This window comes from Alosa alosa, chromosome 5 (assembly GCF_017589495.1).
Source record: "Alosa alosa isolate M-15738 ecotype Scorff River chromosome 5, AALO_Geno_1.1, whole genome shotgun sequence".
Lineage (NCBI taxonomy): Eukaryota > Metazoa > Chordata > Actinopteri > Clupeiformes > Clupeidae > Alosa > Alosa alosa.
In genome coordinates this window covers 5193020-5265108 of record NC_063193.1, presented here as the reverse complement: position 1 = coordinate 5265108, position 72089 = coordinate 5193020, and the positions used below count along the sequence as shown (strand labels likewise).

General features: G+C 42.7%; 2 protein-coding genes across 2 annotated transcripts in view; both read left to right on the top strand.

Moving 5' to 3' along the window:
* kazald3 (Kazal-type serine peptidase inhibitor domain 3) overlaps positions 1-1148 on the top strand; it is a 6236-nt gene extending 5088 nt beyond the window's left edge. The window contains 1 exon segment of the mRNA XM_048243846.1: positions 1-1148. This exon segment is cut by the window's left edge and continues 1394 nt beyond it. The gene's annotated coding sequence lies outside the window, so the exon portion shown is untranslated.
* Positions 1149-27273: 26125 nt separating this feature from the next.
* dok2 (docking protein 2) lies at positions 27274-50359 on the top strand. Its single transcript, XM_048243813.1, has 6 exons — positions 27274-27497; positions 33073-33201; positions 34307-34474; positions 39538-39652; positions 48391-48566; positions 48907-50359. Exons 1-6 carry the CDS (start codon positions 27438-27440, stop codon positions 49996-49998), a joined length of 1740 nt encoding a protein of 579 aa, XP_048099770.1. The 5' UTR covers positions 27274-27437; the 3' UTR covers positions 49999-50359.
* Positions 50360-72089: the final 21730 nt, after the last annotated feature.

Sequence of the window (72089 nt, the reverse complement as noted above, 5' to 3'; positions counted from 1 at the left end):
TAATGTATCTTGAGAGTGCTCATCTGTGCAGACAGGAGTATGCGTTTACACTCACATGCCCACAGGGTGCTCCTGGTCATCCAACTTGATGAAAAGATGAACTACAGCAGACCTGATATTGAAAGATAATCTTCAGACATATGTTGGCACAAGGTATGTTTTAGAAACATCACCGAGACAGAAAGAGCTGGTACTGGCAACAGTCATTGTGAACGTAGCTTTGTCAGGTCTTGGCCTCTATGCAGAGTAAAGGAGCTTCACAGGTAAAAGCTTCAATTATTCTCCGAATAACGTTTAATTTCTTTCACTGTCTTTGTTTCTTAGTTCTGTAGTTTTTTCCTTCTTCTGAAATACTTGTTATTCACTGTTGAGACAAGCTCCAAAGTCAGGAAGATTAATCCCCATATGCTATTTATATTTATGATACTGATCTATTATGTGATGTTAGCTCCTTGCTGTGGTTAGTATAATGTTTTCCCCAGACTTTCTCATTCAGTCATGTTTGCTTCTACATTCTTTGGTAAAATATATACTTGTAGTCATTCCTATGATTGAGTTTTAATTTAATTTTCTTTGTCTCAAGACCTATTAATCAAATTAAACAAATATCTTCATTATGAGATCTGGATAAGGCCCATAGTGGAACCAAACACTTTAAACTGGGTTGGACTATGAAGCCAGAGTTGATTCCAAGATTCATATCATCTCTGAGCCTGTATGGTATTAAATGATCATAACCTCGAGCAAGCTCTACAAAAAGGTTTGTTTGCACACGTCTTGCAAACACCAGCCTGCAAAAGCAGCAGTGGCCAAACGTAAATCATGGAGCAGAGTAGTTTCACTGCTGAGGGCTGAGGCCCCTTGTGGCTGACTTCATAACAGTCTGACGTACTGTAGCCTACCTACCTCAGGTCCTGCTCTCATTGAAAGCACATAAAACGTAACGGTAAATTCAGATTATCAAGGTAACGGTGCAGATGTCAAGAGAAGTTGTAGCAACAGATGTCTGTTTATGACACATGGTTTTATTTATTTTTGAACGACTTTAGACTGCGATAACAGAAGACCTTCTCAGGTGGAGGGCTTAACCTGACCTGAAAATAAAATTACATTTTACATATATATACAGTAACATTACCATATGCCATATACCACCTGTTAGAAATACATACTCTACAGTAAAACACACTTAAATATGCATTAGGAGGCTGTAAACAGCTGTCATATGATGAGCTTTTAACTGCATTTCATTGTCTTTGTACTTGTACTCTGCACAATGACAATAAAGTTGAATCTAATCTAAAACAAAACATATACTGTACATGTAAGCAGATACACTAAAAAGAGGAGTATAGGCCTAATAATGCACTAATACCACTCATCCAACTGCAGGAGCTTCCCTCCCTCCCTCTCTCTCTCTCTCTATCACCCTCTCTCTCTCCCTTTACCCTCCCTATCGCACACCCACCGGCAAGGGTCCAGTGAGCAATCGGCTTTCCCCCGATTCTGTGAAATCAGCTAATTCTGCTCCCTTTCTCCTGCCGCCCTTCTGGGGTCCGTGTGGAAAAACGAGGAGAAATAATTAGGGGATTGTGGGAATCTCCCGGAGGAAGAGGCAGGGAGCTGGTCCCCCTCCACACCGCATAGCCCCACACCACCCTCTCCGTTCCCCAGCCTCCCCAGAGCATGGCTAATATCCTGTGCAATGAAAATACATTACTGGCATACAGAGTTAAGGAGAGAGAGGAAGAGAAGGAAGAGGAGAAACGACAGAGAACGAGGGGAGAGAGAGAGAGAGAGAGAGAGATACCAGAGTGCATAAAAGAAAACTGTTCGACTCTGACAGATTTACAGGACCAGACATATCCGCATGCATGCACACTCACTCACTCACATGCACACACACACACACGCACGCACACACACACACTGCCTGGAACATAGAAAGACAAACACAAATCCTGAGACACTACATACACAGACACATGAACTTGCATGCTCAGTCTCCCACACATGTACACACACACACAGACACACACGCACACAGACACACACACACACTCAAAACTCTCTCTCTCTCTCTTAAACACACACACTCCCTTTCTCCAACATGAACATAAAAACTCAGACACACACACACTCACACTGACACTCAAGCACGTGCCCCCAGCTCTCTGTTCAGCTGACAGGGAGCAGGGCCCCCTAGACGTAGAAGCCCAGAATCCTCCCCCCCCTATTGACCCCAACTGGGTGCTAACAGGGATTTTCACTCTGCCAGTCTCATTTACTTTTCACTTAATGGATATTCCATGAGGTGCTTTTTTTCATACGCAAGACAACACACAGGCGCTCTCCACCAGAGCTATCCGTCGTTTTTCTCTCCGTATTCCCGAGGAGCGGAGCAGTGACTGGCACATGGAAACCATTGGAAAAATACTTTTCAGCTTTGCAGCAGGACACAGGCTTGGTTTGATTTAAACAAAGAAAACCGGTTCCAGACAGGGTTCCTCCTAAACACGCACTTGGCATGTTTTTACTTTTTTCCTCATAGAGAAAAGAGGCTCTGGCTTCTTGACAGAAAAGAAACATCTTTGCTATACAGATATACGTAATACATAAACATTTCATTACACATATTCATATCTTATAATGAAGCTGTTGGATGAGCTAGATGCAAATGTTATGCTGTCTACTAAGGAAAAAATCAATTAAATGAAACTCAATAAATGTGTTGGCTTTTTTCAAGGACTCAGTCACTGGCATGTTCCCTAGAAGTGATATGAGGCTGTAAACTGTGAAGGGATGGTTTCATACACCACTGCCTCCGTCTCCACATTGATAAAACGCTGAGGATGTGAAGGCTTTGAGTTTGGTGCCATTCAGAAATCCTTTTTCCACACTGGGAGAGCACAGTTGTTCTACCACTGTGAATTATATCTAAATGCTATCCATATGGTTCCTTTGGAAAGAAAAAAGAAAATCTCAAAAACACTTAAGTCCTCTGTAAGTAGGCGCACAAGACACATAAGTGTATACCATGTTGTTTGTTTGTTTGTGTGTGTGTGTGTTTATCTCATGTTGTGTACACAGGGATGCTCCTTAGTCAGTGAAGTTTAGATATTTTCATGTTTATTGGCCCGTGAGCAAGACAAGTGAGCCCGCTCCCGAGGGACTCTTGTGAAGTCATACTGTAGTCTTGAGATAATCTTCATTCCAAAGGCATTTTACTGCGTGTATTACTACTGAACATGCTTAGAGAAGAAGGTCTGTGGGCCCCGTCTGGCCCTTCCCCCTGCTTCCCACCGGTTCTGTCTGCGCTCCGTAACATGTGACACGTCGACGGAGGCTTCAGCCACAGCTCTGTGCTCCCTCTTCCACCAGCTGTGCACCAGCCCTATTCAGGAGCGATCTGGAAGCCCATCTACCCTCTACTTCACTTCAAATACGCACCAAGTCTACTCTTTTATGGATGTTACCTCTGAGATGCTTCTGAAAGTTTCACTCAGATGTAACACGTTAGGGTACGTTCAGACTTAGCGTCTCTTTCTGACAAAAGAAGTTATGCAGACCGCTTTTTTCAGTTTGAAAAAGAATCTGCCAGCGTTCTTGTTCCAAAAAGCAGCCGGAAGCGTTTTTTTTTGTGATAGGCACAGTAACTAACATTACAAACAAAATATCGCGGAAGAATAAATTGAGGTTGGCTATTGCTTTTGGTATGTTATGGTAAAGTTGTGAAGTCATGTCAAACAATTCCCTATGCTCAGACACAAAAACGAGTCTCTCGACCGGTGTTCTGTCACCTTCTCCATTTTTTACTTGTCGTCATGGGAAACCACAGGTCTCGGTAATCCGCTTGTGATTGGTCAGCTGTAAAAAAGACAGCATGACGTATGGCATTTTTCCGCTAGAAGTTTAGAAGTTTAATATTTCTCAACTTCTGAGCTGCAGAAAAAGACGGTTGCGGTTGCATTTTAAAAGAAGCCGACAACTTTTTTGAAAACACAGTCTACTCCATAGGGTTATAATGTAAAACGGACGCCGGCAGCAGCAAAAAAGACGCTTAGTCTGAACGTACCCTTATATTGACATTTCTTCATTTAGCAGATGCTTTTTATCCAAAGCGACTTACAAATAGCGTTTACAAACGGAAGTTCAGGAGGAGCGTGACGGAATTTGCTACGCCTCCTTCTTCAATCAGTCAGGTCAAAGATCCTTGATTACTAGCAAGATAGAACAACGTCATTTGTTACTATGGGAGCAAAACGGGACAGTTCCGGTCTGCATAAGTGGGAGTGTCACCTTACGTCACTAAATAAACGTTCTCTCTTAAAGGAGAATTCCGGTGTGATATTGACCTAAAGTGTATTGAAACATGATACCGAGTGTGAACGTATGTCTCATAGCCCATCTCGGCTTGTCCCCTGCACTCCAAAATCTGACGCTAGTTAGCCGATGCTACCAACAGCTTTTTCAATAGTGGTGCTTCGGCATCGGGCTAGCCATGCAAATAAATCACTGTTTTACACCCATTTACGAGGCTCAATGTATCTCCACACTTCATTGGTAGACTTCCGAGGGCCCTGACATTTAAAACGAGACATTGAGAACTTTGAAAAAGCACTGGTAGTTTACTTACAAGACGATTTATACAGCGCCAGTAAATAGTAAAGATGTCAATGAATCACAAACGCGACAGGTTTAGTTAACATGTGTTTACTACACAACCAGATGGGAAAACACACAGCCCCGAGTGGAACATCCGGGTCACAGGGTTAACCACTTAACCAATAACACTCCTGGCGCTACCCTCTTTTCCTTCAAAACAAATAAACACCAATAAGCAGCATGGCAAATGACATACAGCATATACAAAAACAATGCACACAAGCCATACACACGACTGAATAGGAAGACAAAAGGGAACCCAGAGACACCCAGAACACGTCTCAATACATTTCAAACCCCTCCAGTCTTTGTGGCAGATGTCGCTGACGCCCAGAACGTCTAGGCCCAGCGCCCGGGATAAGCGCAGTCTCATCTGACTCCACAGGAGGTGATGCCACAACAAACCGGTCCATGTCATCACGAGGGGACAGGGCATAGGAGGAGACTCCGACATGGCCGGAGGAGGCTCCGATATGGCTGGAGGAATGTCAGGGCCCTGCGGATGCGTTACCTCCAGGTCGTCATCTGACACAGGGTAATCAGGAACCATCCCCGCAGATGTCTGGGAACTCCCCACCATGTAGCAATCGGCCAATCTGACTCTGTAGGAGGTCCGACGGAGCTGAGATCCGGTGAACTTACGTATATTGCACCAAGCACCTTCGACACTAAGGACCAGGTATCTGTCACGGGCCTTTGACTTGTTACGGTCCCCATAGAGATACACAAGATCCCCGGGAGTAATGGAGACAGGCACGGAAGTGCGGCCAGAGGGTGTCTTAGACTTCATACTGTATGGATGGTTGGTGATGCGCTACGAGTGCTGCGACATAATAAGAGCTCGGTCATCGACAGGCAGCTGATTATGGGAGAACTGGTCACGCTGAAGCAGCATTTCACGGGCAGACAGGCCACGGGATCTCACACGGCTGTTCAAGCGTGCTGTGGCAACAGAGAGGAGTAAGGGAGTAACAGCACTGCAGTTGGGCTCAACACGCAAAATCTCACCTTCAAGCTCTTGAACGGCTTTCTCAGCGACCGGGTTTTTATTGACATTCTTGGCATTGCCCACCTCAACAGTCAATCTGTGTTTAGCCAGCAGCTCATCTCCAGCCAACGCGGCAAACCCAGGCCCTGGATTGGTCCTAATCACTGCAAAAGGACCATCAAGAGGACACAGGCCCAGGCACAGGCGGAGCAGGGCATCTCTGAGGGTATCACGCCGTTCATCTTCAATGACAGAGGCCAACGTGAACGATGTGACACATTCGCGGACAACAAGAATAAACTGGCAGTCACGCCTGAACACATCAGCTGCAAAAGCAGAGCCGACAATCTCAGGTGGGTCACCCGTCGACTGGGTACACATGAACACAGGAGCCTTTCTCAAAGCCGCACATTGATGGCAGCCATTGGTGACACGCTGAACAGCAGAATCCTATCCATGTCTAACGCATAAAAGTAGCGCTGCACAATTGTCCTCAGCTGGGTGGAGGTGGGGTGGTCAAGCGTAATATGAAGGGAAGTGAGCAGACCATCAAGGACAGACCTGGGCACCACAATGCAGTCCGTTGAAGCGGCAAGAGGGGAGTGCCGACGGACAACCAACAGGCCATCTTTAGACAGGGTAGTAACGTGCAAGTAGCGTTTCACATCGCGAACATTGGTCAGTTTCTTGGAAGGGCGTGTCCCCTGACGGAGATGAGCGCAGGTCTGTCTGAGGTCAGAGCACTCAGACTGAATAGCCAGCCATGCTGACCTGTTAGTAAAAGGCAGCTTTCGGGAACCACTCATAACATCATTGGCAGTAATCTGGCGCACAACAGTGTCAGCAGCGGTGTGGACAAAGGAACATATCTGGCACGTAGGGCTGTCACACTCTGGAGCATTACGGCTTGCAAAGTCAGAAGGCAGGATAGCTGCTCCTGCTACGTGCCGAATCAGCACCTGGAAGCGACTGGCTGTAGAAAGGAAAGTGGTGACACGTGGGCTTGCGGAAAACTCCCCTCTATACAGCTTCTCAAATGCCTGAACGCAGGGCTTGCTGTCCGTCAATACACACGTTTTCTGAGAAGACTGAATTATGTATGGGGCAAAATGCTTCAATGCCGCCGCTATGGACAAAGCCTCCATTTCGCAGGGCAGCCAGGAAGTCTGATTCTTACGCAGCTTTGCACTGAAGTAGCCCGCCACTTTCACAGTGTCTTTACAGGTGATGTATAATGTAGCTCCCAGGCCAGGTTCCCTAACAGCACCATCAGTGACAATCCACAGCTGATCATCAGGCTGGGGTAGAGTGATGGCATGATTCGAGGACAACGCCTTCTGAGCATAGTTGAAGGCACCCAGCAGTTCGTCTGACCACTGAATGGCATCCTTGGAATCGCGTCCTGCGACCACATCATGTTTTTAAGCACACGGGCTAGCACCTTGTATGCCCCAATGAATGAGCGCAGTCCAGTCACAGTCTTTGGAGGAGGGTATGTGGCTAGGGCAGATACACGGTGAGGGCTGGCTCGAATGGTTCCTTGACGCCAGACCCAGCCCAGGATGGTGGTCTGTACAGGCGCAATAGTGGTCTTGGTGGCAGACAGGTTCAGTCCACAGCGCTGTAGGGCAGACAGAACCGCTCTCCAGACTGCTAACAGCTCCTCAAGAGTGTTTGCTCCGCAGTACAAATCATCTGCCACCTTTGCTACACGGCCTTGTTCAAGGAGATCGCCAAACACCCTACACGTCAGCTCTTCTAGTGCTGTCTCAGACCCTGGCATGCCCCTTGCACTCCGTACATATACACAAACACCTTTAAAAGGTGTAACAACTCCACAATACCTCCATGACTCTTTGGACAGTGGAATCTGGTAAAAGGCTTTGGTGAGGTCTGTAGCGATCATATACTTCCACTGAGCTATCAGGCGCAGGGTGGAGTTGACATCAGGCATCAGGGAGGGCTGAGGCTTGCTGTAACGGCCCACGTCTGCGAATGCCGTAACAAGGCGAAAACCACCTCCAGGCTTCTTGACAAGGAACGGGGTTAACATATTCCACAGAGACGCCGACATCCTCAGGCTTCCTGAAGACATCCATGCCCTCCAGCATGTCAAACTGGGCCTGGAGGTCTTGCAACTGACCCCTAGAGTATTGTGGGACCCTGCCCTTGCGCTGTGGGGGTTGGACTGGCCCCATGTTCACCCTAGCCTGGAATGGGCCCACAGCACCGTTGTAGCCCTTAAACTGTGGATCAAACACCTCGTCAAATTCTCTGTACAGTGCACAGAACTTGTCCCGGACATCAGAGGGCATGATTTTATCTGGGTCCAAAAGCACACAGTCAGAGTGAGGGACAGACTTGATAAGTGAGCCAGGTTTGAGGGGATGAGCTGACACTGCTGAATCACTGAGAGGGGGGACGTAAGTAGCGCATACACGGCACACTTGGGCATTTTTCTGGACTAGCCATGGCTGGCCAGTAAAGTTGGGGATGCGAATTTTCCCTGACACACTCTGAAGCATAGTCGGAGCAGGCCATTGAAGTGACCCCACCTGCCTGCAGGAGTTGTCCATATGTGGCTCAACGGCCAGTTCCCCGTCCAAATCACATAGCTCAAGGGGCAAGTCGAGCTCAATGTATTCCCCTGGCCACACAGTAGACTTAGTTGGTGCACGAAGCACGTGAGCACGACGCACAGCATGCCTGTCCATAGGTGTTTGGTGGGAGCCATAGCGGTAGACATCATCGCCAAGGCAGACCTGATGTTTGGCTGGTCTGATGGAGACATCGTTTTTCTCCATAAATGGAATTCCAGCTAGAATGTCTGAATCAAGATTTTCGACGACAAGGCCCTCAAAATACAGTTTGTGGCCATCTCTGTTAAAGTATGTACGCGTCTCACCCAATACCTTCAAAGGGGACGAGCCATCTGCTTGGTGTGCTGACTGCGTACTTCCTGTGATGGTGACACCCAGTCTGGTCGCACACAAGGCCCTCATCATGTTCCCAGTCGCACCACTGTCAATGGTGAGCCGCGCAGACAGGTGGTCATGAAAGGCATCAAGGTATGGGGATTGTTTGATGAGCACACGCTGCACAATGGTAGATGCTGCTTCGTCATTCTCTGAACTATCCAATATGTCCTCCTCCTGTTCACCCAGCACCTGGCGGCTCTTCGCCATATAAGTTCTATCATGTGGGGGCAGGAAAGGGCATGTGCTGAGGAAGTGACTGTCAGGCCTTCTGGCCTCTTTACAGAGTGGGCACGACTTCCTAGCACGGATGAAATGGGTCTGCTTCGATTTTGGGGGCTCAGACACAGCTGTACGCATAGCCCTAACATCCTCAGAGGCCTGCAGCTCATCCAATAGTGACTGAAGGGCTTGTGAGATTTGTGGTTTAATGGATGCCAATGTGCGGGACCGCAATTCTGTGCCATATCGCTGCTTAACAAGTTTAGGCAATTCAGTGTGAATGAGACGAAGCCATGTGAGCACAACAAAGTTCTCAAGTGAGGGTGTCAACTCCTCATCTTCAGTCACGAGAGCCCCCATATGGCTAATGTTAGAGTCTTTGCGTAGTAAATTGTCTTCCATAAAGGCCATTAAGCGCTGAAACAAATCTTCTGGTCTCTCACTAGGCTCCAGTTTAATAGCAGCAAAGTCAATGAAATGAGCACCAGTGCACTGGAAGCCATAATGCTGGCGAATAGTTTGCCATATATGGTCAATTGAAGTGGAGTTTTTCACCATAGACTGACGTGAAATAACAGGACAGTAATTCGCTATTTGCCCTAACATTAATTCCAACATGCTTACTTTCTGCTTTCGACTTTTTCCCCCATTCCACACCGCCGACCAGGAAAGGAGCAAACTCGTTGTCGAGTGACAGTGTGTACAAAAGATTCTGACGCCAGTTCTCGAAGGAGTTCACAATCTCAATCTTAGTTAAGCACCACTGTTTTGCTGCTCTGTGTGAATTCGCCATACTGCTGGATTACTCCGGACGCGTTCTGACGGTAGAATATTTCCACAGCGTGACTCTCTTGACTGGATACCGCAACGAACTCTGACTTTAATCCATCTTCAGGTCGAAACGTAAGTCCGGTAAACGCTGCCACCATGCCAGTAAATAGTAAAGATGTCAATGAATCACAAACGCGACAGGTTTAGTTAACATGTGTTTACTACACAACCAGATGGGAAAACACACAGCCCCGAGTGGAACATCCGGGTCACAGGGTTAACCACTTAACCAATAACACTCCTGGCGCAGACAGTATCTTCACGAAGTTTAGCGTTTGCAGCCATCTTGAATTTAGTCACGATAAGTCGAGCAACGAGTAAGAATGAACAGGTATGATAAGGGATCAGATTCCAAAAATAATTCAGTGGAAATGCATGGATTCCAGTTGCTGCTAAGAAACTGGAATCCATGCATTTCCACTGAATTTTTCTTACTTTTCTTTCTTACTCGTTGCTCGACTTATCGTGACTAAATTCAAGATGGCTGCAAACGCTAAACTTCGTGAAGATACTGTCTGTATAAATCGCCTTGTAAGTAAACTACCAGTGCTTTTTCAAAGTTCTCAATGTCTCGTTTTAAATGTCAGGGCCCTCGGAAGTCTACCAATGAAGTGTGGAGCTACATTGAGCCTCGTAAATGGGTGTAAAACAGTGATTTACTTGCATGGCTAGCCCGATGCCGAAGCACCACTATTGAAAAAGCTGTTGGTAGCATCGGCTAACTAGCGCCAGATTTTTGGAGTGCAGGGGACAAGCCGAGATGGGCTATGAGACATACGTTCACACTCGGTATCATGTTTCAATACACTTTAGGTCAATATCACACCGGAATTCTCCTTTAATAAGCAATAAGAACAGATAAACATAATTGTGTTCACAGTATTATTGTCTATAATCATGTATGATACTAATGAATCATTCTTTAGGACATGATATAAATAATTTAATTAGTCATGTGAACCGTGCTAGCTAGCTAGCTAACGCTAGCTTAAAATGCTATACAAGTGGATGGGAGTAGCTATGGCAATACAGCTATGCGCTAACAAGTGACTAGTAGTTGAAGGACTTCGCTTAAACTTAATATACTGTTGCAAATTCACTTGAGTATAAACTATCCACTTTAACTAATATCAGTAATGTTATTCAGATAGTTGTCATTTCAAAGAAATCACACAGTAACTGGCAGCAGCATGGTCTGATATTAAGTTATTTTATTACAAATCCGAACACTAAAAAATTACAATTTTAGGCTTGAAATGATCCCAAACACTTACAGATTATGACAAAAATTTTCCAAAAAACCCTCAACAAATCCAGAAAGACATAATGACCAATTTATTGGTAAAATTCCACAAGTCTCCATTGACATTAGTGCGAGGGTTTACTCTGGTCTGCATAAAGGGGGATTTCCCCTCCTGCCCCTTGCAATAATCGAACGCGGAAATTGTCGAACGTTTCCGCCTCTCGCTCCGCTTTAACCCTCTCTGGTCAGGTTATAGAGAGCCGAAGTCACGCCCCTTCCGGTAGCCACCATACATACAGTCGGCAACTAGTCATAATCGTGGTTACCGCCCCCAGTTGCCGTGGTTACCGTGGCTGAAAAGCCCCCGAGGGGGAAAACATTTGTTTCGATTGCATGTAATCTTTTAGCAAACCTCACTGAACGGCACAAACACGTTTCAACTGAGAGTTATCTGTGTGTCAAGGAGGTTAAGGGTAACATTAAGTTCCCTCATTTTGCTAATTCCAGTTAAACGGCCAGAACTGTCTCGAATGTACTCATTGTAGAACTGCTTTCAATGGCCGGACTGTGTACAGTAGCTCGGTTTAGCAAGCTAACCCTTTTGCCTTAACATCACTTACTCGTAAGTTGCATCTGAATTTATTCTCACATGAATGCACATTCCCTATAATTGGTTATGTTACACTGACGATATAAAGTTAGCCAGTTAGCAACCTAATGATGCTACCATTGAATATAGCTTCCAGAGAAATTTGTCGTCAACATTGGGCAATTATTGTGTTCAGAAACAAGCAGAACTCCATCTGAATGTAAAACAAATGTATAAAGTCTAACTGTTAGCTAGTTCGCCCATTGACTTCCATTGTGTGATGTTAGCATGCTTTCCCCCTCGTGGGGGGCGGTAACCTTTCCGAACGTCTTAACCGACTGTATGTATGGAACCTATCTTTCAAAAAATGTTGAATGGCAGTCTATGGTGAAAAATAAATAATTTTCTGGTCCTGGTTGACTTGTGCCTTGAATTACCCATATGATGTTTATCAATTTTAAAGACAATTTTTCATGTAAAGACATTTGCAGTTTGTTTCGTAACTATTGAATTACAACATTGTGAAAGATTGTAATTCCAATGACTACAAGCCCATCAGTCGCGCTAATGACGTTAGCTCATTCACAGCCACACTAGATTGTACAAGCATACCAGCAACAGGTCTTAATTGGGCTTTCCTTGCTGATGAAAATACCATGAGTCAGAGGATTAAACACATCAGGTAAATTGTATTCGTCCATAGACTGTACATAAGATACTGTAAATGGCATAGCAAGCAGCAAGATGCAACCGTTAACTGACAGCTAATCTTATCGTTTCATTACATTGGTGACGTACATCGTTCGAGACGAGAGATGTAGTCCACTGAGCGGATTCTCACAAAACCAACATAACTTTTTAATTCTATCGAACAACAGTACTTTCTTGACGTGAAAAATTATCTTTTAAATTCACACACATCATGAAATTCGTGGCACAATTCAAACTGGACCAAAAAATAATTATCTCCCCATTAACTCCCGTTCATATTCTTTTGAAAGATAGGTCCCATGGACCGGACGTAGAAGGGCGTGCCCCCTATTTATTCGCAGCTTACCTGCCAAAGTTGCAACGGTGTTACTCCGCTCGCAGTGACTGCCGGTTTGCCCTCTTGTTTCAAGCAGAACTTGCTGCCCATTATCTGTTTACAGACCTTCATGGTCTAGGTTGCGTGGGAAACTACTGGAGGGAGGTAGTTCTTACCTTGTTGCTTTGTATTAGAGCTGTTTGTAAAGCCCACTTGTTCCTGCTGTTGAGATACATGTCACAAACATACTAGATGAAGGCACTTGTTTTGCTGTTTGCCTGTTTTTAGCTAACAACTAGTTTCGGTCGCATTGGGTGTGTTAATAGTTACAGGCTCCCGGAGTAGCCACCACGGCTTGCCTGGAGGCATAGGGTGAAAGTCAGTGTCAATGTTAGGCTAAATATGCATTTGCATCAACATTAGATCTCCTTCTGCCATAGACGACAGGCGGCTCTTGGCTGTCTTAAGTCGTTCCTCTATCGCATCCCCATCAGCACCTCAAAGCTGTTCTAACGCAAGTCGGAATCCCAGCAGACTCTTACTCGACTCATTCTTTCAGGATTGGTGCAGCCACTACTGCTGCAAATAACGGTCTGTCCGATTAAGCCTCAAAACTCTCGGCCGGTAGTCCTCCGATGCCTATCACTCATATATCAGATCAAATCTCTGATCTGAGGAAAGCTCACCCATTGAATTTGCTCCGAGTGGTTCTGGCCATAGGATCCTTCATCTTCAAACGCAATTTTTTGGGGTGTATGGCAGAATCCTGCCCGACTCCTGCCTGCGCAGTCGACTCCGGCACGATTCTGCAAAGCCCTTCATGGCCAGAGACCTCGCCAAACATGCTATTATGCTTTTATGTCTTTATGCAAATTCAGGAATGTGAACTAGTGAAATGGCATTTACAAACGGAAGTTCGGGAGGAGCGAAACGGAAAATGCCTTTTTCAATCAATCAGGTTATTTATTCGCAGTTTACCTGCCGAAGTTGCAGCATCGGTGTTACTCCGCTCGCAACCCACCACCTCCTCTTACCAGAGGTGGAAAAAGTATGAAAATATTGTACTCAAGTAAAAGTACCAATACTTTGATGAACTAGATGTACCGCATAGCGGTACAGAATATGACCGCCGCTCAGTCCTGTACATCCATTCCGCGAAAATAAATCATATTAATCAATTTGTCTCCATCTTCTACTCCATCCCCCACTCTTGAAACTTTTGTGTATGCTTGTTTGGCATGTGTGTTTGCGGGCCGCACAGAAAGTAGCCTACTGGCGCTGTAAAGGTGAATAGATTTGTAGCACTTGCCAAAAAATGTGTAGCATTGTTATAAAACCTTTAAAATCTCTAAACAATCACAAGTAGGGCAGTTCATCACAGTCCATCCATTGTAACTGGACTGATGAAAGGTACACCTGTAGGCTACATTGTATTTGGGAAAAGCAGAAGGTAGCAGCATTATTTATTTATTTATTATTATTATTATTATTAAACAAAATAATCCCTGTCAGTTCCATGCAGTTTTCAACAGCTATCAAGAAGAGAGAAGAGAGGTCATGTCATGGATTTTTGTGAATGTTTCTTCTTCTACATATGCAAGAGTTTAGTCATCTAGTTCATATGATATTCAGCTTTATTGTCAATGCACAAATGAAATACCAGTAGTCTAAAACAAAATGCCGTTTTACCCAGTGGTGAAAATAACTGACATGTCCAAAAGGGCCTTCATGAAATGACTGTTCATACACATTTTAACGGGCCAAGTTGAAGAGCTGCTGTCCGTTATTGTTCGTGCAAATAATAGGCTGATTCATGTTCCCTTGCACTTTGCAACTGTGATGTCCATGGTTCGTCTGGCTTTCGCCAGACCAAGCTTAATCTTTTAAGAACTCGAAAAAGAAATCGCCAGCAGATCAGGCTGGGTTCACCCAGCCTAGTCCATGGTAGGCGCCCGATAGAAATATTGTTTAATTTTGCGATTGAGATATCCACGCACTGGCGCCCCCCCTGCGACGTGTTCGCCCCCCGGTTTCAGAGCCATTCTAAATTCAAAAATGCATAGAGGGAGTTATGACAAAACTGTGACTGTTAACAAACTATAAGCTTTATAAGGTAGGCCCTATGCTAGGCCTATTACATAAATTGTCACTAGGCTATGCTGGCGACCCAAATAAAATCTCCTTTGGGAACCAATGGCTTACAGTATCAAGCGAACTTAAGCTGCCACCTCTTGGCGAAAAGTTAATAGTTTTGCATATCAGTAGTAGGCCTGATACATTTCACGCAGGTGCATGAATAACGGAAAGCGCGAATGAAGTGGACACTTCTAAATGGAACCCACTGTACAGTAGCTGAAGGTCTGTGGCTAAAGCAGCCATATTGAAAGTGTTATCATTGTTTGGATACTTCACACACACATGTTTTTTAATCGCATAGACTACACTTACCAAGCTGGAATCAAAGCACATCTACTCCCCTCTCACACCCTAAACACGCACTTCGAACAAACAAAAAGCGTCTCAGTCTCACGGTATAGCCAGAGGCAAAACTGTATCAGACCGGTGTAACGTTGGTACTAAATTATCCATCGCAAAAAAATATTTTTGTAGCATGTGCAACAAATATGTGTAGGTACAGCCCTGCCCTGGATACATTTCTCAATGTGCGCTCTAAAACATCTGGTTTAAATGGAGATGTAGATCATCACGGGTGCGTTAATAAATCTACATTGCGGCGAGTTGACACAAATTATTCACTTTGACGAATTTATGTAGTTTCAGTCCTAGTTACTTTACTTTGAGCCATGCTCTTTAATCGTTGACCAAAAATTCAGGAAGTAGATGACGGGGAAAAAAAAAAACTTTGACAATCCCTATATGACCGCTTCGCTAGCGGCGGTCATAAATATTACTCAAGTACAAGTTAAAATACCGATCTGAAAATGTACTCAAGTAAAAGTAAAAAGTAGTCCATTTAAAATGTACTATAAGTAAAAGTTACTTTACTTTTTTTTTGGGGGGTACCAGTTTTACCAGAGACTTTCTAATGAGAAGATACAGCATTCAAAACATCCTCCATAGTTTAGTATATGTGCTGCCGAAGCGATAGTAATGCATGGGGTTAGTTTGTCAGTTGTCTACACATATCACAACACAACCCTTCTGTGGCAAAACGTTGACATGTGCATACATTGAGCCAATCATGTGGTGTGTTGAGAATACATTGAGCCAATCATCTGTTGTGATCTCGCCGCTGGAGCAAGATTGGTGTTGTGAAGCCTTACGCACATGCCCAAAAAGCGCTGCAGTATGGCCGCCGAGTGGGGGTACTTGCATTAAAGGATTTTGGTCCTAGCTCGAGTTGCTGCCGCCAGGAGCTAAGGCAGCCATGTTCATGCTCCCAGTGTGTAGCGCTGTAGCTGCAGCAACTCGAGCTAGGTAAAACCGATTGTTTCAGTTTTGTTCACACCGACAGTACTCGGTGACGTTGACAGAGGCGGACAGAGTACACAGCTTCATTACTTGAGTAAAAGTACAGATACCCTTTGCTAAATTTTACTCAAGTACAAGTAAAAGTACAACAGTCAGATGTCTACTTAAGTAAAAGTACTGAAGTACTTGTTTTTAAAAGTACTTGAGTATCAAGAGTACAAGAGTACATTTTCTAAATATTGCATTACTACTGCCAAAGTCCTTACATGTATGTACAGAAACGTCCTACATGGAGTTATGAAAAATGTTCATGTTAATACCTTGGAGAATGTAAAATTAATTAATTGGAAGTAAAATCAAGTCATTTTCATCTTTTTACCATGTTGCCAGGGGTGGGCAGTATTTCTAATAAATGTATTTAAAATACATATTTCAAATTCAAAATACTATTTTGTAATTGAAACATTTGAAGCGAAAACTGTCATTAACAGAAAATTGAAATAGTCTGGCGAGGTGGGGCCACAGGTTGGCACATTCCCGGGACGGACCTGCTGCGTCTTCATCCATTGTTTCGTCCATGGTTTCGTCTCTTATCTAAATCTGACCATGGAGTTGATTTTGGCGGAAAGCTGAAGGTGATTGCTGATAGACTGTCCCAATCAGTGGCGCCTGCACAATCCAATCACGTTTGAGAGGGAAACAACAAATTGAGGGTTTCCGAGATTTTTCTTTTTTCCTTTTTTTTAGAAGTAGTAACGGGTACTCACGGTTATGGATAGAAATGTAGTGGAGTATAGAGTACAATATTTGCCTCTCAAAAAGTCATTTATCATGGGAAATATTAATAAAGTCATGAGTACTCCCCAAAAATGATACTGAGTAAAGTACAGATCCCTCAAAATTGTACTCAAGTACTGTACTCAAGTAAATGTACTCCGTTACTGTCTGTACTGTCTCTGAATATGAATTAAATATAAATATGTGCAGTGTATTAGCAGTTATCTCATACAATAAGTAGAATAATGTATGTAGATGTAGCAGTAACATTATAATAGTAGAAATAATAATATAGATATATGCAGTGTATTAACAGAATATAATAAAACAGAATAAATATGGATATTCAATATGACAAATATATAACAGATATGGACATAACATACAGCTATGTGCAGTGTGGAAACAGAGTCATTGTAGTGCAGAAACAACATTATAAGAGTAGTATAAGTCTATGTGCAGGATGAATAGTATAAAGATCAGTAGAATAACTATGTATAAATGTAATTACAGTAGGCCTATGTACATTTGTAAATAAATAGAAAACTATGGGTGAGAGGGATAAATTAATTTTATTTAATCGTAAAAGTAAATTGCATTCAATTAAATTGCAATTAAAAATCTTTCCAGTAGGCTTTAATGTCACGCAAAAAGTACAACCAAAGCTGAGCTTGATCAACTAGAACGTCTAAAGAACCAGAACTTGAGTGTAGTTTTTTGCTGGGTCCCAGGCCATGTTGGTCTGAGGGGAAATGAGAAAGCGGACAGTGCTGCTAAGCAAGCCCTCAATGAAGAAGTCACAGAATGTCAAATCCCTGCCCCAGACCTTAAACCTATACTGAACTCTTACATCTCAGATAAGTGGCAATCTGAATGGGATTAATGTACCAACAACAAGCAAGGAATGTGAATTTTGGCACATTTTCATGATCCACTGGGTCGTTATGGGCCACACAAAAATAATGGTGTTGCTAAAATTACTCCTATTGTGGCTATTAGAGACATGCGTTCATGAGTATCCAGCTACATTCAATGAGTTAAGTAAAATACATTCACACACACACAAAAAAACATCACTAATGTTGTGGACATTCCTTTATTCTGAGATACCTCAATAGGCTCTCAAAACAATCCCAAACAGACATAAGGTCTTTATAGAGCAAATCCATATAGATTATTTGTCAAATAAACCAGTAAAACAGAATTAGGGGATGGAATATATAACATTCACACTCATAGCTCATATTTTTAAAATAAATCAGTGAAAAAGTATCCTGACAAACAAGCAGCATTTTAATGCCTTAGTCATATTTCATAATTTCAAATTCGCAAGGAGGTGCAAGACACGTGACATTATTTATTTTTGCAGCCAATCACTGCTGTTGTTTTATTTTATTGATTTGATTTTAGTCATAGAAGCTAAATTCAAAGGCAGGCCACAGGTAAAATCCAACGAACCGCATTCACCCCGCAAGGCAATAGTTGAATAGAGCTTTTGAAGTATTGCCACTGCTCCAACACTGAAAGGCATTGTATGCATAGCGTATGTCACTGTCTGCTCACGTTGGTGACCGGACCAGGGCAAACACACTTTCGCAGTTCCCGCTGGAAATGCAGTCTAGTTATCACTAATGGTTTAGGGCACGATTTTTTTTCTCTACATTTCTGTTTTCGTTAGTCTTAACTTTTTTTTGGATGGGGTTTTTGATGTAGCGAAGTAGCCTACAATACTTCACTCAAAATGTAATCAAGTAAAATTTAAAATACAGATTTTATAAACTACTTAAAAAAACAATTTTTTAAAAAATACAAAATACACAGAAAAACTACTCAATACAGTAACGTGAGTAATGTATTTTGTTACTTTCCAACTCTGCCTCTTACGCCTCCCATCTTCCATAGTTAAATAATAAGGGGGTGTATGGCGGAATCCTGCCCGACTCCTGCCTGCGCAATGCTTGTGTAGAAGCATAGAATTGGATGCATGTATGCAGTTATATGGAAAAAATGCATGTTGTGTCCTGTACAATGCTCAAAGAGAAGAAGTTTTTGTAAAAAGGTAGAACTGCTGAGGTGGGTGATCTACATTTCATGTCCAAGGTGGTGAGACATGGTAACTTCTTGCCATGCACAAAACTGGTTTCACGTTCTGATGAGATGATCACAACAATTTACCTACTGGTGATGACCAAATGCGTAGCCCAAAATCAACGAGAAAGTGTCTGACCAAAATCACTCAGCATCATTGCTAAGGAACATGGCTCAAACAGTTGTTCCCTGTATCATCAGCTTCAGGGGTCCTACAGAGGTCCTTTCCTTAAAGGACAAGTTCGGTATTTTACACTTAAAGCCCTGTTTTCAGATAGTTTATGATTAAATAGAATGTTTAAGATTGAAATTTGGACACATGCTGCTGTCCTGAGAATTTTCGGTTTCTGTGGTAGCGCCCCCCCCTCCTCCACAACACTGCAGAGGTGCACTGGAACAATCCTTCCTAAAACGCATTAAACTTTTGTTTACAAAGACGTGAAACTCACCGAGTGGTCAGGGGTGTTCGCTGATATGCTCACACAAAAATCGCTACAAAAGATGCTTTCCAACAGGTGTTTTACCATGCGTTGTAAAACTGTGGAGCTATTTTTCCAAACGCCTCACACCCGTACATTCTTCCGTTGAGAGCTTGTATAATAGACACTCCAGCCCAGTTGGTGGCGATAATGCACCTTACACCGTCTTGCCAAATACAAGCAAACCACTGGCATTTCATTGAATACACAGAAGAAGCAGAAGATCGCTGTCTTGGAGTATTTTGCATTTCCGAATTGCGGGAAAATTAATAGCAAAAAAAGTTGTCACAGACTTCCTTTCAACGATCCAGAAAGGCTAAAGTTGTGGCTGGAATTTCTGGGGTTGGATGTGAGCACACCTGAATCTGCAGAAAGCTGATCACCGTGTCTCTGCGGTCTGCATTTTACTGAACTTCGCTGGAGGTCGAAAGAAATCGCCCAAAAAGCTCTTTCGCCTGAGAAATACAGCATTACCTCCTGGGACGACAAGAGTTGGAAGAACTTGGGGTAAGGTTGACATTTTGTAACGTAATGTTTGTAACAGGCGGAAAATGAACTTATTTGTTATGTCCATAACCTGTCATGTTCACATCATAAGCCTAACACTAACCCTAGCCTACATGAATAATTTGGCTACATGATTTTGTATGTTTACTATTTTTTTGGCTGTGGAACTTTCATGATGAAAACATAATGATTCACGTAGGCTATCATTCACATGTGCAAGTTCCAAGACATTTTAGCACTAGCCATGGTTGGACGTGACAATAATTTGGATAGCGTAGTAGCCTACGATACCGCGACTGCATAAGACTACCGAAAGAATACAAACAACCCCATATCCGTTTCCGGCAGCGGAGTAATACCATACCTCACAGCACATCCAATACAAGTCAATGGAGTTGGACAAAAACTACGATAAAACCTGTTGGAAAGAATCTTTTGCAGTGATTTTTGTGTGAGCATATCAGCGAACACCCCTGACCACTCGGTGAGTTTCACGTAAACGAAAGTTTAATGCGTTTTAGGAAGGATTGTTCCAGTGCACCTATGCAGTGTTGTGGAGGAGGGGGGGCGATACCACAGAAAACGAAAATTCTCAGGACAGCAGCATGTGTCCAAATTTCAATCTTAAACGTTCTATTTAATCATAAACTATCTGAAAACAGGGCTTTAAGTGTAAAATACCGAACTTGTCCTTTAAACGTCTGTATATAAATTCATAAATCACAACAAATACTAGGAACATACTAAGGCTAACCGCTTAGAGTCTACATCAAGGGCCTAAGCATTTCTTAGCATTTGTTAGCAAAGCCTATACATATACTACTTAGTATTTCTGATATGTTGCTGATTGGATCATAAATGTCCACAGCAACGAAGAGGAATGACTGATTCTTTTATATTATTATTGTGTTACATTTTCTTTTCTATATGCTGCTGATTGGATCATAAACGGCCACAGCAACGACTAGGAATGACTGATTATTTTCTATTATTGTTTACATTCCAAATGTAAAGCACTTTGAGCTGCATTCTGTGTATGAAAGGTGCTATATAAATAAAGCTTATTATTATTGTTATTATTATTATCATTATTATTATTATTATTACTGAGGGGTATTTCACAAAGGCAGAATTAAGACATCCAAGATAAGTGATAAAGCGAGGTTTGACATAGCGTTGTCTGGTCATACTATCTGAACTCGTTTCACTAATGCCAATCCAGGATGAGTAGAAGTGACTATGTCAAGCCAGGTGTAAGTAATTCAGGATGTGTGCGCGTTCTCGTTTCTGCTCCAAAGTGTCTAAGGTTGGAATAAAAAAGACGTGGAAAATAGCGTCATTCACACAAAGTGAACCACCGCTTTTGATATAGACTAACAATGAAGTAAAGTTGTCCTTTTTGGAATGGGGAATCATGGCTATTTCTGTAAAACAGCAGGAGTAGGCGTGGTAGACCAACTGAATGCAAATTTACGTCTGAATCCACGTGTGAGTGCTTCCTTGTCTCGGCACGCAACGTCAATAAAGCGCTTGTCACTGCAAAGATGCACATAGTATGATATACCTTAATATTATAGTTGAAAATACCTTCGGAAACTTGCCCCTCCACTTCCAATCAACTACAGTAGCCTATTCATCAAACGTCTATCAACAAAAGAAGCAAACAACAAGTACCTAGGGCTATGTTAATAATTATAAGGCTATCACAATTAAAATAATAAGCATATAGTAGTAGGCAGACAATCTGTTTTTTTGCGAGCAAATACATTTAGCATATAGTATATAAATGGAATGAAGCTCCTTAAAAATTAGCACGGAGGTCTGATGTGAATGACAGCTAGCTGAACCAATAAGATGGCATAATTACCATTAGAATTAACTTAGCTTGGCTGTTTGCCTGGTCGGGACCAGGCTAGGTGCAGAGAATAAATCCCCATGGTAACTTATGTGCCATCTCTTTTGTAAAACCAAGTCAAGGCTAAATTCATCCAGGATAACCTAAAAATCCCAGCTTAATCCCTTATCTAGGTTTTGTGAAATACCCCTCTGGACATCAAGGTATTCAACAGCAACAACAACAATAACAACAACAGCATCAACAACAACAACAGTAAGTAAGTATCAGTATATATACTCTTTTGATCCCGTGAGGGAAATTTGGTCCCTGCATTTATCCCAATCCGTGAATTAGTGAAACACACTCAGCACACAGTGAACACACAGTGAGGTGAAGCACACACTAATCACGGCGCAGTGAGCTGCCTGCTTCAACAGCGGCGCTCGGGGAGCAGTGAGGGGTTAGGTGCCTTGCTCAAGGGCACTTCAGCCATGGCCCACTGGTCAGGGCTTGAACCGTCAACCCTCCGGTTACAAGTCCAGAGTGCTAACCAGTGGGCCACGGCTGCCCCAGCACAACAGTAACAGCAAGAACACCAGCTACAGCAGTAGACAAACAACAACTGTACTACCAACCCGTTCCCGTGAGAATTGCATGGTGTGAGACTTCCCAGCTCTAACCAGAATGATGTCATGTTGTCTTGAATGTAAGGCTTGAGGCTACACTTGGTCACACCTTCTCACCTCTTGTGTCACGCTGGGCGAGACAGAGCGAACAGCACACTGACTGGGGCCTCACTATGTGCAAGGGAGGAAACACACACACACACACGCACACACATACACACACACACCATGCACACACACACAGCAGGGGCGTCTGGCACCATGAACAAAGCACACACAGGAGAGGCTGTTTGATTTGCAACATGCTAACTGGCTCGATTTAAATGAAAAATGTTAGTTGAGGGTGAAGAGGTGGCAGAGCCTTGCTATAACTCATCGGCAAATGCCTCCAAAGGGAATCCCATATGGCGGCAGGTTGACCAACATGTTTGGTCCAACTTCATTTTCATGGGCCACCATAAACAATCAGCACACCATCTGTGGAAAACTCTTTGCACTGAGGTACACACTTTTTGAATTATAATTACAGTTAGTAGGTTATCAATACAATACAATCTCAGTTGATCATACATGCACCATACTTAAAATGTAGCTACTATAGTATGCCTCTACAACATATAGGATAATGAGAATAAATAATAATAATAATAATAACAATAATAAATATATTCGCAAACGGAGATTGTCGGGGTCCAAGTGAAATGGCAGAAGTGCCCTTTAGCAGAATGAAGGTGGGGGCTGTAGTGCCCCCTATGGACCGAATTGTACAAAATGTGATGTGCCTCCAGAGAATGTAGTATTTATTGTATGTATAAAGTTCAGGGGCTCCTAAGGAACAAGAAGAAAGAAGAATTTTGAAAAAAATTTCATACGGTTCTGGAGATATGAGCAAAACGTAAAATTTGATTAGTGTATCCCCCCTGTGGACAGAAATGGGCAATTCCTGTTGTTTAAGATCATGCTTCATTCTCCTAACAAAACAATGCCATAGGGCTCTTGTTGTAGGTTTACCACTTACTCTGAGTTAACTTACCCAGGTTTGTCACTAAAACACGTACTGGAATAGCCCCCCTGAGGAGGTATGCAAACACACTCTGAGTCACATCAAGTAGCCATTTATGGGCACACACTTCCTACCAAAGGATCTTTACCGTCAGCAGAACAAACTGCTGGACCCTTAGCCTACACATAAAAAAACACTGACTGGTCAGCATATTCATAACATGCTATTTGTAAATAGTATAAAACAGTGTTTTTCAACCAACTAGTGTGCCGTGAGAGATCATCAGGTGTACAGTGTTCATTTTAGGACATCCTCAGACTCAGAAAAACATCGGTCATCTTCAGACAAAACTGCCTCAGCGTCAGAAAAACCTCTGTCATCTTCAGATAAAACTGCCTCAGCGTCAGAAAAACCAGACTCAGGTGTCAGACTCAGAAAATCATCTGTCATCTTCAGACAAAACTGCCTCAGCTTCAGAAAAACTTCTGTCATCTTCAGACAAAACTGCCTCAGCGTAAGAAAAACCTCTGTCATCCTCAGATAAAGCTGCTTCAAACCAAACTGCCTCAGAAAAACATCTCTAAGGAGTCAGGTCTCAGAAAAAACGCTGTCAGAAAAAGTGGAGTCAGGTCTCAGAAAAAATGCTGTCAGAAAAAGTGGAATCAGGTCTCAGAAAAACCGCTGTCAGAAAAAACAGAGTCAGATGAAAAAGTCTCAAATGAAAAGTTATTGTGGGGACAGAAGAAGACGACGGATACAGAACGGTGAGTTTATTATTATGCTTAATACATTCATTCTGTCACTGGCATGTTATATTTGGTGCTTGGTTAGATGTAGAAATTATAAGTAAAGGTAGAAAGTGATCCAATGGTATACACATTGTAGGAAATCCATGTATGTAACTTAGCTAACCTCACTTCGCTAGTAACATTAGCAGCTGCTGTAAGGCACATACCGGAGTAAGCTACGTACTACATACAGCAAAATAATTTGTTTTTCGTAGGACTACGGTACATTCAATGAGCTAGGGAAAAGTGGGTTAAACATTTTTCCACTACCGAAAGTCCAGAACGACACCTGACCATTATTTCTTACTTTTTTAACCGTTTCCTAGTTGTACACTACCTACCTGTAAGAAACCTGGATCATTATCATCACATCATTATTCCCAAACCCCCATAAAGACAAATGTGCTATGCCATGATGTAATACCAGACCTGACTCCACTTTTTCTAACAGCATTTTTTCTGAGACCTGATTCCTTAGAGATGTTTTTCTGAGGCAGTTTGGTTTGAAGCAATTTTATCTGAAGATGACAGAGGTTTTTCTTACGCTGAGGCAGTTTTGTCTGAAGATGACAGAAGTTTTTCTGAAGCTGAGGCAGTTTTGTCTGAAGATGACAGATGTTTTTCCGAGTCTGACATCTGAGTCTAGTTTTTCTGACGCTGAGGCAGTTTTGTCTGAAGATGACCAATGTTTTTCTGAGTCTGACACCTGAGTCTGAGGATGTCCTAAAATGAACACCGTACAGGTGTGCCGCAGAAAATTACCCAAATGTCACTCACTGGTCCAGAAAAGCAACTGTTGCATCAAAGAATTTATAACCACATGCTCTCATTGATTGTATGATTGCACTATTTGTGGTATGAAGGCATTGTACAACGGGGGCCCCATATCCAGTATTCACAGAATCATCACATATCCAGTTCATAACAACAATTAAATTAGATATAGTCACCTACAAATGAAACAGAGGGCGCTTGTTTTATTGAGCAGGTCTTGCATAGATGCCATAATAAGGCAATATCTGTGTATTATTTGAAATTTTAGGCTATGGTATGTTTATTTTTTTCTTCACACAGGATGTTAGTGTGCCGTGGGACATTTTAAGTGTCAAAAGTGTGCCGTGGCACAAAAAAGGTTGAAAAACACTGGGATAAAAGTACCAAACATTATGCAGCCATCCCAAAGACATTGCCATTTATTCACCTATGAATGAAAAGTATTAGTTGGCCATATGCTATATGGTACGGTGAAGGTGTGACATATCTTTGAAGAAAGGGGAAAAAAGTGTCGCGCATGTTGTGGTTTTAATTAGGGGTGACATGACACAATCACAGTGCTCAGCGACAGAAGTGAGTGCTGCTATGCAGTCTGGGAAATGCAACAGGAAGAAGGTCACAGAGGAATGAAAAAAAAGCCATGCTCATTCAGAAGCTTTGCATTTGTTAGAAGATTCACATATGTAATGGGGCCTGTCTTCTTTCTTTGCCTAGTTTACTGAAGTAGTGAAACATTCATTGATGTCTGAGGACTTTACTCAACAAAACTACTACTTTTTTTTTACATGAGTTTATGTCGAAAAGGAAATGGAGCTAAGTTTGATTGTAATAAATGCATTTAACAGTTGCTATCCTTTGCTCACTATAACACAATACAATATGACAGATTATTGCCCAATGATGGCCATGTAGAAATGTAAACTGACCAATTTGAGAAGCAACAAAAACTTTAAATAGATGGTATGGCTGTTTCACAGCTTGATGGATTAGGCATAGACCATTTTCTATTTTCTGGTCTTGGTGCCAGATAATAAATTAATGCTTAATAAGGACAAATGTTCACAGGTACAAATTAAACCGCAACCACTTTACTTTAATATTCCATCTGCCATGAAACTTATTAATCAGTAACTTATTAGAATGAATGTGCTTATGTCCTGTGAACAAGGTAATGTTCTGTATCACCTTGTGTGAGGCATGGATACTTCAGTATTAACAAAGAGACACTAGAGGACAGTAGAGAGGCATAGTTGCTCTGGTCCAGGTTAATCTGGAGAGAGGAGCTGGAGAGAGAAAGAGTGAGTCAGAAAGAGAGAGAAAAAATGTAGAGCAAGGCATAGAGTAAGCCAGAACTGTATCTCTTAATTCCGCTTGTAAAACAGATTTTGACGACTGGCATGAAGACTTAAAGACCTCCTATGATGAACAGAAGGGGCCTTTAGATCTACATACAAAATAGCCAAGGACAGACCACACCCTCTGTATGCTATGTGGAGTCTGAACTGGGGTCTCTGAGGAGTTTCTGAAGAGTCTTTGATTCTGTAACCAATATGCTGATCACTGTTGCAGAGCCATTAAGTTCATAGCTGAAGTCACATGTTTGAAGCGTGTTTATTGATGGCATTAAGGCCTTGCCGTTTCGACAGGCCGTGTGATGTTCAGTGAGACTATAACAGGTGTATTTCACCAGCATACAATAACAATAAGCTAAATCGACCAGTTGGTCCATAGGGGTGGACAATTTAAACCTGGGATCAGGTCTTACTATACTATTCCTCAAAGGACTCTTTGTCCCCTGACATTTTTGTTGAACTTCATGTGATTTCCTCTTTTAAGTGTGGTCACTATGCGAACAGCTATGAGTCGGCAGTGAGTGTAGTATGCTGATGGAAAATTTGTCACTTGAACAGGATGTACTGTTTTGACCACAGTGACTGATGTCTAAAAATAGAGCAAGTGATTGGTGCAAGCGGTGTTGCAAACCATCTTAGACCTGAAATAGCGACACATGTGGTAAACTACTTGTGTGATTGATAAAGTCTGCATCTTCTTTGTTGTAAAAGCATAGTTTATAAATGTGGTCAATCCGTCACTGAACAAGATTTTTTCTACTCCTGAATAACAATTACATATAATCTCAAACTAATGGTGAAGATGATGAATTTAATTTAATGTATGTTTTTACTTAAGCTTATTTTAAGAAACTGCAGTAGATACAGGATAGGAAGAAAATAAATGAACTTGACTAGTCTTAAGTTTGATGTTCACACACACACACACATACTCTCCCTCCCTTCCTCTCTCCCTCCTCTCTCTCTCTCTCTCTCTCTCTCTCTCTCTCTCTCTCTTTCACACACACACACACATGCACACGACACAAGCGCATGCTCATACAATGACATTTGCAGTGCATACAGGAAGTTAAGAGATCTATGTGGTGTTTGCACATTTCAGAAAAACTAAAAATGCAGACTGTCATACTCAACTGAGCCAATGAAGGAGTAGGGTGTCCCAGTGATAAAGAGGGAGAAAGAGAGATAAAAGAAAGAGAGAGAGAGAAAGGAGACAGAGGAGAATAAAAGAAGTATGGAGGAGGACATCAGGAAAAGAGGAATGTTGTACCTCCAGCAACAGAGGTTCGGCAAGGTAAGACGTCGCTTGACTCAAGCACGATCACAAGTCACATAGAGATGAAACTCCTCTTCATGTACTTCAAAAGGACATTAAAATTGTCATTACTTCAGTTATGCCCGGGGACAATGACTGAAATAACTTTGTATTCTGCATTTTTCTCTGGTAAACTCCATGGCAACCAACAGAGGAGGAGAGCAAATGACTGGTCATATAAATTCATGTAAACGTAAAAGTTAACATGCGAGCACCTTTGGCTGTGAACATGTTTGCTGAAAAAGGATTAAGAGTTAAGCAATATTCTTGAATCACTGGAGGCATTTAGGTTAGTGTCCTCTACGTCATTAAGGTCAAAGAAGAAGATCTTTGAAGATCCATAGTATTATTTTCTTATTATGCTTAAACAGCAATGATATACAAACTCACATGGAAAAATGTCACATCTTATTTGGTTGAGCAAATGAAACGATGTATGAGATAAGTCCATCACCACAGCATTCTCAGTTGGCCCTCAGCCTGGACTAAGAGCTAATGAGTTATTTGTTGTTAATGCATATTTATGAATTACCACCAACATTGACATTAAATCCACAATTATTTTACATGTTGCAGCAAATTAAGAAACTTTTGTGTGTGTGTGGGGTCCAGGATTTGTTGCATGTGACAGGGAGAGGAGAATGCATAGTTTTTTTAGTGAGCCATTTTTCAAAATTTCTCATTTTCAAATCCATTGCATTAAATTGCAGGTACCTAATTGTAAGAGGGGATTTATTAACTTCTCGACAGTTGAAAATAGCACACAAGTATTGCTTACATTTCTACTGTTAAGTTTAGAGATGGAAGACTATCCTCCTTTGCACATTTCATGTAGAGTAATATTTGGATTTTGTTTCCATGGTGCATGGTGTGTTATTATGATTCTCTTTCCTACCATCATAGATTTGTTCCAATCTATGTACAGTACATTTTGACAAAAATGATCAGACAGGACCAAGTTCTTAACAGCTGTAAAAACGTTGAGACCTTTTGTGAGGATGACAGTTGAGGGTGTAGCCAAGAGAGTGTGTTGGCCCCTGTCCACACTGTGTTAGCTTGAAGGTATGATGTATTATGTACAATGATGATGGTAATATTGACAGAAGCAGTAGTAATTTCTAGATGAGATCTCCTCTGAACTGTAGCTGTTTATCTCCATCTATATTTCACTTTAGATTTAAGCGTGATAAGTGTTATCTGGATGCATGCAAGTTCAGATCCTCTGACCTAATAAGACCGTCAAATTCAATGCAAATGGTTCAGTTCAGTTCAGTTCACCTAACTCTTCAAGAGGAAGTTTATCTGAATGCTCTGGATGCCTGATAGACAGTAATACAATCTGACTGGCATAAAACTTACCACTAAAGTTCAGTGTCTGAATGTATTGCTGTAATTGTCTGTGTTAACTCCTCATGACAGTGAAAATAAAATAATGAAATAGCCAGAAAGGAGAGGTCAAGCTGGAGCAGTGTGAAAAGCATTGCTTGAGTATGAGGAGTAGGCAGTGACCAGGAGCAGCTGGTCACTTCAAAGATGTTTAGGTACCCTTATTCATGGGTTTCATCAGGTCCCTTTCCAGGTGTGTAAAATCAAGCACCTGGATTATGAATGCAGACTGCATAGTGCTTGATTAATACACCTGTGGAAAGGGACCTGATGAAACCCATGAATTGTTATTGTGCATGAGGTTGAAATCATTCTACTTTCTCCCTCTTTATAAATATGCACATTTGGGTAATTCACGCAAAAAGGAAGCATTTCGCATAGACGTGTTTCTCGTTAGTTCATTTGTCCTTCTTATAACTTGTATACCACCAAATACAATTGTGCCTGTGGTTTGATATGTATATATATTTTGAGAAATATGTACTGCCATTGTTTGGCCTATATCCTAATAAGGCACAGTCCCTAGCTTGATTTTTGCTAGTGTTTCCTTTTCGAAAAAAAAAAAAAAAGAAATCTATTTTGAATCCTATCACTTAAACTACAGTATTTATATATTCCCATTTTGTCATAGGCAGTGATCACAATTGAATATGGACTAGCAATCACTCTGTGACTTTAGATGTAGAAAAAAAAAACAATTTAGTATTGACTGATATTGACTGAACAAGGCAGCCATTTTGCATTGTGTATCCTTCCTGAGACCTAGCGCGGATCTGAGAAACCATTTTGTGATTACTTGGTTCATGCCAGGGTTGATTGCTTAATGGGTTAATGGAAAAAGCAAAGGTTGGACAGAGCAGATCAACAATTGTGAGAGCTATGTGAATTGAATGAAACAGTATATGTCAGATTGCGTCAACATTGTATGCTATTCTTGAATATTTTATGAAAACCACATGGACCTCAGCAAGGTTTATACTTGTATAAAACATCAACCTCAACACATGACAGACAACAACAGCTAAATTACCAGAATGACACAATTGTTAGCTGATCTTGACCGCTTCTGTCAAACGATGCTATCGTGGAAACCCAAAGTTTCTGTTTGGTATTTCTTTCCACTTTCATTTACGCAAAAAACGTGTTTTACTACTGGACAGCACACTCTGAGTTTTACTACAACATCATTAGCTGAGAAAATACAAAACCCTAACTCAGCACATGTTTAAGGCCATTCACAGACATCACATAAAAAGACACAATTGTTGATATATTGTCAACTGAGGGTGGCCACCTCACTGCTCTAGCAAATGGTCTTATCCTGCATGTCTTGTCCTCCTTTGCTGTACCAAATGTTTCCACCCTCTGTGAACAAAAAACAAGTGATTTCAGATAAGCTTAACTTGAGGTGTAGATTTTAGTGAACCTCACTAGATTCACACTGATGTCTCCTTGTGCATGGCTTTGCCAAATTAGTTTACACCATTTTGGAAATTCTTCTTGTATCATACAGCTCATCAGATAGACAGAAAGACAACAGACCACAGACAACCTGCCCCCCCCACACACACACACACACAAACACAACAACCATACACAACATCAAGTATCTCTTCTTTATAAAATGGTAAAGTGCTGTATCATTAGCACCAGTGTGCTAGTGAGGAAAGGTACAAACAAGTAATTAGTTTGATATCAGGGGTGCATGCAGATGTAGGGGTGGATTGCCCTAATGTGGAACATTCTTTGCTTTTCTGACTTCTGTAGTTAGTAGGCTATATTAGGCTACAATGTGAGGACAACCTCCCCTGGGGATCAATAAAGTATCTATCTATCAACATATTAATTCCACATCTAATGTTGATGACAGGACCCTACAGTTTTGGCTTTCCCATACTTTCCCTGCCATTCATTAGTTTGGGGAAGAGCCACACCCACTGGAGTTTAGGTGTCCCACATTAGGACAATTTAGTATACTGATAAAACATGAACAGTATAAATAGAAATGAAGTCTAGCAAGTCCCTTTACACTTCACATTCACCCCGCCCACTTGCATCAGTAAGTGGCCAGATGTCATGACATTAACTGTGAGAAAATACCTCCTTCTCAAGCACATTTTATGCAAAATATTTGGCTTAAAACAGGAAGCCACAATTGACCTTCAAGGAAAATGTTTTGTCTCTAAAATGTTGTTTCCTTTTCTCACAAGAAATAAACCTACTCTCACTGAGATTTCACCTGTTTCTCCTAAACCCCAATGAAGAGAATTAAGGAGCAATAAGAATCAATAGAGAGAAAAAAGAGTATTTTGAGATCTTAAGTTCAGCTCAAATTAGACCTGGGCTGAGACACGAGAAGTTGCAAATGAGTCATACAGCCAAAATGACCAAAATCTCATTTAGATCGCATTTAGCTTAATTATGTGTAGGACACATAATTTGTAATGAGATCTTTTGTTTATTTAGTCTACTAAAGACTAGAGAAACCAAACCGCAAGCAGGACAACAAGAAGGTGATTCCAGACCAGGGGTACATGCGTTGTGCAAAAAGACTGTGCAAGTCTTTGTGACAATGTTTCATCTTGATGATAGGGTAAAGATGAGTGAAACATAAGACATTGGCAGCAATGAGGAACCAATTTATAAGAAATGTAATGGGGTGTGGTAGAGGTTTGTTCCCAATTGTGGCAGCTTGATGGTGTTTTGGGCTCCCTGTCGACTTCAAGTCAGCGCTGTCATAATTCGGAATGAGATCTTTTGTTTATTTAGTCTACGAAATAAACAAAAGAGATCTCATTCCAATGTTTAACTTCCTCTGGGAATGTTTAAGGGGTCTCTCAGGGGTTTCAGTTATATTGTAAGTAACGTAAGTTAGAGTAAAAGAGTTATGCTGTAAAAAAATACCTAGGGCCCAAGTTGGGTGGCAATATAGGTAACAGGAAGCTAGGTCAAGGCAGGGACTCTGAAATGGGCCAGACCTCTCCGGTGCTACGAAAGTGAATAACCCAGTCTAGCTACAGTATCTATCTTTTACTAATTAACTTGGGCCTGACTCTGCCCACTTGTGCGTCTGACTTCACTCTGGCCACAGTGCGCATGCACTGTCAGCAAAATATGCTGTCAAACTTGCACAGTTCTACATAGTTTTGGTTCATTTCAGTTCAGATGTCGTATATGTATTTTTAATGAGGACCCCTCTTTATCTTCTCACGCCTCGCCTCACTGACCAACACTGACACCAACACTGACACTGACACCGGCCTGCACTGTACAGTTCTGGGAGCATCATGCTCTACTGTTTTACTGCTGCGTGTTAGTCTTTACACAGGTAGCCTAATACCTTTTGAAATCTTGTTTGATCTTGTGATTAGGATTCAGTTGTGTGGGTGTGAAACATGGAGTGAAAGAAGCTCAGTCCTGCATGGTGATGAAACCAGCTCTGACATGGGAGCCTAACAAAACTATGTTCAGAAACATACAAATAATATTCATATTCTTCACGCAATCTCGACAATGCCTAAAAGCCCTGGTTATTCTGTGATTTCAGTGCAAAAAAACAAACAAAACTATCCTTTTTATTCACTTTACTCTGATATGCATGTGTGCAAATTGATATATGGTATTTTGGGCCCCCGCCATCAACTTCACTGCCTGGAAGACACTAGGGTTAGGGTTAGGGTTAGAGATAGGCATGGCAGCGCTGCCTTGAAGTCGATGATAGGGCCCAAAAGAACCATCAAACGTGCAAATGGTGTTTACCCAAAACTTTTGTGGTAGCTCTGAACCAGAATGATGGAAAATAAGAAGATACAGTAAGAGGGAGAAAGGCAGATAGGCAAAAGGTATAAACATGGTCATGACAACAAACAAACAAACAACTGAATATACTCTTCTTGGCAGTTAAAGGAGTCACGCAGCAAGCTATTTTTACTTGTTGGCTTTAAAATAAGATATGTCAAGTGCCAATGAGACATGTCAGGCTTTTCAAATTGGAATGTTGCCTTCACTTCCCTTATCGAGCAAAGGCGAATTCTAAAAGTGCATGGTCTCTCATTTATTATGCTCCCTCACCTAATTTAGATCGCCTATAGCAATCTGAATACCCAAAATGCTCCTCACGTTCCTATTCTCTCTTCCATTGATCTCCTTTGCCCCCCCTTCTCTGCAGAAATGGAAGAAGGTGTGGACCATCTTGTACAGAGAGAGCACCTGTTCCATCTCCCGTCTGGAGTTCTTTGAGTGCAAGGACGGCATGGGCACCCTGGAGAAACCAAACCGCAAGCAGGACAACAAGAAGGTGATTCCAGGCCAGGGGTACATGCGCTGATCCCTGCTGAGTTAGCTTAGTACAAACAGACTCTGTGCAAGCACTTGAACACTCGTTGTGACAATGTTTCATCTTGATGAGTGGGTAAAGATGAGTGAAACATAAGACATTGGCAGCAATGAGGAACCCAATTTATAAGAAATGTAATGGGGTGTGGTAGAGGTTTGTTCCCAATTGTGGCAGCTTGATGGTGTTTTGGGCTCCCTGTCGACTTCAAGTCAGCGCTGCCACCGACACCTTGAAGTCAACAGTTGGGGCTCAAAAGCCATAAATGGTTGTAGCATAGGGTGAGGGAGTCCTGTTGATTAGATGCTCCTGGGGCCCTGTCTGGTAAACATGTGGTAGAAAAACCTGTTGCCTGTTTGTCAGCAAGTCCTCTGCTATCCTGTTCTATACAAAACATGTTTGGTCGAGTTTGAGTGTCTGAAGGTCCAAGCCCGTTCTGAATGCTGAGGTGTTTGTAAAGAGGGTGGTGGGTGCAGCATATAGCATGCAAAGCTGGCCATTCTGTTCACCACTGTTTTAGTTTGTGTGTGTGTGTGTGTGTGTGTGTGAGCAATGCTAGTGTTGGTCATGTCAAGGGAACTGAAACTGAATGTGTCATGGGTGCTAATATGTGGGATCGGTCTATTTGGTGTGATTAATAGGGGTGTGTCCCTGCCACTTTATTGTGGAATCTTCTATCTGTGCTTGTTGTGAATGTTCCAATCCAACATGTCTCCAAGTGCCACAGGCAATAAAGCACATCTCACAAGTATCAGGCAGTATGTGTTAGCGTCACACTAATAATATGCTTTTTTCACATGCTTTAATGAGTTAAGTCTCATCATGAACTAAGCAATGAAGAAGGTTTTTTTTTAGATAAAGTCCTTGAACTCAGAACCTTTTAAAATCCTAGTAGTTATTCAGTCACAGAGTGGTTGCGAGTCAAGATTCCATTTTGATCACTGGCCTATGGCACACACCAGCTGATAGGGGGTACATGGATACATGTTTTAGGTGATGGGATTGGGATTTAAAGTATATTTAAATCCTAGTCCTTGACCCCTATACTGACTGATGTGTGAACCTGCAGGTGATCAAGCTGAGCGACTGTATTCGTGTGTCGGAGGTGGACATTGAGGGATGTCCTCGGGACTGTGGGCCTTTCCTGGTGGAAACCACAGAAAAGCTGTTCATCTTTGCTGCCGACAACGCTGAACTAGAAGACTGGACACAGAGGCTTTGTGAAATTGCTTTCCCAGTATGTATGAATATATTTCTATTTTCTAATTTCTCGGTTGTTGGTGAGGTGGTAGAACATTTCGTAAAATCACTATACAAATTCTACCATTCTGAATTCATGTGAATGCAAATAATAATGATATTATTATTATTATTATTATTATTATTATTATTCATATGAATAATAATTACCTTTAGTTTCCAGTGTTACTGTTTATGTTCCTGACTTTAGTAAACAATTCCATACCAGGGCCATCACATAATCAAAATATCCAAGTGACATTTAAGCAATGTTGTGACAGGTACTATAACTGTCAGTGTAAATTTAAATAATAATAATAATAATAATGATAATAATAATAAAATTCAAGGTGACAGTTTGATTGAATGTCTCTCTGTAAACTAGATGAAACAATTTATGTCACACACCTATGAGGAAGAAATGGTTTTCAGCTGAAATACTGCAATATATGATGATATACCATAGCACTGTGTGTGTGTGTGTGTGTGGGTGTGGGTGTGTGTGTGGGCCAAAGGTTGAGATGTCTCATTATCCCTTATGGCCTGGTGCACAGTTCCTATACCAAGCACAGTGTCAAAGCCATGCTTCAAACCAGACTCCCTGCCATGGCTTGGCGGGCGATCATCAGCCCATCTCTGACTACAGCAGTAGCAATTGCAATTTGAAATGATCATTGTGCGGTGCTGCATTAGGTTTTTGGCAATGGCTCCATTGTGCATTGCCTCTGTGTGACTGCAGTAACACTTGACAGTTCTGTCGGAGGTCAGAAACATTCACGGGCAGAATGGAATGGGAGTGAATTCTGAGAATTCTTCAAATGAATCCATTAAGTAGCCAGTCAATTTCCTGGAACCCGCAGACAAAGAGATAGAGGAAATGTCATTTTGTCCACCTTTAGAACATCACAATCACCGTCGGAGTCCTGGCATTCAGTCCCAACCCAGTTCAAATGAGCTGTTGAGCGCCACTGGTGGAGATTTCTCAGTTATTACACAACCAGGAAATGCTACAACATCAAAAACCACCTATTTACTTAACGTGACTCATAATCAAAATACACAAAAGGTGTCCATTTGATGCAAGGCAAGGCAATTTGGGCAATATTCTGTATGTATAGACAATCTTTTCATTCACAAGAAATATATAAAGACTTAGATCTTTTATGATTAATTTGTGGACTTCAGTTGTAGCTATCAACATTTAAGTTGTTGAATATACTATGAACTGAGCTTTGTGTACTATAGTGCATGTTAAACAAATTAATCTCTTGTGAAATGTGCGTAGATCTATCTGTCCTATACAATGGGTTAGCCATGCTACAGTATTCTTACTGTTCTGTAGTTTTCACAGATTAGCATATTAGCTGACCTCAGATTTGTCTTCATACAAGCTAGTACCCAATGGGGTTTCACAGGTGGTAATGTTTGATCTTTAAAATATATATTTCTCTGAGTTGACTCTGTAGGTTATTTGCCTGGAGATGCACTGGCCAGTGTGGTTTATTTTTGTTCTCTGTATTTTTGTTTTTGTGTGTTTAGTGTGGTCAACAAGATGTTTCATTTGACCTGTTTTACATCTGTGCTCCTCACAGGTGTTTTCAGTGCTAGTGTGGCTCTCTGCATCAGCTCCCAGGTCATTTGTATTATCGTGCATATTAGTGCAGTGTTTTTCAACCACTGTGCCAGGGCACACTAGTGTGCCGTGAGAGATCATCAGGTGTGCCGCATAAAATTACCCAAATGTCACTCACTGGTCCAGAAAAGCAACTATTGCATCAAAGAATTTATAACCACATGCTCTCATTGATTGTATGATTGCACTATTTGTGATATGCAGGCATTGTAGACCATGGGCCCCATATCCAGCATTCACAGAATCATCACATATCCAGTTCATAACAACAATTAAATTAGATATAGTCACCTACAAATGAAACAGAGGGCGCTTGTTTTATTGAGCAGGTCTTGCATAGAAGCCATAATAAGGCCATATCTGTGTATTATTTGAAATTTTAGGCTATGGTATGTTTATTTTGTAAGACGCTCAGAAATTATATATATAGCCTCGGAAACATAGAGACGTCGAGCTATATCCTCACTTGAAGGAGCTTGTGTGGACAAATAGGGTGAAGAGTTAAATGGCAATGATGTTATTACATACTCGTTAATCTGACTCCATTTGATTAATAATTTGTATCACCAATCAATTACCAAGTAACTAGTTTATCAGCTATGGAGGAGAATGGCATGGCACACTACAAGAATTGAAGTTATCCGATTGGTAGGCAAATGAACAATTTAATAGGCATTAAGTCTTAAAGGTAAATGTAACCAATGTCACCTCAGTTGAATGTACAAGTAAACTCACATGGTCTACTGTAACAAAGTAGCAAATGGTAACAAAGGAAACTTAACCAATTCACAGAGGTAAACTTGACAAGTTAAAAATAACAGTATGTAACATAATGAAACTAGTCCTGAATAGCATTGCCTAGTTCCCTTCCACAGGTATGTTAAAGGATTCAAAGAGAGAAAAAGAGACTGGTATACAAAAATAATCTCAATTTATTATTGCAAATGGTTTGGTTAAAATATTGATGGTTGACAACCAATACAGCCCGAGGGCACACAAATGACCAACAGCACGGCCTCACTACCACACAAAACACAATGTATCGGACACCTCAATCTCAGTTAGCACTGCAACCACAATAGGAAAATTCTAAGCATGCAAGCTCAACACTGGGTAATACATGTGAAGCCACATCACATCCATGTTGGAGGCTAACTGCGGACAAGTGTTGTGCGATGTTATAGTACTGCTTTGGTAAAACCATTCAAAATAACAACCATCCCTTTAAAAAAAAAAAAAGAAACAAACAAAACAAATATACAAAATGTACAATGAGTCTTGGAGGTGCAGTACAATTCTTAAAATTACGATAGGGGAAAGCGGCAATTACATCGGTGTCGTTCCTGTTTACAGCATTACAGCAATTCGCCAGTGTGAAAGAAAAACTCTCGCTGCTCCAGCTCACGACGTCTCTGCTTTCAGCTGAGAACAAAGGCGATGCGCCGACCAGTATGACTGAACTAGCCTACTCTCGTCCAACTTTTAACAAGTTGTGCTTGACGCTGAGAACAACGGCTATGCGCAGACCAGTATGAATGAACTGCTCTCGTGCAACTTTTAACAAGTTGTGCTTGACGCTGAGAGCAAAGGCTATGCGCCGACCAGTATGAATGAACTCTCGTACAACTTTTAACAAGTTGTGCTTGACGTGGAAAACGAGGATTCTGACTCCAGTATAAATTAACTTTTACCAGCTCGCGACTTGACGACGCTGACCGCCCAACCAAACAATTAAGACTGACAATTAAGCCACTCTACACGCTGCTTCTTATCTACTTCCTAGTCCCAACCACGCCCTATAGTACCTGAGTGGAAAACCAAATAGAGGAGGTTAGCCTACAACGGACTCCCTCTGTTGGAGGGGAGTAGGTATAGATAGCCTACCTAGGTGTCAGTCTTAACACACTTCATCCGGTTACAGATACACCAGATAAAACAATACAAACCCAGAGATAGAGAAAGGGGGAGAGAGAAAGAGAGAGAGAAAGACAAAGGGAGACAGAGAGAGAGAGAGGAAGAGGGGGAGAGAGAGGGAGAGGAAGAGGGAGAGAGAGGCAGAAGACCAAGCAACAAGGGCCTAGCTCAATAGGAGAGTGGAGAGGGAAAAGAAGAGAGAAGAGAAGAAGAAGCCCCAAGATGGGAAAGAAGACAGAAGAAATCTGGAGGACCAGAGCCTCCACTTTTATCATTCACTTGGGCTACCCCCGACTCATCAGAGCCTTTGTTGTCTGAGGTGGATGGGTGTGGCCCAGGTGGATATCATAACTTTATGCTACAGTTTAATTCTTAATCTACAACTATGCACAGATACATTGAATTGTAACGAGACCATAATCAGACTGTTGCCCACATTACAAGTATTAATTCAACCAAACATGAATGTATTATTCACAACACATATTTACAGAGCAATGCTGTATGATAATGAGGTTGGCCTATCTCACCACAAGACATCAAGTAGGCCCAGGACTGAGTTATCTCTCAGTAGAGGGGCCAGAACAAGGAGCAAATGGTCACTTTATGCATGAGCGGGTGTTGGGGATCTTTGGCCATGGCCAGCTAAGACAATACAGATCAAACACAGGCATCCACACATGTAAATTGAATGCAAAAAGGCATTCTTTAGAAATGCATAAGGTTTGGGCAAAAGACGGGCCTTACAAATTTTTCTTCACACATGATGTTAGTGTGCCGTGGCACAAAAAAGGTTGAAAAACACTGTATTAGTGAACCTTTGCCAAAGTATGTCTAAATGAAATCGGTAGTGCTAATTTGTTCTAATATAAACTTTGCTAGTCGATGTTTTTACTAGTCATTTCTGTGTTAGTAAAACTGTCATTACAGTGTATATAAGTGGGAGGGAAGGATGGGGGTGGGTTTGGGAAATGACTTCAGGTTGAACTTAAACCTCTTCCTGTGGGCACTGAGCCTGTGCAATGAGATGTGGAAACAATCCCTTCACTACGGCTCCCCATCGTACACCATATTTTATCTTGGCGTATTCTGTCTGTTATACCGTTCTGCCTAAAGCATCTTCAGTCCGTCCTGGTGGTGTATTTCTGTGCATCAGTAACCCAGCACTTTGCGTTGTCTTGCATCAGTGGGCTTGTCCTACTCTATCAGGGAGTCTGTGGTTGCATATGATTGTTGACTGATGAGTCTTTGGCTATGGCATGCTTGTCTATCAACAATCCTGTTTGCACCGGTTTGCACATGCTTTTCTATATGTGGGGTGCAGACATGATACAGTATGTTATCCACATGCAATTCCACATACTTATTGTGTGTCTGTGAACCATTGTTGGGGTTTGCCTGTGTGTCCACTTGCTAACCTGCATGCTAACCTGTGTTGGTGTTTGTCTGTGTGTCCCTCCATGGGCTAACCTGCATGCTAACTTGTGTTGGTGTGCTCTTGTGTTGTGTTACAGATGAAACGAGGTGACCGCGGGGCTGGGCCCAGGCGAGGCAGTCTTCCCAGGGTCCTGGGAGACACTGACGGAGTCAGTATGGAGAACAACAGCCTGTATGGTGAAAGAAAGAATGGTAGGAGTTACCATTAGCTCATCCTTGCTCCAGCAGTCAATGCTATTAAATGAATAATGACACAATGGGCGGTTCAGTTTAACAGGCAGTTACAATTTGCTCAAGAATTTCTCAGCTATAAATGTGAACACTACACAAGAAAAAAGACTGTTCTCAAAGATTTAAATATTCTCAGAAGTTTGAACCCATGACATCTCTGGCTTAATGTGACAGTACAATTATATGTAGCAGCTTGTTATGTTGCACATTACAAAAGTTACAGTGTTTAGCTATATTTAGCTAATAATGTTTTCCTAAACTAGAATGTGCATACATATCTTCTTTCTTTCTTTCTCTCTCTTCCTCTCTCTCAGCATGACTAAAGTTGAGAACACATTGCATGATCATGGGTGTGTGGCATCTACTTGCAGTGTAGATCAACATGAAACGTGTAGGCCAAAATGAAATTGAAATGTCAGAGACGTCTGCGGCAAAAAATGTTTTCCAGCTAGTACTTGGAATGGACCACTGTTTTTGTTCAGAAGTGTTGTCTATGCATGTAAAACCATGAAATTTTGGTCTTGGAAATACCAAATTTGACCAGTGGGCACATAAATCATGCGTCACTCTCTGCCAGATTTGCATCAGTTATGCTCTGCAGAGTGTTAGAAATTTCAGTGCATTTGCATTTTACAGCGTTACCTCAAAATGTAATCGGTTACCTTGAAATGTCATCTCAACACATCTTACAAATAACCAATGATGTTGCATGATGATAATGATGAAAAACAAAGCGTATTAAATGGGTAGAAAGTTGAGACAGTTTGCAGGTCCTTCAGCAGGCTTTTTTCAAAGTTCTGTTGTGCTTTGGTTGAGGTCGGGCTGAGTCTCCATTACGTGATGGAAATATGTGGCCCTTACTTTCCTCTTTTCTGTGGTAGCAAGCAGCGACTTCACACCAGTGTTGGCTTTGTTTTGCAAACTGCCCGTTTATCAGTAAAAAAAAAAAAAATTTACATCCTGCCATCGCTGTGCGTTCCAAAATACACTGTGCATTGCCTCACAAAGATAAGCTTGCTGAGTCATATTTCAGTCAGTCAGCGCAGTCTTTGCTGTAAATACAACTTTGTTGGGTGGGATTGTGAGACTGTACACATGTGCTTTTCTCTCACATCTTCCCCTGCCTTGGTGTCACACTGAAACAGAGTTTTTCTGTTCTTTTTCTCGTGTCATATAAATTGTATATGTGTGCCAGTGAGACAGACACCTCTGTACATGTGGAGGCACATATTTGAGTGACAGGCCGACTGAGAGAGAGAGAGAGAGCAGTAGAGAGAGAGAGAGAGCAGTAGAGAGAGACAGGGATGAGATGAAAAATTCAGAAACAGGCACTTGGTAGGGCATTGTTAATGACTGTCCATATTATTGAAATCCTTTAGATCATACCCAATCCTACCTAATCATTTGGGATTGAATTACTCCACTGGCATTGCACACACCCACAAATCACTTTAATCACAACCAAATTAGACCAAATGACTCAATTTCAGCTTTGTGAGCGTCGTAAGCTCCACCATATGTGCTCACAGTCCTGTGCTCCACTCTTTGTGTTCCTCTCCTCAAACACACCGATGCTTGGAGCATCGCTGCCTTCACGAGTGCTAACAGGCCCATCTGTTTTGATATAAATATAAAGAGGCCTTGTCCTTTTGACTGATCACCCAGTATAAACACACACACACACACCATGTGTTGCAGATTAATTTGTAGAATTATTCAACATTTAGGAAATATTTGATTAGAAATTGAGCTCATTCTACACTATACCATGTTCTGAAACTCTGAAGTTCTTATAGTTTAATTTTCATTATCACCCGGAGAGAAGAAATACTCCTTTCTGATTGGCTGGTGGGGTGGCTATTAATTCTGAATAACAGGACACCTATGAAGTAGATCTGGTAAAAAAATCACCGTTCCATATCAATGCTTATGAATGGTAACTATAACAACCATAGTAGGACGATGGTTGAGCCTGAAAGCAGGCTTCGCAACAATGGAATCAACTGTAAACAAGCTAACTGTCCATGCGATCGCTGATAGATAGATAGATAGATAGATAGATACTTTATTGATCCCCAGGGGAAATTCAAGATTATCCTATTATAGGGCCAAAGAAAGTTGTACAAATCAGCTTATTTTTAAAGGAACCGCTTGTTTCCTTTGCGTGTTAAAGGCATGACTATTGCCTATATATAGTGGCAACCGGGTGATAAGCGGGATAACGACCTTCAAGGTGTGTCCAGTTATACGGAATTAATGGACTTGGGCGGAGGCTCCGCTGCGCGTCGCGGAGGTCTTTGCCTCTCCCCCTCGTCCATTAATTCCGAATAACAGGACACCTCGGCGGCCGTTATCCCTTACTTGAAAGCTTTGTTTGTAGAGACACTATATCACCATGAGAGTGTTGGCTAGTTTTATTTAGGTTCTGTAAAATAGGTCAGTGCATAACATGAATCATCCATTTTGTTTTCCCCTGCATGAAAGCATGTACACTCTTTAACATTCCATGGGCAAAACACTAACGTGTTTGTATTTTACTGGACAAAAGGCATAACAGTGTTACCTGGTTTATTAATAAATGAAGTGCTTTGGTAGTTCCGAGTGTAGATGTTGCATGATAGGCATCAGCATTGGCTAGGCCTACTGAGGGATATAAATAACCTAATGACACCATTCATAATTAGTATGCCAATGTATTGACTTTCTAAATCTCCAGACACAAAAATAATTTGCTTTCACCCATGATTTTTCAGTTGTATGTTTTGCCAAGTACTACAACGGAGTATTAGGGCCACACATGAAGAAAAAAAAATATTTTTGCCATGGCTAGATTAAACTCGACATGTCGACTTTAAAGTTTAAAGTCGACATGTCAAAATTAAACTCGACATTTTGAGAATAAAGTTGAAATGTCAGGTCGACTTTAATCTCGACGTGTCGACTTTAAAGTCGCCATGTCGATATTAAACCCGACATTTCGAGAATAAAGTTGAAATACCATATCTACTTTAACTCAAAATACAGTTTAAACATAGCCTACAGTTTAAGCTAACACACAATATGTGACATGAATAGGCCTATCAAATAATGTAATTTCAGATAGATTCAGATAGATTGCGTTTTTTCTGTTAACAACTCATTGCCGTCATCGTGAAGCGCATATCTCGCGGTTATGGAAATACCATGCACTATGCCATTTATACTGTAGAGTTAGAATAATACATGTTTCTTATGATATAATATTTTATAGTACAAAATGTTATTTCACTCCGTTTTTCGTGGGTAAGGCCACCGCACATCCAAATAACTACCCTTCATGACCCTCAGGCCGTCACGCTCCATAGGTTAACATGGCCAAACTAATTCTTCTTAAACTGCTTTTCCATGTCTCGCCTGCTTAAAATATAGTAGGCTATAAACACAGATTTGTGTGCATTTAGAATACATGGGGTTGTCTGGTCGGGAGGACAGCTTCATTCGTCCCTCCATATACATTCAGCAATAGCCTAGGCTGTTTTGCATCCATTACAAACAAACATGCAATGTGAAAGTCTGGGATTGGGGAGAGCATTTAGTATGCCTAGTTTAGTGCATAAGCATGAAGTTGAACCTTTAGATGAAAAACACTCTTTAATAATAGGCCTAGGCCTACAATAAATACATAAACCGCTAATGAAGTTTACTTTTGACCATTGCATTTATCACCTGTAACTCCGTAATAAAAGGACGTAACAGGAAAGTATTTGGCTGAGCAACGGATGTTAATATGTTGTATGTTTTGTTCACATGTATGTCTATCGTTGTTGCACTCGAAGAAAACTGGAATGTTTCATTCGTCCTCCTTTTCAATTGTCCCGGTTGTACCCTACTTTGGAGCGGTCTCTCTCCAAACTAACTTTAGCCTATTCTCAAAATGTTGAGTTTAATGTCGACATGTCGAGATTAAAGTCGACATGATATTTCAACTTTATTCTCGAAATGTCGAGTTTAATGTCGACATGGCGACTTTAAAGTCGACCCGTCGAGATTAAAGTCAACATGACATTTCAACTTTATTGTCGACATGTCGAGTTTAATCTCGTCATGGCAAAAATATTTTTTTCTTCATGTGTGGCCCTAATACTCCGTCGTAGCAATGAGCCACGTATCACTCTTCAGTATTTTTAAACAGTAACAAGTCATATGGAATAGAATGTTAGGTGGGTCGTGTTCTGTTTGTGATCTAAACTGAGGGAGGTATGGAAGACTGTGAAATGGTGCTTGTACCTGTTCACTAAGACTTCAAACAGCACATTTTGGAGCCACTGGTCTATAAAGCCTTTTCTCTTGGCAAACTAACAAGCCATTCTTTGGGAAATTGGGATCACTGCTTGGGGAAGTCATGTGCAGGTTTCAGGGCCACAGAGGTGTAACATGAACAAATTATCCTGGCAGTGCCAAAAAGACAAACATGTGGTCTGTTCAAAGAATAAGGCTTCTTTTCTGTTTAATCAGATGTGGTTAATGTGGGAAGCTTACATAGTTCAAACCACTCAGGCACATGACTGTTATCAACGAACAATGCATAATTGCAGTGTCCTGCCATTGTGAATCTGGAAGATGATTATTGCTAACACTGTTTGCAATTTACACTCAGAAATTGACATACAGTTATTTTTGAAGGTGGGGGAAAAAAAGGACAAGAATATAGGAAGTTGAAGTTGAGGTTGGAAGACAAACGTTAAAATACATACCAATGATTTTCTCGTGGCCTTTTTCAACTTCCCCAAAAAAGCAGAGCATATTTACCAGTGTATTCAGCGGCTCTGTGTTGTCTCTGCTTCCCTGACCTGGCATAACTCTCTACATGATGGCGTGGGAGAGAAGAACAGTGTGTGGTGCCCAGTGTGTGCAGGTGGGAGCCAGGTATGGGGTATGGGGGCGTGGGACGTGGTGGGTAGAGGTGGGGTGGGGTGTGCAATGCTCACGGCCATCAGCTGAAGATCAAAGCCTTTACTGCCCTCCGCCCCAACCCCCCCCGCACTGCTCTCTTTGGCTAGAAGGAGGGCGGCTCAATTACGGCCACCGATCAATGGCCAGCAGCCTCCCGCTACCAGATTTGATTGGTTGCCCTTGGAAGCCCTTTCATGGCTCAAGTGGTCGGGGAGAGTCTTTGGCGCACGAGGTCAGAGAATTGAAGAGAACATCCCAGGCTCTGTCTGTGGTGAAATCTGAAAGGCATGATACTTTTTTTTTTTTATCACCCAGGCAGACATCAGTTTGACATTGAGGAGAGGACTTCAGATGTGGCCTGCTTTCCCTCTGTTTTAGTCTTAATAGCTCTTCAGTAGGGCCAAGAAAATGTGAATTAACTTTACAGAACACATGCATTATTCATTCCGCACAGAAACTTTGTCAGATGCTTTTTTGGGGTGGAGGGAGTGGGTTCAGACAAGGTATGATGCATGAACAAGCCAGTGAGAGCCAGAAAGCAGCTGCAGCCTATGATAGCTGAAACACATGATTTGGTGAAACAGGTTGTCTCGAGACACACACACACACACACACACACACACACACACAGATTACCTACTGCTGACTGGTGATTGTAGCTCACATTTTTCCCTCTGTTAAACTGCTACCCGGTGATAATAAAAACAGCCCATTTCCACTCAGTTTATTCCAAGTGGCTGCTGCTGCTGCTGCTGCTTCTGCTAAGGTGCTCACTGGCGCATAACACCGGAGGGCTGTGCTCCATGCATCATGCACAGCCTCAAACCTGATGCACCTCATAGATAACTCATGAGCTGCTCTTTAAACAGACGCCTGCACCCACCACGTCCTCAACCTCAGCTTCCTCAGATAAGCTCACACCTGGTGAGAGAGAGAGAGAGAGAGAGAGAGATGGGTGAGAGAATATAAAGAGAGAGAGAAAGAAAGAGAGCACTTGAACAGTGAGTGAGAGCCAGAAAGCTGAGATCGGAAGCACACATTGTCCTGTAAGTATGGCACAAATCACCCCAGTTGTGGGTGTAACAAGACAGACAGTGACTCTATTTATAAACAGTAGGTTATTGTGTCCTGTATGAAACTCATGACATCACAGTTGTAACATGTTTCTCATTAAGCTGGATATACTGTATACACTATATGCACTGCAGATGATGTTTACCCATGGAAAAAAAGGAACTAAACATTTAGACAACACACAAGCTTCCTTAAATAAAGCTATAAATAGACCATGTTGGGTTTGAAACAGCGAGTCATACCAACACAAGGCTTGTTCTTACAAAAGCCTACCAACTCAACTTCCTGCTCAAACACTTCCTGTGGCAGTTAGTTTGGGTCTGTCTGCGGGGAGGAACTCTGGGGAGAGGCCGAGGCAGAGAAAGAGAGAGAGCAGGAGAGGGAAAGAAAGAAAGAAAGGGAAAGAGGGAGAGATAGAGAGAGCAGGGGAGGAAAAGAAAGAGAGAGAGCAGGGGAGGGAAGGAAAGAGAGAGAGCAGGGGAGGAAAAGAAAGAGAGAGAGCAGGGGAGGGAAGGAAAGAGAGAGAGCAGGGGAGGAAAAGAAAGAGAGAGAGCAGGGGAGGAAAAGAAAGAGAGAGAGCAGGGGAGGGAAGGAAAGATACAGAAAGAGAAAGAGAAACAGAGAGAGTGTGTGTGTGAGAGAGAGAGGTTGTGCTGCCACCGCTAACGCAAACTTCCTCCCAGTAGCACCACGCTGGCCACAAGTGACAGGCACAGAGCGAGCTCCTCCCGCACCACAGTGTACTTTCCTCTTCCCTGTCTGGTTCCCTCTCTCTCTCTCTCTCTCTCTCTCTAGACCTCTATCTCTCTCTCTCTCTCTAGACCTCTATCTCTGCCCCTCTCTCTCTCTCTAGACCTCTATCTCTGCCTCTCTCTCTCTCTCTCTAGACCTCTATCTCTCCCTCTCTCTGTCTCTCTACAGCTCTAAGTTCTCTATGCCCGTCTTTTATATATATACTGTACTGCTCAAAAAAATTAAGGGAATCATACACTGGATCCATACTCTGACACTGTTTGGTTCTGAGCACAAGTAAAACTTTTGAGGCGAGTGTTTTATTTTGCAAGAACTGTCAGACATACAGTGAATGTAGTTTGAGAATGGAGGAAAGGGCGTTCATTAACCAGCTCTCTTTCTCTCTCTGTCTGTCTGTCTCTCTCACACACACACATACACACACACACACACACACACACACACACACACACACACTGCAAACTAAACAGACCAGTTTGTCACACTGGATATAAATCTGCAAGACTTGATGTGTTTTCATTTGGCTTCTGTACATTTTCCGTGTTATAATTAATAATTAATAACATTTTTTTTGTTGTTGTTTTTGGCTCTGAAAACTGGACAATATTGAAAATGCTGCTTTCCAATTTTCCAGGGAGGAAAGTGGTGTGTACTGTAAGAGAGCCGGCATATATGATCCACACAAGTGGAAAGCAAAATAATGTAGTCATTTATCTTAAAATAATGACTTCAAACTCATGAATTACATGCAGGCTTACAGTAGAATAGGCATAGTTCATAGTCTGTTGATACTGATGCATGGTCTCATCTTTCCTCCTGCTTATCGCTTATAAGAGACAACGTGGACACCCTGACCCTGTGGACAGTGGGATCATTGCATCTCAAGACCAAACACTAACACAGCAAAGCCACACAAACCAAATAGCAAATCCGTACTGTTCAGGGCCTTTGAAACGTTTCCCCTTCCTCTGCCCCCAATGGTTTGGATTTTTGTCTGAGCAGACGCTTTTTCCGAGCTAGCGAGCGAAAGCAGAGCATGCCCGTCTGCGTCTTGACACCACGCTTCCGGATATTAATGGAATTCGATCACCCTTGCCGGGCTCCCATGTAGGAAAACATTCCCGTGGAGAGCCCCGGCGGGAGACCTTATCCCTGCATATGCAGCATATTCACTCCCTGGTTGTCTGCTATCCTGCTCCTCGGCTGTAATTATGCTTCAGAGAAGGTGGTGGTGGTGGGTGGGGGGTAATGCCCCCACACACACACACACCCACACACACACCCAGGGAGAGTAGGGGATGCTCTATTCCAGCCAAGCCCCTTTCAGTATTTGTCTAACGGCCAAAGAGGCAAGACAAATGACCACATGCCCACTCTGTGAGAGAGAGAGAAAGAGCGAGAGCAAACAGGCAACCATGTAAAAAGAAAAAAAATGAAGAGAAGATGAGAATGTCTGTTTGTGGCGCCATATAAAACTGCTGTGCTGTGTTAAAAAAGACGGTGGGATTGTTTGTTCTGCTCTCCATTTACAAATACCATTTCTCAGCCAGATGTCTCTAGATTGAAACCATGAAACGGTACTAAAACAGCTCGTCTTGAGATCCATCACAAATGCATTGGCTTTAGTATAACAACCACTCCCTTCTACTCTCTAATACTGAGGCTGTGAAACACACAGCACAACACACAGCCCAACACACAGCCCAACGGACCGGGATGAGTCCAGCTGCTGAGTGGACCTCTGAGCTGTCTCTCTCTCTCTCAGAGCAAGAGGAGGGGGAGAGAGAGAGAGAGAGAGAGACTGGTTAGCATGAACAGCATGTCCTGTAGCCCTGATGATGTATGCAGGCCTTTTATGTTAGTGAAGTACCCCTTATGCACACACACACACACACCTCTCCACTAACCCCCCTCTCCTCTCGTCTCTGTCATTTCCACAGTGATGAAAGACTTCAAGGTTTGTGCGAGGCGGTCGGAGATAGCAGACAAGTGTGGCCTGAAGGGCTGCTACCTGATGAGGACCGACCGCGAGAGCCTGCTGCTGAAGGATCCCAGAACAGGAGAGGTGCTGTACTCATGGCCCTACCGCTTCCTCAGGCGCTTTGGACGGGACAAGGTAGCATCTCAACCTGATTACTTGCTTGCTCTGATTGGGGCAGTTTTTTGACCTTTTCTTTCATTTTCCTTTTGCTTAAATTGTCCTTATAATTATAGCTGTGGTGTAATGGTAGCATCCTGGCCACAATGGGGTCCAAGCACCCACAGGGATCCTGGTTCGATTTTGACCAGGGGTCATTTCCCTGTCCCACGCTCATCTCTTTCTCTCTCCAACACATTATCTATCACTCTCAACGGTCCAATTTGTCTCAATTCCAAAAGCCCCCCAATCATACTTATTAAATAATGAGAACGTGTTATCTGAAGATTTTTTTCCTTATCTGCTTTGCTCTCTACAGATGACGTTCTCCTTCGAGGCTGGCAGGAGGTGTCAGTCGGGCGAGGGCAACTTTGAGTTTGAGACAAAGCAAGGCAACGAGATTTTCCAGGCGGTGGAGGCGGCCATCAACCTCCAACGGCCCACGATGCCTCGCAGGCAGGCATCAGGAGGCGTCAGTGCCCAGGAGAAGGAGACGCCAGCAGCGCCCCCTGCAGTTACGGTGGAGGATCGTAGGATCTACAGCACAGTGGACGAAAGGCAGGTCGGCCAGGCTGGACAGACCAGAACTGGACGCTCCCCTCCCGACGGTCAGCCATGCCGTCTGGATGCCCCGGCAGCTGACAAAGTCCTCACCGGAGTCAAGAGCCTCAACCTGGACTCCAGGCCCATGCCACGTAAGAGCCAGGTGAAAAACTTCCGCAGCTGCCCGCTGGCCAAATCTGAAGACCAGACCTACTCGCAGATCACCCTGGGCAGCATGGACCATGGCACAGAGAGGTCGCGGAGCCCGGGGTCACTGTCGGCGGACGCTGACCCGGACTACTCGCTTCCTTTCGACGCTATCGCCAAGAACGTGATGGCGGATATACTGCAGGTGTCTCGGCACGGCGGCCTGCCTGCCCTGGGTGACCAGCAGCAGACCGGCGAGCGGGAAGCAGCTGTGGGGCAACACGACGACCTACCGGATCCACTTTATGACTCCATCGACGAGATGGCCATTGGAGCGGGAGCGATCCGGCTTCGCACCCCCAACCCAAAGACGTACACCAGGGCCGAGCACATCTATGACGAGCCAGAGGGAGTTGCCATGGGGCCAGCCGAGAGGGCAGTGCCGGGCAAGCAGGGCTCCGCTTCACCATCATCTGCCGGAAGCAGCGCCACGTCACTGTACGACGACCCCGAGGAGGTCAAAGGTCAGGCGTGGAGGATCATGGGTGAGGCAGGGGACCCCAGCGGGCACGAGTACCCATACAACCCCAACGCGGACGACTATGCCGTCCCAAAGCCACCTCGTCGTGCTTTCAAGCCCGCGTTAGACCGCGAGCTCGAGGACAACCGGGACAATGGTCTGTCCCCTTACGACAATGTGAACGTGAAAAAGAAAAATTGACTCGAGTTCAAAGACAGACACGAAATCCACAAACTCTAAAAACACTCATCAGATCATGTCAGATACCACACGTCTTTTTTTTTTATTTCCGTTGAACTGTAGTTAATTTAAGATGGTGACATGATCTGCCGTTACTTTGCCATGCTATTACTCACTCATCTCTCAGAAAAGAAGAAGTGAGCATAGGCGGGCTTGAAGGGGAACTAGGAACAGCCAGTGTAAATGTGTGAACCTAAATGTGCTTGTGGCTGAGCACACTTCTGCTGGGGTCTTTAAAAAAAAATGTCAGTAGTCTGGCCTTATCACTTTGTCGCTGTACGATGGCAATATTCATGTTATTTGTATTTGTTAAGTAAATGATTTTATCCAAAACAGCTGAAAAGAGAGTTGTGTGTGAATCCTGTGAATGGCCTTGCATTAGCCTTAGGCTAGTGTTAGTGTTTCATGCATCAAGGTAATTTGTCATGGTTAATTGGTATTCTTACCATAATTTTTTCACAATGGCACTATGACATTACAAGAAATTGTAAACAGACTACATATTTGCTTTATCCATTCCTTAATGCTTACACACAACTAATCGATGGAAAGATTCACACCCACCCCCGTGCACACACACACACACGCACACACACACACACACACAGACACACACACAAACACAAACCATTATAGTATAGCAGGTGTGACAGCATTAACAGCCAATAGCACTGACCCAGTTCCCACCATTATCTGTACATCGCAGCACACCGTCCTCATCAGAGTCGAGAATAGAGAGGGAACAAGAGAGAGAGAGAGAGAAGGCTATGGCAGCACAAGCTTGAGCTTTTCCTGTCGCACAGTCTAATGCCTCTGCTCCTCCCCTGTGGACTCAGTCTTAAGTATAACGGGAAAGTGGGGCAGAGTTAGCAGGTTGGGGCTGGCTCACCAATGCATCCCTAGGTAGCTGGATTTCAGCGGCGGCACACATAATAAACCCGTGGTTATGCCTCTCATACCCACACAGATGGGGTCTTGTGAACTGAGCACGGTGCACTGAAAAGGCGCTTGCTTTTTCCACTCTTACATACAGTCCCCTGGCGACTCATCAATTCCTAGCAATAGCAAATGTGCTGTCCTATATGTGAAAATTGCTGATTGAATGTGCACTTGGTTCTGCACTCTGCATTGTGCGAGCATGGGACAATTCACACAGCTCTGCCACATGACAGAGAGCGACAGAGAGATAGAAAGGCGAAGTGGGAAGAGGTCTGAGCGCTTGTGGAGAGGAACCTTGTGAGATTGACCTGTGCCTCAGCTGGTGAACCACAAGAGTACATAACATGAACTCTTATGGCCTTGACAACGCCAGGCAGCCCTCCTGCAAACACTCCATTTCAAAGTTTCACAAAGTCAGTGTGAGATGTGTGTCAAAGAATCTTGAGGACATCACCTAGACAACAGGCCCGTTCTAAATCAGGGCCAGATCAGAAGCAGTGTCGGCTGCTGCTGTGTTGGTAGGCATCCCCACTGTGTCGGCTCAGTTTGGCCTATTTCACCCTGCAGTGCAGTTACAACTGTCTGACAGAAGGGGGCACTGTTTCTCTTCAGCACAGTCCTACACAGTGCATTCCAGTGTTTTAGATTCGTTGATGGCTCCTTGAGGGAGATGAGTGCAGTGTGCTGCTGTGTCAGAAGTGTTTATTATAAACTTTTTTCAAAGATAGCGTGCGAGACTCTTAGAATGAAAAAGTGTCTTGCGGTACAGATGGACATGGTTATTTCATGAGAATAAAAAGCCTGGCCCTCAACAGCAAATAAGGTCTGTTATAGTTACACAACAGCCTATTTTTCCCCACATTTTAATTAATCAGAATGATATATTACTTCAATCTACCATGATAAACACTTTACTTCCTATTCTGACCTGACATAACAGGACATAGTCATCGTCTGAGCTGACATTTTTCTGTCCTTCTCTGACACACATGACACAGTCAGTTCAGGCGAGGACTCCACTCTTCAGCTTAGCATGCGTGACCTCCTCTTTCGGAGACTACAGTCTGTCCCAACAGTGGCGTAAGTGAGAGTGAAGGGGGGCCTGAGGAGAGAAGATAGACACAACAGTAAATGTGCCTCAAGGCCAACGATATTGGAGAGCCCTGAATGCCAATTTGCAGCCTTTGTGGATTGAGGATGGTGGGCTTTGATTGAGTCGGCCACTAACACACCTAACGAGCAGCTGACTGACCAACTAGAAAGCCCTCGATGGACGCTCCCTGAGGCGGCAATTAAACTACAGTGTCTCACCATATCACCTTAAATACTTTCCCCCCCATTTGGACGAAAGAGAAATAGAGAGGAGAAAAGGTTCCCTACTTGACAATAGATTTGCAATGCACTAGTGTTTTGATGTCTGCTGGTACACATTTTCTTCATCTTGGTTCATTGAAGATAACAAGCTTCTTGCAATGAAAATTCATTAATCTTCTGGTATGTTTTAAAAAAATGACTTCTGCTTTTATTGGCCCTGAAATAACTACAAACACAAACACACAAACAAGCAAAAAACAGTAGGAGTAAGGTGGAAGAGAGGTTGTTAGGAACCAGACAGACAGATGCTTCTTTTCACACACAACCAGCTGTAAATAGCTTGAATAAAGCTCTACGGCAGGTGCTCCCGTGGAGCAATTTGGGTTTTGGCACAGCTAGAAGGGTTTGCCGTGGCTTGAGGGGAAATTATTATTATGAGATTATATCGGGCGTGTACCTCATCTGATTTTGTTACTTAGCAACAGTGATTTGTTTATTGCTGTCCCTGAACAAGAGAACGGAATCGTAATGCTATAAAATGTATTTAAGGGAAAGCTGGTATTGTTGGCAATGGATGGCAGTGTCTAAATTTCTAGTATCAATATCTATTCAGATACTATGTGGTACAGACACAGCTTTAAACATGTAGTAGCCGGTTGTCCTGTGAGAAACAGTTTATTCTCTGTAGCTGGAAGAGACAGATGCACTCGGGGCTGTGGTCACAAATTTGATTTTCAGATTGTTTGGATAATGGGTTGGCAGCATATTGATGATGTAAGCATAAGTATTTGCGTGTGGTCGGCTGGTTTTGCTGCATTGATGCTCCTCTAGGCCTGAATAGGTCCAACAGTCCAGCAGAAATTGTTTAAGGTTTCCTCAAACCATTTATTCAGCTGAATCTATCTCAAACCAAACAAATCAATTTCTTCCTGAATTTTCTCTGGAAAATCTATCCAGAAGGGAAGGGACAGGAACACACATTATGGAGTAATACAAATGCAATACATAATCCATCCATGAGTGTGAATGGACTGCTTTGGGTGTGGTACAATTTAGGAATGATAAAAACATTGCAAAAAAGATGAAAAGAAATTGCAACACTACGCCCACATAGACCATTTTACATTAAGTGCTTTTGTCAGTCTCATGACTGACTTAAGGTCGGATCTAAAGTATGAACAAGATTGCATTTAAGAAGGAACAACAACAAAAAGATCTTACAAAAGTATAAACACATCATGTTGATCTAAATTCTCAACAATAGCCTACAGCATCAACCTCACAAAGAACTTAAGCCCAATGGAAATCAGTGAATTGTCCAAACCTCAGCATATATTACATACCAGGGATTCAGTGGGGGATATACTATGTCATGGCCTAGTGATGTGTCAGCAGTGGTGAAAGTAGGATGACTGAGTGTTTCGGTGACTAGAGGGGGGTTACAGGCTTCATAGCACTCGAGGGGCGGCACCGCCTCAAACTGGGAACTCCAGGGGGTAAAAAACTGCTGATGGATACAGCTTCATTCACAACATGTTGTCTACAAAGTTACCATTTCTTTTTTTGGCACGGGAGATATCTCCATGGGAGATAGTCGAGCTGTAGCTTTCTATCCAGTTTAGTTTTGAAGTGATCTAAATTCAACACTATCTGAAACACCACTATGTCAGAGACTTCCCCACTTCTCCCATATGGCAAACGCTCGATGGTGTTTAAAGCCCCCTCCGCCGACTTCAAGGCAGCACTGCGACCGGCGACTTAAAGGCACCTAACCTTAACCTTAACCCAAACCCTAACCCTAAACTTTGCCTAACCCTTATGCGTTCCATGCAGCGCTGCCTGAAAGACGACATTGTGGGCTTAAAACACCAAACAGCATGGCAAACTAACCAGATTACATTAGTCTCCCAGAGTCAGACCTCTCTACTATTAAAACTATTTCTTTGGGCTTTTATACCTTTAATTTGATAGGACAGTGAAGTGAGTGACAGGAAGTAAGTGGGAGAGAGATAGGATGGGATTGGGAAATTACTCAAAGCCGGATCCCTGTGGACCCAATTGTGGTACGGGCACTGTAGCCAGTTGTGCCACAGTGACCCGTGTCCAAACCCCCAAATATTTTAAGAAAACAGAGCACAGTGGCATCAGAGCAAGCAACGAAGGTGTTCCCCAGCGCTGAACAGCAGTCATGTTCGTCTACTGTTATGATGAAAGGCTTGGAAGAGGGACGCACACCCAAGTCAAGGTGCTAGCCAGGGGCTCGTTTCTAGAAAGCGTCGTTTGCCAACTTGCGTCGCAACCTTGGTAGTTCGCTGCATCGTTCTTGGATTTGGTGTTTCTAGAAAGGATAGTTCGAACTCTCAATCGCAAACAAGGACGCAAAGTTTGGTCGTTTGAACTACTGCCCCTTAGCCTGGCGGGCCATCCTATATCATTGAAATGTATAGTCTGGAATCGAGCCATTCACCTCGCTTAATCCAAGGGGCGGGCAGAGAATTGTCTTTCAAACTGCCTAGGCATGCAATAGGCCAGCGCCACGACCATATCCATCCGGTCGGCAAAGCGGCAAATACATCCTTCTTGAAAGGAATGACTTAAGTGCATTGTGTTGCTCAATTTTTCAAAGAAAAAGCACAAGTCCAACTCCTCCAAAGTTGGCGCCAACGCCGATTCAAACAACCGCTCTTAGTTAAGCGTAGCCACCTTCCTTGTTGTTCACCGTCGCCCGGACTCGTTATCCTGTTAAGCCCGCCTTAAGACTCTCTAACAAAATAGAGCGCTGTGATTGGATAACATCCACGGTGTTAGCCAATAGAAATTCCTATGGTTTGCTACTAGACGTACATGCTGAGCAAATTAATTTGCCGCCGCTAGGGTGCGTCTAGATTTCTAGGCTAACTGCCCCTAGGCAGTCGCACTTGTGTCGTTCCTTGGTAGTTCCTGTTGGTGTCCGGAGTGCCTAACCAAAAATCACAACTGCCAAACCAAAAATTGTGAAGTGAATGTTTATCTCGTGACTCGATGATTGATCTATCCTGTAGCTAAATTTTGATTAAGACACTGACTCCCTTACTTGGCTCATTCTTGCTATTTATGTTAATTTGAGTATTGCCTTGCTTTTAGTATTATAATCTTCACAGCCCCTTACAACAGCAGTGGTAAATGGTGTAGTGGTTAAAGCAGACGACTTGTTATCCCAACATTGTAGGTTCGATTTTCTTATGATGTGAGATTGTCCTCTTGCTTCTCGCTACCTGCAGGGGAACTAGTGTGACACGTAGATTCAATTGTTCTTGACTTATGCCTTGTACCTAGGTCTCTCGATGTAGAGTAACTATATACATAAATATGTATGGTCAAAACCTATTGTTGTGTCTCGTAGGCCTACTCTTACTCAGAGATGAAAAGAAGAGATAGGATCTTGCGAACTCGGCCCGGTAGCGTAGTGCACTGGCCTTGCCTAGCCGTTAAGCCCGCGAAACAATTGATAACATTTGCCATACCCAGACTATATATAAATATATAGCCCAGGCGTGGGCTATAGGGGTGTGGTATTACACGTTGCCACTGTTTCCACCAATAATATCTATCGCTGCATCATCAACAACGTTGTTGGAACTACAGTGTTCGAACGTCGGAGGTAGCGAATTGCGACACAGGTATGATGCTTTCTGGAAACAGGTGTAACAATGTCGATGTTTGGTCGCAAGTTGCGTCGTACCATGGTGGTTGAGCAACATCGTTGCTAACTTTTCTAGAAACGACCCCCAGGGTGTTTATTGAATTAAAGAATATAGCTGCACACTCTGATCTCTTTTTCTATATAAATAAATAAATGAATGTATTAATTAATTATTTAACCAATGTTTTGGCACACAGCCTTTATCAAGGTTTTCATAGCTACTCGATATTTTTTAAGTCTACCACTATGCACAAGGCAGTGGCAACAACAAGGTTGATAAAACAACACACTTAGCAGGAGTTGTGGTGCAAGCGGCAGCATCCCTTACCATTTATGGCTCCAGTGCTCCATAGACACATACAAAATGTGTCTATGTTCTCCTGTGGCTACTGAAAAAAAGGAAAACGTATAGGCTACAAAGAAACAAACAGAGAGGAAACTGAGCGTTCTATTTTTTTGAAGCTGAAGAGGACCCAAAGCTGAGTCTGTAGAGGCATGGCATCTTGAAACTTTGAACTTTTGCTCAACACTGACGTACGAAGCATTGGGTGAACAATTGGAGATTTTGTGTTTGAGTTACTTTAATTGCATATTTAGCACCTCTAGCGAATGAGCAGCCCCTTCCCACTGATGCAGCAGACATCTCTCAGATGCACTTGCTTAAACGCAATTGTGTCAAATCAATAATTACACGCTTACACACAGTATTGGAGGCCTGGTCATGGTTAATTAGTTCCACTGGATCCAATTAAGGGTTGATGTTTTCTAATAAAAAGACAGTTAAGGGTTGCATGGAAGTGGTGTGAAGAGAGCAGATGTCTTGTGCCATTATGGAGAGAGCTCACTGTTAGGTGGATGCCCTCCTGCTGACTCTTGACTGTCAGGCTAACCTGCACAGAGGATCTCGTAAAGTATTGTTTTAGATTCTAAAATGTATAGATATTTATACTCACTTGACCACATTTAACCACCCCCCTCACACAGGTTCAACCTTGTGGAAACAGGATTGACTCTTGTTTTACCAGATTTGCAATATGCATCCAAGATTCTCAGGCGGAGCTTGCACAATTAGATGTAGCTAAAGTAGTAGGAAAAGGTTAGTGACATTGGATCTAATTTCCCTTAACTCTTTTTTCCCACCTCTATCGGAATACACAATTCACCCAGTAATGAGGAATCTTTCACGTGACGTTCATGAGCATGCACATACTGTACATTATTAATTTATTATACAAATGGAAGTAGCACTCTGTATGCATCCAAATCAGTCTCCTGGGCCATGTAGACCTGCAGTGAAGCAGAGTGTGTCTCCATGTTTGTGTGTGTGTGTGTGTGTGTGTGTGTGTGAGTGTGAGTGTGTGTGTCTGGGAAGGTTATGTAAATGCTTCTCTGCTGCTCTGCTGAATCCCAGAGTGCATTGCACCCTACAGTACAACACAAGCAAGGAGCAGTAGTTGCATTCATGATCAACAAGGTCAGGCACTATTGCCCGTTGTGAATGCTAAATGCACCGCTCACTCTAAAAAATGTCACATGCAATGCATATACAGGGGCAAGCTAAGGGAAATTAAGGGGGGTTACCAGGAATGATATACATTCCAGCAGCTACATAGATTAATACAATTGAGTAAATGATAAATCAGTCATGAGATAGAATTTATTGTGTGCCTGTATTTGAAAAGCTGTTTAACACAATTATTTAGCTGGGACTAAAATCATCACCAGTTAATAAGGGAGCAAGACTTTAGTTTAGTTTAGTGTGAAAGTATTCAGTGCTGTTAAACAGATCTCTCTTACTCTCTCCCCTTTTTTATGCTGCATCCTTTCCGAGGGCAGTATTTTTAACATGGTAAATTAAAGTGTGATTAATCTTAGTCCACGCAGTGAATCAACAATAGCAAACTTTTTCCTGCTGTCTTTATACTGGGAGGAGATATTTCACCTTTCATTGTTGACACAAAAAAAAAGGGGCAGCCGTGGCCTACTGGTTAGCGCTTCGGACTTGTAACTGGAGGGTTGCCGGTTCGAAACCCGACCAATAGTCACGGCAGAAGTGCCCTTGAGCAAGGCACCCTCACTGCTCCCCGAGCGCCGCTGTTGTTGCAGGCAGCTCACTGCCCCGGGATTAGTGTGTGTTTCACCTCACTTTGTGTTCACTGTGTGCTGTGTGTTTCACTAATTCACAGATTGGGATAAATGCAGAGACCAAATTTCCCTCACGGGATCAATACTTATACTTTTCTGTGCGTACTTCATTTCAAAATGAAAAGCTTGCGCTTGTTCCAACACAAGGGAAACAAGTTTAATATTTTTTATTTTAATTTTCTATTTTGTCAGTTGCAATAATACTCAAGGTATTGGCAATGAATTACAAACACATAATGTGAACACTGGAGATCATAACTGAACAAGGTCAAAACCATCGATCAAACATTTGTGTATCTACCACTACCATGCATGGACGGATTATGAACTTTCGGGCCCCTGGGCCCAGATGTATTAAGGGCCCCCCACTAAGTGTCTCCCTCCCAGAAAAGATGTAATTTGTTTGATGTGATTTCTTGTATTCTGGTGCATTTTGGGGATGGCCAATACTAAATGCAATCAGATTCTTAGCCTACATCCTGATTTGTTGCTATTGAGGCAGTGAGTCAATGCAAAGGCTTGGGCTTCAGGGCCCCCTGACCCCTTGGGCCCCTGGGCCTGGGCCCGGTAGGCCCGTGCAGTAATCTATCCCTGCTACCATGCTCAGATTATAGCTCCATGCCCATATAGCTTTCCATACACAAAGACCCCCTGCATATTTTTTCATCTAATGGAAAATAGAACAAATACATGCACATGGACTCCAAACTAGAAGTGATTGTAATTATCGGTGAATTGTCTGGTATGCATTTGGACTGCCATCCAATTATGAGTGAAACCCACTACTACCATGATAGCCGTGAGTGGGCCCGTGGTCCCCAACAGGTCACCTCTCCTCTGGCTCTATGTCCTCCATAGCTACATGGGTCTCCCTACCCCGCCCTCCCATCTACCCACCCACCCACCCACCCAATCAATGGGGTGTTTGCTGAGGGTCTTATGATAACATAATGATGCCCTCCACTAGGGAGTCTCATTAGCAACAGGAGCCGGTGGCAGCTGTGCCACGAGTGGCTTGCCGTGTGGCTAGGCTACGTGGTGGGCAGTAGGGGTGGTTAGTGGGGCCAGGGGGGAGAGGGGTGAGCCTGTCTGGCAGAGCAGGCATGTGCTGAAGCTGCTGGCAAGAGAGGGAGCGGTGGTGGCATAGGCAGCGGTGGTTGTGATGGTGTTGAGGAAGGGGAGTCTTTGGCAGAGGGAAATGAGCAGCCTCACCAGTGAAAAAAAAATGTTGCTCTCCAGGTCTCGCAGATTATTCCAGAACTCAACACTCTATCTGGAATGCCAAGTGGGATGAGTGGTTTGACGCAGCTTAGAAAGCCAGGTGCTTTGTGGAATGTTTCTAAGGGAGGGAGGACAGAGAGGGGGTGAACGAGAGAAAGAAAGTCACAGAGTTTCTGGTATAATAGTTTTAATTTCACCAATTAAAATGCATATTTTACAAGAGGTGATGAAAAGCCCATGTCACACACACACAGACACACACACACACACACACACACACACACACTTCTGGGCAGAGCTCCCTGGGTGTTCTGATGAGCGGTGGCAGACCAGTGTGAGTGCCACCGGTGGTGGATGAGAAAGGCTGGAGTGGCACGCAGTGCAATGGACACATTTCAAAAAGCTCACAGCACGAGAACAATTATCCCTATCCATCAAAACTGCTCCCTCTCTTCTCTCTCTTTCTCTGTTCCTCCCTCTCTCACCCTCTCTCTTTCTCTCTATCGCCTCACGACCGGACTCCTCTGGCCAGAATGAGCACAGGAGGAAACTTCAAGCAGGAGCAGCACGCGTCCTGCCTTCATTGGCACTCAGGCATTTTAAAGAGAGTGAGAGAGAGAGAGAAGGGGGGCAGGAACTCGCAGCAAAACAGATAAAGGAAATGGACCTGAGGTGTGACAATGCAGAAATGTGATGAGAAAACAGAAAGAGACAGAGAAAGGGAGAGAGAGAGAAAGAAAGAGAGAGAGAAATAGAGAGAAAGACAGAGAGAGAGAGAAAGCCAAAGAGAGAGAGAGAGAGAAAGAGAGAGAGTAAAGAAGACAATCAGTGGTGATTCTCAGGACCGCACTTGCACAGGCTAATCAAACCAGAATTGGACGTTCTGGATGCACAAAAACATAATCTTTTCCTTCAGATAACCAAAGGAAAGGGAAGGCGATAAAAAGGTAGGAATATAGGCATTTCTGCCATTTTTTTATAAAGTAAAGTGTTACTGTGTCAAATACAGGCTCCTGTAAACAATGAGACTATGAGCATTTAAACAGTTGGGTTGGCCTACAGCAATACCCACACAATAAGCCTGGTGTGCAATGTGTTACTTTGTGAAGCGAACCTAACAAGTGAAGTTAGTCAGAACAATGACACATCCTCACCAGAATAATATATAGGCTTAATAATTAAAGCAAGAAGCATATTTAACAGTAAAAAAATGTGAGAAAACAAAAACGACGTGCGCCTGAAAGAAATTTTTGGTCTCAGTTGGATTGCAGTTAGATGAAAAGTAAACAAATTAAAACTGGTAAAGTTGTTGCCATGCCAACGATGTCCTTGCCTCCTGCCAGGAGGGAAATACAGGTGTTGTGGTCCCACTCACCTGGGCCCCTTATTATCTCAAACACAGTGCAGGTGAATCTACACAGCTGCTGCGAAGGAGCACACACTCACACACATGCACACACATACACACACACACACACACACACACACACACACACACACACACACACACACACACAGGCACACACATACACATACACACACACATACATACACATACTGTAAACACACAAACAAACTCAAAAGAGTATATATACTTATACTTATACACACAAACACAAACACAAACATACACATATTCATACTCATACACACACAAACTCACACATGAACACAAATACAGATACAGACACACACACACACACACACACACACACACACACACACACACACACACACCAGCAGGTAGGAGAGTTTTGATGAGTGTAAACTTCACTCCTTAAAGCCTAATTAAGGGTATAAAGATGGAGAGAAGAAACATGCAGAGACTATTGGCAACATATTATCCTGTCTCCAAAAAAGTCTAGAAATCTACAGGACCTTTCTGGTGTGTGTGTGTGTGTGTGTGTATGTATGTGTGCTTAGAGTTTGTTGAAGCTGTACCATTAGACATTTGTTTTACATTTTTAAAAAGTTTAAGCTATTGGATGGAGGAGGATGAAAAGTCTTAATGGAAAAACATAGAAGAATCAATAGCTCCAACAAATCTGAAGGATTGTCTGCCATGAAATGTAGTTTACATTACGGTCCAATCCATATATGCTACAAGTGTTTAAAGCAGTAAAAACAAAAATAATACAATCTAAACACACTATAATTGATTAGAACGCCTTCTATCTGGAGGGAAACCATTTACATACAAACAATAGGGAGGGCATCAATAGTCTTAAGTATATTAATGGGGCAAGTGCTATCATTGACTTTCAATAGTTACTATCCCTATGATATTAATGAGCACTTTCTTTTCTTTTACTTTAGAAGATCAGCCTGTAAAGCCTGCGCTCTTCCTTGGGGGTCTGAGTTGAAGGATCATCCCATTTCAGAAGGGTACAGATCCCCAAAACAAATAGTGTTGTACTGTATATAGTCAATTCCCAGGAGGATAAGGCTCCATCAGGAACGAAAGCCTGAGATGCGGGATGGGAGGACAGAGATGTGAGTTGGGGAGGTGGGATAAGGTTTGGCTGGGTTTGATATTGGAATGTGTTTGGAAGTATTTTGTTGGTTTTGCAATAAAAAAAAAAAAAAAAAAAAAAAAAAAAAACTTGTTGGTTAGTGAGCACAGACAGGGATGGTCAAAAATACACCAACATGTATTTTCAAATAAAATATAAAATACGCTAATTTTACAGTTAGTCTATCAAAATAAACTACAACATTCAGTAGCCGTACCATGTATCAAAATAAAATACTGTATTTCTGTATTTTGAAAATACTAAAAAAAAAAACTTTAAAGGGAGCATGAAATCACTTTGTAAATCTTTCATATTAGTCTATGTAATCTATTCCTTCATTACTACACTGACTTTGTTGATAAAGTGGGCAGTGTTTGAGAGCAACAGCTTTTCTCTGCCTATGAGACATGCCGCAAATCTGCAAACAGTCAACAGATCAACAATGCTGACCTGCCTGTAACATCTCATAGACTACTGTATCAGAGATGTACTACTCACAAAAATACACACCTAAGTATTTTGATACAAAATACGAAGCCATTTTATTCAACTCAGTCAATTACAAATGACAAAATACTATTTTGCATTTGAAATACGTCTCTTAAATACATATCATATTTACTTAAAGAGACCACTGCATTTTTTTCTGATGTTATCCTACGGTTGCTCAAATAAGCTGACGATTATATTCAAAATTGGTCTCTTATTTTTTTCCAGAGCTGTAGGTCATGCAATTTTATCAACTGTGAAAAAGAAACTAAAATATTCACACTGTGTTCACCTTGTTCTGATGGCAAAAGAATACTCAGTGCGTGTCAAAGCCCACAGACTCAGGACAGGGAGTTAGAGTTCAAACAAGATAGTTTTATTTCAAAGGAAAACCAGGAAATGGGTTGTCAAACCCAGGCCAGTATCAAACAGAAGTTCCACTGGAAACAGTAGGCCAAGGAGGGTCCAAAACACAGAAGATCAGCAAACTTAACGGAAGAAGTCCCAAAACACAGAAGATCGACTTAACTAGATCCAAATCCGGAGGTGACTCGAGGGGTCAGACCAGGAGGACGCTGGAACAGGCGAGGGGAATCCAGGAGGCGTATTTCTTGTGAGTCAGGCTGGTGGCTAGCACCTTGGTGTCACCGCTGACGAGGCCCGACAAAGACTGAGGGGAGACTGGGGTTTAAGTGGGGAGTGAGGCTGATTGGGAACAGGTGCAGGTCATTAGTAAACTGGGGAGTGTGAACGAGTGAGGGGAGCTTCAGGAGAGTGAGCAGTGGGTGTGGCTGGAACAGAACCTGGTGTGACTGTGACAGTGGGATTTTAATAACCTTAAATCTTAGACTACTTCATATGTTTGTTTTTTAACACCAATAATTTTTGCACTTTGAGACTGTAGCATTCTTCTTTTCAAACTCTTTGATTCTGTAACTACCCCAAAAATGAGAAAGTCTCGCAGTACTATTGGCTATGAAATATTAATCTTCTAGCTGTGTGTATATTTTGGCTATTGTATCACGGCCAAACTCACATTTACACTGTGTTCATTGTGGTCTGTGGGCATGAGTGCAAATCCAAATCATAATGGTAGTCAATGAGAGAAAAGTTGAGAGGCCACTGAGAGTCAGTACTTACACTGTTTCTACTTACACTGTCAAACTTTAACTGCTCCTCAAATATCGGTTGCAGGAAAATGAACTGACAAATTTTTTTTTAGGCTAAAAATCCTGTCAGAACTTTTCAGAAATTAGTATATATTGGTTACAGTATATCTAAGTTACAGCCTAGTTTCACCACACCCTGCAATGGATGAGCAAAGTGTAAATGAACTGTATGTACACATAAAAACAAATTCATTTGGCATTTTTGTGTATTATGTCCAGTACAAATGTCCTGAGGTGTTCAAATGTTTGTTTGTTGTGTGTGATCTATGAGTAACAATGTATACATTTTTTTAAATGTAATTATTTTACAGTAATTGGATATTATAACAAATTAGATATATTAAAAAATTATGCACCATTACTCAGCTGCTTTGAAAAAAAAAGCTCATTGTATGACATAATACTAATAATAAAGTGTGTGTGTGTAACAAAGAAAAAACAAATATATTCAGTTAAAAATTGTTATAACATCACAATTTAATTAAATTCTTGTTATACATTTAAACAAAGAGGTGTTTTCATTGGATCTAATGATTAGGAGAAAGACACTGAGTCTTTGCTTTGCTTTGGACTACAATCATTTTCAGTCTGTTCATTTCATTGCTATGAGTCTCAGGAGGTATCCTCTTTCCAACCAAACGAAAAAAAGAACCTTATGAGCAAGAAATAGAGTGTGAAAAGAGATGAAGTATTTTGGTCTGTTTTAGGCAGGAATTTCACATTGAAATGTTCTTTTTGAAAGAAAATAAGATCAGTTCATGAGCCCCCATTTTCATGCCCCCAGAGTGTAGCGCTGTAGCTGCCTGGTTGCTTTAGCTGATGGCTGCAGCAACTCGACTTTTTCCATACCGACAGAATTCGGTGACTGCAAGAAATCTATGATGAATGCAAGAGATCTATGTGAAAAATCACTGGATTTCTTCTTTAAAATGCAGTCACTGTGACCACATGCATGTCCCTCTCTCGTGAATGCAATATTTCAAGAATGCAAAAGCAATTTGTAAAAGATGTACTGGTATGATTCCTTTCAACTATAGGCTACACGCCTGGCGTTGGGGGTGGTGGTAGTGTCAGTGTCCTGTACCACGAATGGGCCATCTGGGTGCAAACCCAACCTGGGACTGCTTCTCGAACCCACTCCCAATCTCTCTCCCCTACTGTCATCTCTTCACTCTCCCAAACATAAAGGCAAACGACCAAGTATGAAATATCAAACCAAAAAGTATGACACAGTGATTTGACTCTTTTATTCACCTCTGCTGTGACCTTACCCTAGATGTGGGCTTGAGTTTTGGGTCGTAACAATAAACCAATGTGTGTGTGTGTGTGTGTGTGTGTGTGTGTGTGTGTGTGTGTGTGTGTGTTTTATGTGTGTTTGTGTGAATATGACTGTGGATGTATTCATGTGTGAGTGAAAAGCACAGAGATTCTTCAAGGGTAGGTGCACTTCAGTTAACACCAGAGTTGCACTTGTTGGATTAGAGAATGTCAAAGAAGCTGAAGATTCTGTTCTGATGATCCTCGGAATTGGGTGATGCATGCAGCTAAAAAAAGACGTATCCTTGTCCTTAGTCCTGAAAACCTCATCATTTCTAAATGTCCTGGAAATATTATATTTTTCTGACTCCCTTTTTATTGTATATTTCTTAACTCTTGTGACATATTGGTGTCTTCTTCATTGACTTTATTTGCTTTGACAATTGACCCATAATGGACATTTTAAGGACATTTTAGCTAATCTAACTGGCAACCATGCTAGTGCTAGTTAGCACATTGTTAACTAGTTGTCTACAGTACCCAACGACTTACGTGTTGTCTATTTGGAGTATTCTGTTGTGGTGATATGCCTGAGAGGTAACAGACACTGCCACAGGTACAAGAACTTACATCAGAATTAATTTTGATAGATCATTCAAGACAATCTTATTGCACAATGACAAGCTTAAACCTGACACTGATAAGGATAAGACAACATGAAGGAATGCTTATCCTTTTGAATCACAAACACAGAAGAAATGTCTATATCAGAAGTAATACAAACTAAAGTATATGGAAAGAAGTCTATAACATTACTTCTCTCACCATTTCTGCCTATTTGTTCTGTATCATGGTTTTTTTGCCTTTGCTTCAATAGATTCACTTCATCCACAGCAGACATTGCATATGTTGACCATTTAATGATTGTTAGCTTTCGTGAAATTGGTGTTGTGTGGTTTGGACAGACATTAAAGAGGAGCTGTTTCTTTGTATTTCTTGTACTGTCATTTACAATTTGAAATGAGTGCCATTCTACTTTAAGCACTTTCTCATTATCGATGATTCACGCCCTTTAGTGTCTACTGTTTTTAAGGTCAGATACTGGGTATAAGGCATAGGCCTACTTCATCTACTTTAAAGCAATAGTGAACAAGTCCATTGCCACTGAGAATTATCTCTGTTCTTATCAGTTTGTTATGATGGCATTCCAAGTGAAAATAAATACTTTACAGTCAAAACATAATTTACAGTCAGTAGAATGCTGTTTCTATGTTCATATTCTATAACCAGTCATGGTAAAAAAAAAAAACCTCTGAACTGATCAGTCCATTGTGCCATCACATCTAAATTTACATTTTTTTTGCCTAAACTGCTTAAGTTCTTATCCATTACCTTTCATAAAACTGTGCCATATTTGAAATCAATAGTCAATGTCTTTTTGCAATAAAACACTTTCTGCATGTTCTGAACATTCAATTTATCACATTCCAAGGCACCTATAGCAGGGCTCTACACTAACATTTTTTTTCAGGAGCACTTGTGCGCCCAAGTTAAAAAATGTAGGAGCACAGACAACAATTTGGGCGCACAGTCAGTTCTGTACTTAACTTACACATAATCTAACATTATACTGCAGCTAACAGTTAAACATGCCAGTGCACCAATTGCGAATATTAAGAATGACTGACAACATTTAGGCTACAGGAAACAGGATTTTAAAGATCAGTGCCTACTTTATTTCTGTACTTTACAGTGTAAAGTACCTACTGTAAAGTACCTACTTTACTTTACCTACTGTAAAGTACCTACTTTATTTCTGTACTTTACAGTGTAAAGTACCTACTGTACCTACTTTAGTTCTGTACTTAACTTACACATAATCTAACATTATACTCAGTGCCGGCCCGAGCCTTTTGGGGGCCCTAAGCAGAATTTGATTTGGGGGCCCCCTTCCACAACGCAGAGTCACCTGTGCTTGGCGATAATTGACAACTTCACACTATAATGTCATATTATAAATTAATACAGTGAGGTTATGTATTAATACAGTGACTGATTATGAACTACTGTCCCCCTGGACACAGATGCATAAGGACCCTCTCCCCCTACCCTAGTTGTGCAAATGTGGGTACAAACGGGTGTGTGTGTGTGGGGGGGGGGGTAGATGTGATATCCTGTATTCTGGTGCATTTTTGGGATGGTCAGCTGGACAAGGGCAGTACCTAAATTTGTTCAGATTCATAGCATTTTGCTTTTTGACTTATAGAGGTAGTGACTTCACACAACTACTTGGGGTTCAGGGTCCCTTGACCTCTTGGGCTCGGTAGGCTCATTCAGTAATCCATCCTTGCTCACATGCCAAAAATGTTTTGGGGCTCCGCTCTAGACTTCTGGCCCCATGTGCTTGGTAAACCAATGTATTAATATAGTTGTTATTTACACCAACCCTGTCACCTTTTAATCTTAGAGGGTACTAAAATCACAGATTTATTTGAAACATTCATATTCAAAGTGAAGCACTAAGGCTAAAGTTGAATTGACAAATAACAAAATACAACTGCATTTATATTTGTTGTAAACAAGTACATCAGTGTAATGACTTGTTTTTCAACAGATTTGCAGAACAAATCCGCAAATGTGCATTAAATGAGCAATCTTCAACTACAAAATAAAACCAAAATAGACAAACATTAATAATTAACAATAAAATGTCCCAAAAAATAGATACTTATTCCTACTTCGTTCCTGGCTTTCAGGCATCTGCAACTCTGCAGTGGACGAACCTGCAATGATTAAATAAATACATAAATAAATTTAAAAAAAAACTATGTTAAATGTGTCATGTCATATTAACAGGCTATGTAACCATTTGCCATCAAGAAAACCTCACCTTCTGTGTCATCAGCCATGGAGGCAGACACTTGATGAGGTAGAGTTAGTAGAGGTAGAGATGTGCTCCAAAGTACTTCAACAGTGTCTCAAAAAGTGCATATTTGATCGAGCAGAATGAGTTTATTTTGCTATCATTACTTACACTCATCAACAAGCAATTCCACATGTAACAATTCATATTCTATTGGCAAATGAGGCATAATCAAACGTATACTGTACTTAATTGCAGTATGGTGAACGCTTAACATGGTGATCTACTGCAGCCTAAATATTAGGGTAGCACCGCTACATCACTCGCCACTATCTTAATCAAATTTAAGTCTATTTTCATTACAGAAGTCTCCCCACCCAACATGGTATAGTTTCTCAAACACTACCATCTCTCTCCAAAGATCTTAGAGCAGAGCGCACTACTGTTCCATCTTTGCCTATGAAGCTGGAATGTTACCGATGCCCAGAGTCGCGCTAGTCAGTGGGTAGGGGTTGGGACTGGGAGCCTGGGCTTAGCCTACTGTTGCTATCAGACTTACCATTATGTTACATATTATTGAACAGTAATAAACTATCAACACTTTCAGGTGCGAAATCAGAAACAATCCCTCTGTGGTAAATTTGCCTTCAGCTACGTTTTCATGTAGCTACTGTAGTGCTAATGTCCACTTCAGTCAGCTAGCTAACTTTAATTTACAACATAAGCCCACCTAGAGCTAGGGTACATGCTTGATTGAACATCCAAAACAATCCCAATATCCTTGACATCTGAAATACACCTAGATAAATATATATTAATGGGAGACATTTCTCTGTTGATGGCGGGGATTTAGTTCTGGTGATGGCTTATATTCGATCATGACAGCTAGCTAGCTACCTCAAGCACAAAACATACTGTAAATAATCATGCAAACATACCTGTATCTTGCTTGTTTTTCTCCTCCTTTATCATTTTCTTCTTTCTGTTTTCGGCACTAGAGGGATACGTCCTTTTTTGTGACTTGTCTTAACATCTCACCGTCTCTTCCGATTTTTGAACTTGATGCAGTGTCTGCACGAATTGTCTATGCACCCGAGGTGTCTAGTTTATGCGCGTGACTCAAACAAAGATTGTTAAAGACTGGCAGACACAGTAGAGTAGAGGCAGGCATATTGATCATGAAATCAGAATTTTCTTGTTTTGAATTATTAATTGTTTCATTTATTCATTCATTGATGTCACTTGTTTACGTTATTTATTATGTAAAAAAAAAGAAAAAGAAAGAAAGAAACTCGATTTGTGTAAGAAAGAAACTCCATTGGGGGCCCCCTGGTGGCCATGGGGCCCCAAGCAGGCGCTTAGTTCGCTTATGCCTCGGGCTGATTATACTGCAGCTAACAGTTAAACTTGCCAGTGCACCAATTGCGAATATTAAGAATGACTGACAACATTTAGGCTACAGGAAACAGGATTTTAAAGATCAGTGCCTACTTTATTTTCAGTCTGTTCTATTTTCCTACATTTTGTTAATGTAAAATAATATAATACATTGCCATATTTGCATTTAGCCTGTATATCAAGTATCCTGCCAAATGTAGGCTAATTTATTTATTTGTGAATCCATCTAGCTAAACCAAATATGCCCATGGTGACCTATCTGACTGCATACTGCCTAATACTACTACTAAAACAGTCAATTTTCTCTTCCACAAAACCCAACATAGGCTAATCAAGGATATATGTTTTATACTTTTAGTTTTTATTTGAAATATCTGAATTGATAGGGGCAGTAGGCAAACGTTAGGCCTACTTTCGTTTTGCACTTCAGCTTGTATTCGGTGTAAACAAACAAGCATGCGTGGAAGCCTGGAGTTGTCAGTAGCGTTCTACCTTTGAATAAAATGGGAGTATTACGGGAGGCTACTTTTGTGCCGGTTCGCTACAGCTATATTTTGCATATTGCAGCCAATGCGTCAACTGGGCTAAAAGGCATGTTAGGTTACCTTGTGGCCACATGCCTGGTCAGCCCGGCGGAGCCGTTCCTCACAATAGGTGAGGAACCAGCAGAACTGTGTGTTGGCCCTCCCTGATCCTCCGCAGGACCTGAGGTACAAGAGGGGATGGAGGAAAAGCGTACAACAAGCCTGTCGGCCAGTCTTGTGACAGAGCATCCAGGCCCAAACTGCCTCCCTGTCCCACGAGAGAGTACCACTCTGGGCAGTGAGTCGTTTCTGCCGACGCAAACAGGTCCACTTGTGCAGTCCCATACTGAGCCCAGACCTGGCTGACCACCTCTGGGTTCAATCTCCATTCCCCCGGGAGTGGCCCGGTCCTGGAGAGAATGCCGGCCGCCCTGTTCTCCACACTTGGAACGTGTACTGCCCTCACTGAAGCCAGACGCGGCCATGCCCATGACAGCAACTCCTCCGCCACCTGGAGGCACCGCCAGGACCTCGTGCCGCCTTAGTGATTGACATGATACACCGCCGAGGTGCTGTCTGACCTCACCAGAACATGTTGGCTTCGCAACCCTGGCAGGAACCTCTGCAGGGCGAGATGGATGGCCTTCAGCTCGAGGACGTTGATGTGCTCTGACGTCCAGGAGGGAGGCCACACGCCCCTCGCTGACAGCCCTTCCCAGGCGGTAACCGTGAGTCACCGTAGCCACAACCCAAGAGTCTGGCACAATCCCTTCCCAGGAGGTCCTGGACAGCTGGGAAGGGCAATCGACGGGCAGCCCCGGATCCCTAGGCAGGACCGCCATCGCGGCCTGCACCTCTGCCTGCGCCCCGTCGAGGTCTTTGCTGTCCTCTGGGCCAGGGAGTTGGGGCTGAGCTCTGGTCTGGTGCACGAAAGCGCCGGTCCCGTGGGACAACATAGTTGATACTTACCTGTGGTGTTCGGGCGGGCTGCCCTGTGGGTGCCCTGTGGGGAACCGGAGCCCGCCTGTGGCACACACGCTGACCAGTTTCTCTAGAAGCGCCAGCCTGTTCCACTCTGTCCAGCACCCCCTGGGAGTCTGGATGGAACACATGCCCAGGCACCACGGGGAGACCTAACAGGTCTGTCCTGATGGCATCAGGGAGAGAGTTTTGGGCAAGCCACACCTGTCTACGGCACAGCACCGCAGAGGCCATAGCACTCCCCACATCACGGGCTGCCCGTGCTGATGCGTCAAAGCAGTGACTGATGAGACGGTCCGTCTTGGCACACTCCTTACGCAGGCAGCGTGGATTGGGAGATGCATTGGCAGGCCCCAGGGAAGTCCAGGCGGCGATGGACTGCTTGACCGGTGGCATATCCCCTAGCCCTGAGTCGGCCGGATAGGCAGCCTTTGCCAGCTGACGGCAACCTGGATTGAATTGGGGCGCTGTAGTGACTTACCCCATGCCGTCCGCAGCAGGTGTGTGAAGGTGCTGCGGACGCCCCTGGTGGCAGGCAGGGGGCACTGGCGGGTCACTTTGGCCTAATCCAGCCTTCCTGCCTAAGGTTCTAAGTCAGCAGTCTATCAACCAGGTTCTGGAGCTGACCCAATTCCAGCCGTCTGCTGCCTCACAGGCAGAGCGACAAGTTGCTCACTCTGTGCCCAGTCAGGGCTTTGAGAGCTTATCTGGCCCGTCACGCCAGTCGTTGAGGAGGGAACACACTCAACTTTTTTGTCTGTTATGGGGCGTGAAGCAGGGACTACCGCTTTCAAACAGCGGCTGTCGATTGGCTGGTTGAGGTTATTTCCCATGCCTACCAGGCTCTGGGAATGCCGGTCCCTTCGGGTACAAGGGCTCACTCCACCAGGAGTATAGCTACGTCTTGGGCTGCCCTTAAGGGGTACCAGCAAAGCGATATCTGTGCAGCGGCTTCATGGGCGGCGCCTTGCACTTTTACCAGGTTTTATAGGGTGGGCGTCACTTTCGCCCAGCTCAGGTTGGCGGCAGCTGCCCTCATGTCCGTGACGGCGAGGTTTTTAAAGGTTAGCTTAGAGCTCCTCGCGACTTTTTTTGGTATGTGTCATCCCTTTTTTGCCGTAGTGACGGTCAGGTGAGGTCGAAACAGATCGTAAGTTACGCATGTAACTATGGATCTGTGAGACCGAGGGATGACCGTCACTATCCTTGTCGCTTCGGACAATCCTGAGGCTCAAGGTAGGAGACTGAACCGGGGAGCAATCTCCGCTATTTACAAGCTCGAGTCGTTCTGCTTCCGGAGGTCATGGGCATGACTTTGTTGACATATGGTCTCGGTGATAGGCAGAACGAAGGTGATCATTCCTTTTTTAGACCGTAGTGACGGTCATCCCTCGGTCTCACAGATCCATAGTTACATGCGTAACTTACGCTTTTTTCTGCGCGCTCTTGGATTTGATAGAAGCGACTACTAGCGAGTCACAACGCGAAACTGCTAACGTTGATGGGAGGTGTAGTTTTTATGCTGCATTCGCGACGTGATTCTATGGTTTGAACCAG

What these genes read in the sequence shown, in the direction of transcription:
- dok2 (XM_048243813.1), top strand. Translation starts at nt 27,438, where the DNA reads ATGGAGGAGGACATCAGGAAAAGAGGAATGTTGTACCTCCAGCAACAG. An exon ending in GCAAGCAGGACAACAAGAAG is followed by an intron (nt 33,202 to 34,306) that starts GTGATTCCAGGC and finishes GTGAACCTGCAG; the next exon opens with GTGATCAAGCTGAGCGACTG. An exon ending in GGCGCTTTGGACGGGACAAG is followed by an intron (nt 48,567 to 48,906) that starts GTAGCATCTCAA and finishes TGCTCTCTACAG; the next exon opens with ATGACGTTCTCCTTCGAGGC.